At 42.8% G+C, this 69,574-nt stretch overlaps 6 protein-coding genes across 13 annotated transcripts in view; 4 read left to right on the top strand and 2 right to left on the bottom strand.

Moving 5' to 3' along the window:
• Positions 1–296, top strand: part of csad (cysteine sulfinic acid decarboxylase) — a 5,864-nt gene extending 5,568 nt beyond the window's left edge. For both annotated transcript variants that reach the window (XM_041945310.1, XM_041945309.1), the window contains exon 14: positions 1–296. This exon is cut by the window's left edge and continues 147 nt beyond it. In XM_041945310.1, the coding sequence (XP_041801244.1) occupies positions 1–27 (27 nt within the window). In that variant the 3' untranslated portion in view covers positions 28–296.
• A 560-nt stretch (positions 297–856) lies between these two features.
• Positions 857–7,888, top strand: znf740b (zinc finger protein 740b). Of its 3 annotated transcripts, XM_041945782.1 has the most exons (7): positions 862–945; positions 2,875–3,026; positions 3,188–3,421; positions 3,983–4,111; positions 4,201–4,330; positions 4,768–4,886; positions 5,054–7,888. In XM_041945782.1, the coding sequence occupies exons 2-7, from the start codon at positions 2,982–2,984 to the stop codon at positions 5,201–5,203; spliced, it is 807 nt and encodes a 268-aa protein (XP_041801716.1). In that variant the 5' UTR covers positions 862–945; positions 2,875–2,981; the 3' UTR covers positions 5,204–7,888. The 3 variants fall into 3 exon arrangements, with proteins under 3 accessions (XP_041801717.1, XP_041801716.1, XP_041801715.1); XM_041945783.1 differs by lacking the exon at positions 2,875–3,026 and having other exon boundaries at positions 857–945; positions 5,054–7,887; XM_041945781.1 differs by lacking the exon at positions 862–945 and having other exon boundaries at positions 1,723–3,026.
• Positions 7,889–17,721: 9,833 nt separating this feature from the next.
• copz1 (COPI coat complex subunit zeta 1) lies at positions 17,722–22,234 on the bottom strand. The gene is made up of 9 exons (XM_041945587.1): positions 22,150–22,234; positions 21,621–21,689; positions 20,828–20,909; positions 20,645–20,736; positions 19,538–19,593; positions 19,354–19,431; positions 19,171–19,222; positions 19,043–19,081; positions 17,722–18,374 (listed from the first exon to the last, which is right to left on the bottom strand). The coding sequence occupies exons 1-9, from the start codon at positions 22,165–22,167 to the stop codon at positions 18,327–18,329; spliced, it is 534 nt and encodes a 177-aa protein (XP_041801521.1). The 5' UTR covers positions 22,168–22,234; the 3' UTR covers positions 17,722–18,326.
• Positions 22,235–27,219: 4,985 nt separating this feature from the next.
• nfe2 (nuclear factor, erythroid 2) lies at positions 27,220–33,256 on the top strand. Of its 2 annotated transcripts, XM_041945753.1 has the most exons (4): positions 27,220–27,408; positions 29,499–29,577; positions 29,673–29,810; positions 30,553–33,256. In XM_041945753.1, the coding sequence occupies exons 2-4, from the start codon at positions 29,530–29,532 to the stop codon at positions 31,840–31,842; spliced, it is 1,476 nt and encodes a 491-aa protein (XP_041801687.1). In that variant the 5' UTR covers positions 27,220–27,408; positions 29,499–29,529; the 3' UTR covers positions 31,843–33,256. The 2 variants fall into 2 exon arrangements, with proteins under 2 accessions (XP_041801687.1, XP_041801686.1); XM_041945752.1 differs by lacking the exon at positions 27,220–27,408 and having other exon boundaries at positions 29,363–29,577.
• On the bottom strand, positions 32,071–35,810 carry LOC121612705 (heterogeneous nuclear ribonucleoprotein A1-like). 3 transcript variants are annotated; one of them, XR_006007161.1, is made up of 12 exons: positions 35,691–35,810; positions 35,048–35,164; positions 34,782–34,928; positions 34,468–34,678; positions 34,287–34,379; positions 34,140–34,190; positions 33,989–34,045; positions 33,764–33,889; positions 33,566–33,682; positions 33,401–33,467; positions 32,203–32,263; positions 32,071–32,127 (listed from the first exon to the last, which is right to left on the bottom strand). XR_006007161.1 is itself a non-coding variant. In XM_041945755.1 (11 exons), the coding sequence occupies exons 1-10, from the start codon at positions 35,700–35,702 to the stop codon at positions 33,412–33,414; spliced, it is 987 nt and encodes a 328-aa protein (XP_041801689.1). In that variant the 5' UTR covers positions 35,703–35,810; the 3' UTR covers positions 32,105–32,263; positions 33,401–33,411. The 3 variants fall into 3 exon arrangements, 2 of the variants coding, with proteins under 2 accessions (XP_041801689.1, XP_041801688.1); XM_041945755.1 differs by having other exon boundaries at positions 32,105–32,263; XM_041945754.1 differs by lacking the exons at positions 32,071–32,127; positions 32,203–32,263 and adding an exon at positions 32,930–33,235.
• A 137-nt stretch (positions 35,811–35,947) lies between these two features.
• On the top strand, positions 35,948–41,453 carry cbx5 (chromobox homolog 5 (HP1 alpha homolog, Drosophila)). 2 transcript variants are annotated; one of them, XM_041945736.1, is made up of 5 exons: positions 35,948–36,028; positions 37,059–37,221; positions 37,846–38,068; positions 38,544–38,644; positions 40,482–41,453. In XM_041945736.1, exons 2-5 carry the CDS (start codon positions 37,091–37,093, stop codon positions 40,621–40,623), a joined length of 597 nt encoding a protein of 198 aa, XP_041801670.1. In that variant the 5' UTR covers positions 35,948–36,028; positions 37,059–37,090; the 3' UTR covers positions 40,624–41,453. The 2 variants fall into 2 exon arrangements, with proteins under 2 accessions (XP_041801670.1, XP_041801669.1); XM_041945735.1 differs by lacking the exon at positions 35,948–36,028 and adding an exon at positions 36,365–36,498.
• Positions 41,454–69,574: the final 28,121 nt, after the last annotated feature.

Below are 69,574 nucleotides of genomic sequence, written 5' to 3'. Positions count from 1 at the left end.
ATTGAAAGACTGGGGAACGATTTGTGAACAAAAACGCAGTTTATAAGATGCACATCCCTCATCTGTCTGGACTTCAAGGCAGTTCACAAATCCTGCTGTTGTAATTTCACAGATTATAACAAACAATCTCACTGTACCAGCTGAGCAATGTGATTGGCTTCATATAGACGGCTGTCATAACAAGAGATACAATACTCTGAAATCTGAGGACCATGGACCAAAATATGAATGCATAAATAAACAATGGGCTTTATTTTAACAATGTTTTGACACATGTCCAATGAATAAACAATGTACTGAAATCAATTCATAAGACACTTTTTTGAAACCATTATTGCTAACCTACTCATTGTGAGGATGTATGCTTTTATATTTATTTTTTGTCCATCTTAGAGTTAATGAATGGAAGGTCTGTAACCCCTGGATTCAGAGATATCAGGGACACACATGATAGCTAATGCAACTCTCGTCTGCCATTAACTTCATTACTGTTTAGGTTTATAAAACATCAGAAAAGGACCAGTGGCCAAGGTGGTGGCTTCAAATGTCTTGTCAAACAGTCTTAAATCAAATGGTCTTTAATTGATTACAGTGTAAGACTGGGGCAGGAACAAACTCTCACACTGGAGAACCAGGAACCATCAGATATTTGGTAGTTTTGCCTTCAAAGTACGACTTAAATGTTTGTTCGGTTATCAAAATAGTTTTAAAAAATTGTTAATTTAACTATCTGTCGATCAATTAATCAAGTGATTGCTATAATCCCTCACAATTATGGCCGCAAATGTGGGTCAGTCCGCTTCAGTCACGTGTCATGGCGCCTGACCAATCACCGCTCTCCCCGGTGAGCACTTCCGGTGGCGTTTCCTGTCAGTGTTTGTAAACTGAGAAAAAATTGGAAGTGCGACAAGAAATAATAACCCTCAAAACTGTTAAAGTCGAAAGGTAAGCGTACGATTTTCCAGCGTCTTCCACTTGCGGCTCTTTAAGCGTATTATAATCTGCCCGTTGTCTCTTTCTAACGGCTGGAGCCGGTGAGGGAGCTGTTATTTTGCGGTCGGCGCTGAGCCTGCACACCCTGGCTGGCTGTTGTTGTGTTGTCTGGGGCGGGGGGTGGGGGTTCAGTCATACAGGAGTTGTCCCATAACCCAACTACTGGCTAGCTAGCAGGCTAGCATTTTCCGTTGCGTTTAGCATCTACTCTGTCCATACTTTTAATCGATACTCTAAATATCTGCACTAGAGAAATAAAACTGCCTTACCAGTGTGCTCTTGATCGCGCTGCAGCCCCGTTTGACTCATAAAGCTCACTTTTCCGTCAGGGAATCAAACGTTTTCAGGATAAGTCGCTAGCTAGCTCACTGGTGCTGATCTGAAATCATTCTGTAAACGAGTTCTGCAAGATCACAGAAACCACATGCTGACAACTGAAAGTGGCTCAGAGCATAAATGCTTTTCGGCTTAAAGATAAATGGATTTAATCAAAGCAAACATGTTCTACTAAAGTAGAGAATCACCCGATCAATATCATTGTTTGCTTACTCTCACAGGTTTTGTGTGTGGCCTGTATTTATGTGCTTTAGATTTTAATTTGCAGCCTGTTTGGGGTTAACACATAACGTTAACACTGCAGTATTTAAAACGCTCTCTATGGAATATTCTTTCGTGTCAGTTATGTTGTGGCTTTATGCTAATATGCCTTGTTGTCATGGAAATGTGTGTGTTTCTATAAAATCATCTGCCCTCCGCTGCCATGGATGCTACTGTTGAGTTCCTGCTCATTTCCTTTAAGGCCAAACTGCTGCTTGCCCTGATTAATCTTTTACATGTGGTGCATGAGAGGCTGCTGTTTTTCTGCCATAGTTCTCCACTTTGTGATAATAAGGAGCAGGAATTGTGTAGTTTGCAATATCGAGCTGCAATATCGATTACAGACATGTTTTATTGGCAGATCTACAAATGACATACTTTGGCAAGCCTTTGATGGAACGCAAAACCTGAACTCTAACTAGGAGTTGGTCCTGTTGTCCAAATTCAACACAATTTGTTGAACCAGTCACACTGAGCATGGAACTGCTGAGGAAATTATATATTTTCATCCTGAATTAAGTTTGGCCATGCAAATTTGCATCACTAGTCACTGAGTTTAAATCGTCATCTGCAGCCTCAATGCCAGACGTCATTGCCTCAAACCAGTTCACTGTATAGTGTTTGACTACTAAACTATTTGACAGCCCAGTGATTCATTCGTCGGTTTGTGCCATGAAACATTACTTGGGCAAAAATCAATACAACTGTCTTTGATGAAGACTTATTTATACCATTATCTGCATGAGTGTGCTTTAAAGAGTCAGTTTATCAGGCGTCCACAGTTATATTAGGACAAACTAGCCAGTTTAGAAAACATCACATATTGCCTGCATTCCATTTAAAGATACCTTTAACAATTGAAGATAGATTAGATTGTGTTTTACAGTTCACTTGCTGCCCTCAAACAGAAGCTTACAAAACATTGTTTGGATACTTGTATATATTTCAGTCTCACCTCACGTATGAAGCATTTGTTGGATGAACGTATCATACCTACATATATGTATTTATTCTTTTTGAAGACTGTTCCCATTTTTCCCATCGGATATCATTATTTTTCTCTAATCTTCCTGTCATGTTTTCTGTCACCCATGGAAAACGTGCCATGCACCAAACCATTGGGGCTTTCTTGCCTGATGTACACATCAATGCTGGATCTAAATTTCTGGTCATATATCCCTATTTGGTGATTTGTGAAATCTAAATGGGATCGGCCCGGTTCTCCAGCTGCTGACTCCAGCGAGTGAAAATGTTAGCCTTATGTTGTCGTGCCTCTACTTTCAGGCTTTGGCCCCTGATGATTTGTGTGGGTGTGGTCTCTTCTGTTACCCCTCATCCTGAGTGAAGCCCCCTCTGTTTCCCCCAAACACACACGCATTCATACCACGGCGATGACACACCATTCCAACAACTCTGTGCGAGACCATATGAAATGGGTCAGTGGAAGTCTCTTCACCTCCAGAATCACCGTCATGATGCCAGTGCACTTCTCTGTTACTCCCATTACTCAACTACCTCTCTTTATCCTGACTCCTTGTCTCTGTGAGGAGTCCTCTGGCCCCCTCTTTCTGCTCTGACATGCTGTTTGTGTTGCCAGGCTGGGTTGCTGGGCTGCGAGGCGGTGCTGTCCAGCATGGCCCTCATGCAAGCCAACAACATCCCAGGCCAGAAGAAGATGATGTCACCCTTGGGTCAAGGGCACAGGGCCAGTCCTGAGAGCCATCAAACCCACTCGCAACACTCTCACAACCACCATGGACACCAGGTTCACCATGGACAAGCCCACCACAGCCACATGGGCCAGCCTTCAGCCGGCAGCTGTCCACCCCTGGTAAAAGAGAGGGAACACTGGACAGGGTTACTCAGAGGGCCTGTTACAGCTGTGATCTCCATAGGTTTCCTTACATGAACAAAATTTAAGTTGTTAATAGACAGATGTTATAGCAGTGAAAGTAAAATTAATTACACTTAAAACTCAAAGGCTGAAAACAGGTACCACTCATTCTTGCATTGGAGTTGTATTATGTGATTATACATCATTACCTCAGGACACAATTGGTATCAGTTTTAAGCACTTTTATCTATTATCATTCAATTTATGTTCCTAAATAATTGCATAGACAGCGTCCGTTACACAGCAGCAGCAGCAGCTGCGTCAGTGGATAGTCAGACACTCAAGTCCAACTTACTCTCCATCGCAAGACGAGGGAAACTGTCAGCAAGTTTATTGTCAAAGATTTACAGCCCTTAAAAGCGAAGTGTTGCCCTGTATGTGTGAATATGTCTTTGCTGCTTGATTGCGATCTAGTATATTTTGGCATGTACCACAAAAAATAGCTGTTAACAGTGTGGTGCAGCACAGTTTACCTGCCACCATTCTTGTCTTCAAAAGCTCATCCGAAAGGACGGGGATTATCACTCAGCAAGAATGATGGACGGGAAGGACATGCAGGCAAACCAGAACATGCAACCCAAGAAGAAGCACAAAAAATCTGGCTCCTCCAACAAAGTAAAAGTGGAGGTGAGGACGGTTTCATAGCTGCACTTTGAAAGTGTAGGGTATGTGCATATGTTCAATTCACTTCCTTCTTATTTTGTTACTGTTGTCAGCATTTACTCTCACCGATCAATATGGATGATGACAGTTCCTTGAAAGTCCAGAAGAACTTCATCTGTGACCACTGCTATGGAGCTTTCCGGAGTAGCTACCACCTCAAGCGACACATACTTACACATACAGGTGAGAACTCGCAGCTCACACCTTCACTTCAGTGTGGTCTGTCACTCCTGTCCATGTAGTAACTAGATATGGAAACAGGGTGGTGTAATGAGCAATGGGGCAACTATTCAGACAGTGGACCTCAGGTGACCTTTTGAAGCTCCATTTGCTTGGATTAAAGTACAGAACAGACCATGGACTCACCATCTGAGTTGTTTTAAGTTAGAAAGTGGGACTTTTGTGTTTTTTGTTGAGGAATGGGATCTTTTGAATTTGTTATAAAGACTTTGTTTTTCAACCTTTTTCCTACTTTGTGAATCTATTTCTGGTGCCCTTTTGTTTGATTCTAATTCCAAATTAATTTAATAATGCATTATAAAAAGTGTATCACATCCAGTGAAATATGCTGTGAGTCTTGATAAATGTTGATAACTGGCTCCACCTGTGCTCGTTCACAGGAGAAAAGCCATTCGCTTGCGACGCGTGTGACATGCGGTTCATTCAGCGTTACCACCTGGACAGACACAAGAGGGTGCACAGTGGAGAGAAGCCGTACCAGTGTGATCGCTGCCACCAGGTTAGTTAGCCACTGTGTCAGCATAGCTTATATGCTTTACATGCACTTTTGGATTCCTGCATATCAGTCAGTATCTCACAGCATTAAACAAATCCGTCTGTCTTAGTGTAGTAGCATTGCTCCGCTAACTTTGACCGAAACACACATTTTTGTTTGCCTGGCTCCAGAACTTCTCACGGACAGACAGACTGCTGAGACACCGGCGGCTATGTACAGTCGGGATGAGCAAAGAGGAAAGCCAGTACTCACAGGACACATCTGCCCACCCAGCTTCCTGGAGCCCCCTACAGCCTTCCAACAACCGGCTGACCGTCTGACCCGCAGCCTCCCACAGAGACCCGACAGACAACAGCAGCCTGCAGCTCAGTGTCGTCGCACGTTGGAGCTCAACAGCGCTGTAACCTGGAAACAGCCTAGCTTAAACACAACCAAACTTTAGTTTGCGCTCCTTCATAGAGCTTTATAGCAGATTTTTGTACTTTTTTAAAAATCTACTGTTATGTTCACAATACTGGCAAAAGACGAAGGACTGATTCCCGATCTTGGACAGCAGGTCATGGTATTACATATTACTGTTGCCGTGTTACGACAATAACTGAATGAAATGAACGCACACATCTTCTTTTAATCCGAGATGTTACAGTTATTTCTTGGTGTTGCTGCCAAGGGATTGCAAGTATTTTTGACTACAATGAACATCAGTGTTTCGTGCAGCCCCTCTTAGGCGTCCTGATCAACCCCGGTGAGGCCCTCGACTAAATACGGACAGTTCACCAATGGACGCCGACAGAACCGTGGAGCTTTTTAGTGTTGAAGTCCTACTCATTTTGTGTTCCTCATGCTGCTGCTCATGAGCAGAGGATCACAGCAGACTTGTGGTCCGTGCTGCCTTGACGGAGTAATTAGCCACCTATCCAGAACTGTAGGTGTTGTGTGAATAACACAAGTTAAATTAAATGTAGCTTTTGATAACACTGACCTAAACTAAGGAGCTTATTACAGAGTAAAATACAAACTAGTCGTCCGTTTTTAATTCATGTACAAGCCTTTTTTTCCCTCAATACACAAGTCTTAAATGGATCTAAAATAATTTCTTTCCAGCTATTTGTTTGACTGATGGAATAACTACAGATGCAGCTCTGTTGGTGAGGATGAAAAACACTACAGGTTGTCTAGATGCTCCTGAGATGTTACATTTTCAACTAATCTTGGTATTAGTTAAGTTGTGTATCGACTGTTGGCTCACACATTCACTGGTCTACCTTGTTTTAAAGGGAATTTGTCCTGGTTGTTAATAGGCTACGCTGGTTGAAACACAGTAGAAGGCTGACAGCTTTTGTAGGAAGAGTCCAGAGTTTTTGATGCTCTTGAGTAAATTGAGCTTTTTTTATAACATTAACTGGACGTTGGAACCACCTGTTAAGGCGATGAGATGTTTTCTAAAGTGCTTCTTCTATAATAACCCCCCCAACATAAATGCATTATGTTTACTGTCTCTCAGTTCATAGAAACCACTGTCAGTCATATTTTTTTCCTGCTCTGAATTCAGATTCTTCTGACTTTAAAACTTCCGTCCTTTCAGAAGTAAGTGTGGTGAGTGAGGCTGAGTCAGCGTTTAATTCATTGTTCCTGATAACGTCCCAGAACAGGTCAAACAGTTGGAAGTATAATTTGGCTTTTTTTTTTTTTCTTTAGGGCTCACCTCCGTCTCGACCTGACTGAATGTGGTCTGAACACAGTGCCATGTCATTTCATGTGTAGTTTCACCCTGAGCATCTTCAGTGAAGGTGACTAATTGTTCGCAGTGGACGGGGAAATTTAAGGTCCACGTGGTGTTTTGTGTGATTATAGCCTACATTATGTCACGTTCAGGCCTCTGTACCATGAAATCAGACTGTAAACACTGGACTGAAGATGTTAGCGCAGTTGTAGAGGATTGTATTGTAGAGTGGTACTTCTGTTGTTAGATTATGTGAAAGGAGTTTGGGGCCCACCACTTACTTGTCTACTTTTAATGAAGTTAATATATATTTAAATTGTATTAGGGGTAGAAAATAGTATGTATGGGACCTACACTCCAACAGAAAATCAAAGTATTTACAAAGTTATAGTCCTTAGTCTGATGATTTCTTATGACAGCTGCAGCAAGTCATCCATAAGCTTGCTGTTCGGAGTAAAGTAAAAACCGCCACTCTTGCCCTTTTAGTATAGCAGCCATGATTAGTCGGCATATTTTGTATTTTTCTTTTGCATGTGTTTGTTGGAGGATCTTGTATACATTTTGTTTTGGTAAAGGTTTTTTTTTATGTGAGACCCACCTATTTTCATTTCAGGAGTGAAATCAGTTTTGACTCAATCATACTGTAGTATGGCGCTTGTAATGGAGTTTTAGGGCCCCAAGTCTCAATAAAGCTGTTCCACTTTTTAAACAAATGCATGCTGTTCACCTTTTCTGCAACACTGGTTCTGGTGAGTTTTTTAAGGATCCAGATTTCCTTTTTTCATTTGTTTTATAGAAAGTGAATTCTGGTATGTTCTGAGGGCTTGGCAGCTTGAAGTACCCATGAATTATTGTGACGCATGTCAGTAGTTTTCTACTGAGCCCAAGTCAACATAAGATGAGTTATTATTTAATAATTATTAATTATTTGGCCTCACATGGCACATTACTTTCTGAATTTTCGAGGCTAGAAAGACAGAACATTTCAGAAATATGTAATGCACCAACCATGTCAGCAGATGGCATCCATGACCATATGAGGGGCAATTTTCTCTCTAGCACAGTAATGAAGATTATAGAAAGATTTTAAAATGTTTCCAGATTGGCGATAATTCAAAATTATCACACAATGCTCTGGATGATAAAAACAACAAAGAATTAAGAAGAAATACTTAATCCGTCGAGGGGAAAATCAATTCTGCGAACAATTGTCGTGAATGAGATCAGACAATCCTTACTCTCAATGACGGTTAATAAAATGGCAGAACATCGTTCCTACTGCACACATGAGAGTTTTGGGACGCAGGTGTGCAGAAAATAGGAGCAGTGAGATCAGTGAAAAGGAGAATCAACTCCAGTCTCCACTTGCATTTGGCCTGAATACCAATTTTTGGATTAATGCATTTTTTTTTTTTTTTTCAAATGAGCTACAAATTTAAGCTGTTTTGTGATCAATCTACTCACATTTGTGATCAAAATCCTCACATTTGAGAAGCTGCGATCAGCAAACGCACGTTTTTTTTTGGTTGATAACAAAATCGTAGCAATTAATTTATAATGAAAATTGTCAGGGATTATTTTCTCTTTTAATCACCATCAATTAATCAGCTGACACAACTAAACGCTGCAAGTCAGTTGTGTCACTTCAGTGGGTGTATACAAAGCCTCGTCTGCACCACAAGAGGGAGGTGCGTCCTTAGTTTCTGTCAGTTCACAACATCGCTTCACACAGCAAGAAACAGATGGAAATGTGCAAAGACAAGTGCTCTGTAGTTTTTAGGAGCTTTTATTTAGTGATTGATTAATCCAAGGCAACAGATGAACATCACTGACATCAGAGCCTGGAGCTGGTTGGAACTATATGACCCGGGTTTGATGTTGCATTCCCTTAGTTGGAACTTGCAAAGAAAAGTAGAAATTCACGTACATGCAGTCTAGGTTTAAAAAAAAGTCACATTTTATGAGTTTGCAAATCCAATTTGTTTGCAAAACTTGCTAATAATACACAGCCGTCAGCCTTGATTCTGATTCTAAAAAATGCGTGTGTAAAAGCTGTGTGAAAAATAAAGAAAAACAGAACACAAACAATATGTTTCGCTGACAGTTTTAGGAAGTGTTGCTGATCCCATGTAGCAGCCTCGTTTATACAATCATGTGTCTCACGAAGCGGTGAAGCTCGCTCCATCCTCGCTTGTGCTCGACTGAGTCTTTCCTGCCAGCTCCTTTCAAACCCAATCATGATACTCTCACCTGTTACCTGTGGACTGATCCAAACAGGTGTTTTTAGAGGATTCCATAACTTTCCGAGTCTTTGGTTGCTCCTGTCCCAACTTGTTTGAAACGTGTTGCTTGAAACATGTATTTACAAAAATCAATGAAGCTGATGAGGTAAAGCATTAAATATATTGTCTTTGCACTGTTTTCAGTTGAGTACACGACAAAAAGGATCAGCAAATGATCACATTCTGTTTATTTGTGTTTTACAGTTTTTGTGGAATCGGGGTTGTAACTAATAAATATACATAATAAATATAATTTGTTACAAATGTTGCTGTTGAGAAGTATTGTCAAAGTGGGTAATCCAACTTTAAACAGGCGTAAAAGTGTGTGTTGATAGCTGATACACACATTCCTCAGAGAGGAGGAAAGAATTTCTTCAAGCACACTGCCCCGTCATTCTGCCTGCATAGGTATTGCCACATCAGTCGTACGTTAGGAAGTACAGATCATACCCTTTAGCACCTTCCTCTTTGCTATTGACCAGTTCCTTAATTAAAGCATTAGGATAGGCAGGATGAGATCAGCCTGAAGGCTGCTGGGAGTGTGCGCTTTCCCCCATGGGAGACATCCCCTCCCTCTGCAGCCTGATTTACAGCACCCACAGGCCCCCGGCACTTAACAATGGACCTCCTTAAGTGAGGTAGATGGGGAGGAGACCAGAGAGAGGGAGATAACACTCCATCTTCATACACAAAGTGCTGAAATCATCTTGGTTCGAAATCATCTCTGTGAGACAGACTGATCGTGGAGTCAGTCCAGAGGTAAAGAGTAGGAGTGCTGCCTCATGCTCAGTCTGGTTCGCTCCATCAGGGAGGAGAGCTCTGCTCAAGAGCGATAGCCAACTCTCTGCACGCTCACCTCTCCTGTCAGAGAGATAAAAAAAAATAGGTCCTCCAAACAGAAATTTCCCCCAACAACCAGTAAATCTAAGCTGACCGCACATACTGTGGCTCTGTAAACATATGGGTGGTTCAGAGGTTTACAAAAACAAGCACTCAGCACCAGGAACCTTCTGTCTCCTGCAAATGTTTGGATGCCCCCCGATCAAATACATCACAGACGTACAGTGAATGATTGAAACCCTCACAACAATAGATCCTGCTATCTCCCTCTCCCCGAGGTGTGGGAGAGCCTTTTCATCTCAGGCTTTGATTAATAAAGGAATCGCTGGTTGGCTGAAGGCAGCGGTCTGCCCCCACCCCGCCACCCCCACCCCAGAGCATCCATCACGCTTGTGACAGCCCACCTCTCTGTGTTAATTAGCGGTGATATTTAAGCTGTCTGAGGTGCTCCATGGCCGTCAGTGTGGTGGTGCTGCTCATCATTAAAATTTTAATTCATCTGTCCGGGTTACTCCCATTTTCCTGGACACCTCAGTGAACACGTCCTCGAACGTTCACACGGGCCGAGTGCTCATTGCGAGTGGCAATCAGGCCGTGACAAAGAATGAGAGCACAACGGCTGCTTTTCTTTAATTGAAAATCAGAAATGTAAAGACGGACGAACGAGGAAAATTAAATGCGTCGACTGTGAACGTGACCCTGTTGGTGCACTCGCTGACTTCTTACATGCATTTTAATGTTAACCCAACCGTGTCAGCGTAATTGTAAAAACATCAATTTGACTTATCACGCTGGCTCAGTAATTATTTGATATTACATGAAAGAATCTGCCATAAATCTAAAGTTCTCGTCAAACAATGAGCAGTGAAGGTGTGAGTGCATTACTTATTAATGATTACCAAATATTGTAATATTCTCTAATACTGGGGGCTATTATTCAGAAATAAATTATGTATGGTGCTGAATCCTGGTCTGCCTTATAACCAAAAGGCATCTTGCACTAATATGAGAAGTTTAGTGATATGAAATTAAAGAACATCTGGGTTAAATGAAGACACTTAGCAAACGGCAGCCATTTTACACCAATCTGAGATGGACAAAATGGCCTCCAGAGCGTACACAAAGCTGGTGAGCACAAAGTGTCCATAAGGTGCCTAAATGTTACTGTTACCAAAATCTAGTAAATGTATGGAAGTGACCTACGGGAAGTCTGCCAGCCACCCGCCTCACAGAACACCTCTGATGGGGAATGCTGTGTCGAATCATGCTTCAAACTGTCCCATATTTAGAGGTCTGCCACTACTTTTCCAATTAGTGTAACTCAAGAAGATTAATTAGCCTCTGCGCATCATTCCCAGTGGCCAAAATACAACACAGCGGAGAAGAGAAGCTAAAGCCGTCACCCATGTGACTGCTAACAAGGGAAAAGTCAAGTTCGGCCTACTTGCATATTCTGATCATGAATATTCATACAGGAAAATTAATCTCCACTCAAGTCAGAACCAGCAACCTGAATTTTCAAAATCGACTTTTTGCAATTTGTCTAAATCACAGGGGGGACGGGGAAGCAGAGGCAGTACAAGCTTGACTAAATGCTGCCCTTCAGTTCGTCTTGGTATTGTCAAATATGCTCTGTAACAAAAGATGCCACACTACAAGCTTCGCCAATGGTATGAAAAGGTGTACACTTCCTGTCTCCGAAGTGGCCACAGTGCCTCTCCCACTCATCCCTATTGGGCGTTTTTAACACTAACACTATTATTGCTCAATGTTAAAACGTTACACGTGGTTCCAATGTCAGAAATAAATCAGGTGATAATGCTCACGTCCGCTTCTCCCATTGCAGTGAACAGACTCAGGACCTGCTGCTAGCCTCCTAAAGGGGCAGGACAGTGTGTCATGACACTGATACAGGAAATGACTATGAGTCACACCTGTGCCTTTCCAACTATGTCAAGTCAAAATGTGCTATGAAAAAGCTCTATTACACAACTTGAGTCAAAACAATAAAAAAAATAAATATTAGTAATACATAGCACAAAGAGAAAGGAGAAAAAAGGAGGCCCAGACACTTTTCTATGAGGGCTCCCTGCTCGACCGTGTACACGTTTGCTGAGGCTCTGCAGTATTCAGATCTATTCACAAAGATCAAGTTCAGTTGTGCAGGACCTTGTTGCTGAGATTTATTTGACCACAGAGTCATCCACATTCCCCTTGACAGGACGGACACCCCGGCGCCCTGCCGACTGTGTAAAAATCACTTTCCAATGGAGGTGCGTTCAGCCTCGGCAGACACATTAACATGCCTTGGCCTTACGCCACCCTATTAATCCACAGCTTGTTTGGACACGTTTGGACTGAGCTGCTTCTCTAGGGAACAACCAACCAGGGACGACAAGAAGAGATTTGGCCTTCAGAGGTGCTGGATGCTCAATGCACTGTGAGAAGACTTTATCTGGAAAGCCACAACCTTCATGTTGCATAGACCAGAAACAAATTTAACAAATATAGGGAGGGTCAATTTCATCTTCAGTTCATCAGAATATTAATTTTCAAAACTGCAGATTAGGTAAAAAAAAGTCCTTATAACAATGTAATTTCCCAGGTCCAAAAAGAGGCACAATTATGTATTAGAGACATACAACAAACAGCAGATAAAAGTTCACAAATACAGCCTCATTCCACAGAAAAGACCTCATTGAAATGGTTAACTCTACTCAGGTATACTTGTCTCAACCTCTTCTAACACACCGCCAAACTATCCATCAGTCCCCTGAGTTCAGAGGGATCATGCCTCTTTAAGATGTAAAAGCTGTTTTCTTTCTCTTACATGGCACATTGTCAGGAGGTATGCTGTTTAACCCCAAGTTATCAAGTTCATGAGAAGGTCTCTTATGAAATTATGCAATCCCACATGACAAGGCAAGTCCAGGGCTTTCCTCTGTCTCTTTATTTTTCGACAATTTTCCGCTTGAGCAGACGACCTCAAGTGTGAAGTGAAAGAGTAAAGAGAGGGATTTGATATCCAAGGGATACGGTGCGTGAATCCACTCGGGGTTGATGGACGGGGCAGGGGCAGCCATGCTTTTTACCCTTAGAGCTTTCCGTGGGTCAAGGCCGTTACAGGGCCACATTCTCGCTCTTCTTGATCCTGTCAGGGTAGACTGTCAGGCTGATGAAGAGATAGGCCGCAGATAGATGATGGCGTCGCACGAACGCTGCGGTTGCACTGAACAGGTACGGTAGTCAGACGCCAAAGTGACTTTGGCACGTTGCTGCTGTTGATCAGCTATGCCGATACATGCATGATTTACTCACTCATTTAGGATTTATGACCCCCGAGTCAAACAAAAACCTGCTGATCGTAAGAGGTGTGGAACGAGAGAAGAAAGAAGACAAATGCACATTCCCACGCAGGTAGAAAAACCACAAATCAGAGGTAGAGACGTTAGTTGTGACTGGATGCATGCAGGCGTGCACGGTCACACACATTATCGTTCCTCTTTCTTTGCAGATGCTTGGATATTTTTCATATTTTGCAAACCACTCAAAGCATTTCTGGAAAGACAACTGGCATTTTCTCCTGTCACACATTTCTGTGTCTTCTCTGCGCTCACAAGAAGGTCTCTTCTCTCATGACGTCAGGACTATTATACCCCAGCGCCACCCCCCCTTCAGGGATAAGATTTTACGATTGCAACCTGACACCGTTTCTGTGTCCTATAAGCGACAGAGCTGTAACTCACTTCAAAGGCAGGAGGCATCAAATCACAGTGCACCCATAAATTACCCTGTCGAGTCTTGGCCAATGAGAAGGCAGCATTAAATCTCAGCTGTCACGCTGGCGGCCAATGGAAAGACGATGGCAGTAAATCTGTCAGGGCGCGTCTGTTAACGGTGTTGTGGTGTGGTTGGGGAATCCACGGGGAGGGAGGGGAGAAAGTGAGAAAGAGTAGATGACAGAGGGAGGAGGGAAGAAGCTGAGGGTTCTGAGCTGTGCAACAGAAAATGCTTTTCTTTACATTCTTTGGCCCTGCTACAAAAACACATTCTCAAATATTGTAGTGAAAAAGTGTCGAGCGAGTGGAGGAATTTTTTCAAGCAAAACAAGACTAAATGTGGCCGGAGAAAAACAGGAGAAACAGGCTATATGTTTCCCTGATGGATGCAGTGAGAGTTGAATAACACCAGCAGAAACACTCATAAAGCTTTACGGCCAGCATGTCTGCATCTGATGTCGACTGTCTACAGAGAAAATGACTGATGGCCCTTCTTTACTGCTCTTCTGCATCATTGCAAGACCAAAACTTAGTGTTGACTGTTTGTTAATAGCAGTAACCTCTGACTGCCATGACTCTCACACCTTCAGGAACAGAGGCGGGCGCCCCGGCTAAACGCTACCCTCTGGATTACAGGGAGGGTCCGGTTGAGCCCATACACTAACCAGATGTGCCCCTGTTGTGCAGCTTCAGAGGATGATGGAGTTGCCCCTGCGGCACAGAAGACACGTGCAGCTATGCTTGAGGACTTTGTTTTGCCATTTAAACACAAAGAAACGCAACACGGCCCTGCTGCATCTAAGCAGCCCCGGCTTTGAACAGAGTGTTCACATCCAGAGTGCTTCCACTATCACTCTTCTGAAGCGTGCTTTCAGTTAAGAGTAATGCACTGCACTGGCACAGGAGAACTGTGGGGAAAACAGCAGAGGGAAAACACATCAGGTAGAATATTTCCTCGATTAACAATGCCCTTGGTGGTGCACTTTCATTATCCTATCAAAGTTGAACATTTTCATGTAATAAATCTTACAGGTATCATAAAATAACCGGTGCTGCAAAGGCAATGCTATTCCAACCCAAAGAAAAAAGCTCCCTCTTAAGAAAGCCCACAATTTTTTCACCAACCTGTAACGACTTCCAATAAACCAGCCACATTTGTGGTGACATTTTTATCTTACGTCAACAAAAAAAAAATTAAACATTAGCATCAGAATTTACAGTCATCTTATGTCATTACTATGAATACTTTTTTTTTTTCTTCAGAAACATAAACAATGTGTTGAATTATGGCAAAGGCAGGCAAGAGTGCAATGGCGGAGGTGTTGTTTTTGGCTGGCTTTTCCTGGAGTGGCCATGATTCTCTATTCTATGGAAATCCATAAACAGACCCAGAGAGGGCAACTGGGGCCATAAACCACGTCACGCTGGCGAGATGCTGCTGAAGCAACGGGAGCAGGTCTGGGCCCGTACCTCTTCCGCCCTGCATGCACACAACTGCACACGCTGTGAGCAACCTTTCGCAAATTTTTTTCAAGATGCTATGTTTGCACTGATTGCGCAGATATGGTGGTGGTTTAGTTTATCTTTGAAACTGAGTAAACGCAGCTCAACAGTAAACAACATAAAGGCTTATATCCTCTTCTAATTACGTTGTTTTTTTTCCAAAACATTATGTTAATATCATTACATTTAGTCCATCTATTGGGTGGAAATGTGAAAGCAGTAGAAATAAAATAGCCTTGTTAATTTTAACACACTGGGTCATTAAACATCATGTGGGTCTTGGCCTTTGTCCTGCTCAGACAATATAATTGCACTTCCTTTAATATGTTTACTGTATTGGATCCAACATGCTGTCATTGTTTTCCCAAGTGTTGTGTCTCTTTAGCAGGGTAAGCTATTGGATGGGTGCTCAGACCCATTGACTATGACATAAAGACTCTGTAAGCTTACAGATGATGATAATTTACTGTCTCTAATTCACACAGTCCACTCACACACACACACAAGAAAGAGAGCGACTCTTTCACAGTACGCATCGATCAATTACAAGGCTCTAGCCCACACGTCTCTGACAATTTTACTGCATGTTATGTACAGCATGTCAAGCCATGGCGTTTCAAACTGTTATACTCATGCCTGTATAATTAATATAAATTACCTCGCTGGTTTTTTATGATGGTGCAACTGTAATTAGCGGATGAAAGCAAGTGACTGCGCCCCCAATGGTGCTGCAGGGCTATCTACATGAAAAGTGAGGGTCTGGACAGGCACCTTGGGTGGGATCCGTTTTAACCCTCTCTCTTTCCTGTGGTGCCCTTGCAGGGATCTCGTCTAATCACATTTACTGCTGTCTACTTCTGCTAACCTCGTCCTCTCTAACCTTCATGTTTCCTCCCCTCACTGAAACCACACACTGACACAGAAGCTGTCCTCATTATACCAGCAAACTGGTGTGATAACACTATACTGGTGCAATAATGGAGTCCATTTATAATAATTACCTGTTCCTTTCTTGCTGCACTTTGTGCAGTGAAACACTTAGCAAGCAGCATCAGCATAGACTCCATTCATGCGATCTCCACGGCCATAAAGAGACACAGATTCTAGAGCTGAATCAAACTGGAGTAAAGCCAAGACAATAGGTCCACAGGTCAGCGCCAATAACAGTTTCATTGACTACACTCCTCTCGGTTATGTGAAAACATCAAGCCACATGCATGGAGACACACACACACAGTTGTCTTGTTTTGTCTACCAGCAGCTATGATTGATACAACATGTAACATGCAGAGAGCTTCATTATGTTTTAGGCATTTGACCTGCAAATAAGTACTTTCTATTTTGTTTTTCAACTGAGCCAAGGGCTCTGACGCAGAATACCTCAAATTTATCTTACCTGTCAAAGAAATAATCTACAAAACATACAGTATCTGTACAAGATTGATTGAAATGCAGTATTTTTTGAGGGCCTCAAAATGCCATTACAGATTATCTTTGTGCCGTTTTCTATCCTACATGTTTGTGACTGATAGACGCAGCTCTCATCAAAGAAGAACTACAAGATTTAACTGACTGACACTGGAAGAGGTATGAAATTTCCCATCGGGCAAATAAAGCGTGACATGCTCAAATTTACCTTCTGCATTCCAACATTACCGCTTATGTGTGATCCTTTCCAGAAATTGCTCCAGGCCATTGACAGCTTCTACATCAAAAGCATTCACCTTATCTGCTTCTCACTGTGACGTCTAAGCCAAACAACTTATTTAGACATAGATAGATAGATAGATTTCAGGAACTGAAAAATGAACCGGCAACATGTCAATTTGCGAAAATGCTACAACACTGGCTTAATGACTTTTGACTCAGGCCAACAGACATGTCACAGCACGCATAGTATAGGAGGAGGGGGTGTCCAATTGTAAGGGTGAGGAGGGACGACACATGATCTGCAACAAGGCCTGCAACCTAATGTGGTTCAAATTAGGCATGGTTGGACAGACACAAATCTCTGCCAGGAAAAAATACCTTCAAGCGATCAGCGTGAGAACATATGGGGATACCTAGCTGGAAGAATGCAGATAGATAATTTCTTCTCCTGTAATATGCATCAGGTACCAACATGATGTAGTGCCTATTCTCACATGCATTTCTCCCTGGAGTGTACCCTTCATTTGCATTAAAATGAGTGTATGAGGTTAGTGTGTGAAGGTGGGGTTGCACACACACTGAGGCACACAATTCATGATGCACACAGTGGCTCTCTACAGAGCAGAAATGAATCAAGTATGACTCCATAAAACTTATCTGCATGTCACAGTAACACAGCACACTGTGAGCTCCTGATCATAGCTGCATGAGTGAGTCTCCTCCCTTCTCTACCTTCTCATCTGCAGTTCTTCTGTACCTCAGCCCTGCACTTCGCTGCACACACCAGGAGATGGAGCCCCTGCTTTAGTGTCTCGCTCTGGCTGAGGTCCTGAGGAACAAAGAGTGCACAGCGTGGCAGCTCTGAAATAAGGAAACACCAACTCTTAAAGGCCTGCGGAATTTGCAGATATAAAAACTATGATAAACCATCTGAATACTATGAAAACTAGTCTATAGTAGATAGCTATTGGCTGTGGCTGACATTCCTAAAAACAATGGTAATGAGTGTAATACTAAACGCACAACAGGTAGCGTTAGACATCTCACAGCTGTTCACATGCCAGTGTCAACAAACATTTATTAAAAGTGTATGACGATGGAAGATCCCCAGACAAAATATATTCAAAACATACCTCTGCCATCACGGGTATGACTACAGTACAAGTTGTACACTTTTTAACCACAATATTCATGTAAATGAAATGATAGAGCTAGTGCCTCAATACTTTGTACAGTTATCTGGAGGAGACAGGGTGCTGTCCAATGGGTAAAAACTCTTTTTCAAGGAGACATATGGAATGTTGCCACAGGCTACACTGAGGTTTATCACTGTTTTATAGACAGATACATTGGTGTAATAAAGACTCAGCTTCTTCAATGAAAAAACGAACAGAACAGACCAGGCCAACCCTGCTACTGGAATGTACACCATATCTTTTCACCATGTTGATTATGTAATATAATGTAAGCCTGTGCAAAAAGAATAAAGGAAACAAGATGGAGAATGAAACTTTGTCGAGCAGTAGTCCTGGGAGTGTGACTGGATCAGCCAGTGGTACTCCTCACAGCTTTGATTGAAGGAGTCGAAGGAGAGGGAGTATGTGGATCAGTGCCATGAAGACTGGGCTGAACAGCGGCTCACCGGCAGACTGGTGCAGGAGTGACTCTATCGTAGAAGAGACCACTTGATCTGTTCTTTGGCAGACTGAAGAACCTGAGGAAGGAAACTGGGTTTGACTGAGCAGATCACTCCAATACGAACAGCATACAAATGGCTACAGCCTGAGACAAACCTTAAGGAATAAAGTGTCAAATAAAACAAAATTTAAAAAATGACTGGCATCTTGTTGAGGAGGTTGAAGGGAGGAATGGAAAAAAGTTGCATATAATTATTAAAAAACAGAACAAAGAAGGGTGAACGGGTAATGTAAATGAAGAGAAATACCCAAGATCTAATTAATCATATTAATTCATTGAATGAAAGCTGAATCATAACCATAAAGTATGGGGACTGGGGACAGTCATTAATCACGGCCAGAGGAGGGATGGCGGTAGCCAGTCTCAGGCCTCTTAAATGACAACATTAATCAGAAGGAGCTCACACCCAGACAGACTCATGTAAGAACTAAAAGACAGAAACCACCTTTGGCTACCTACCACCATACCACTGAATAATTAGTAATCATGCACACGTTCATGCATATAAGACAATGCAATATATGACAACCTAGAGGCGAGTGACAAAGTAGGAGTGGAGGAGAATGATGCTGTAACAATGCCCTTGTAATCACTGGTTCTGTCGTAATGAGTTTTAACAGTCAATAAACTAATGGAGCTTTTAAACTTTATAGCAGAGAGAGGAGCAAGGAATGTTTTTCTCACCTGGGTGACTGTCTGCTCTGTCAAAGGCACATCATCCCCCTACAGGAACAATTATGTCATGTTTACAGCTGACATAACCAACGTCAAACTATGTGGAATATATCTGAGCGTAGAGGAGAAGAGCTTACTCTGAGAGCCACACGGTGCACAACTTGCTGCGGGTCACTCTCCAGGATCACCCTGCAGGAGGCAGCAAAGAGAGACACCAACAAATAGTCACCCCACAGACAAAATGCTGCACTAATACTGTCGTCATTGTAACATGAGATGACTTGGCATCAAAACTTTCAAGCCGCTCAATTCTTACTTACCCTCCATCTACAATTTCATCCACAGCCAGGAAGAGCCCCTCCATGTTCTCAAGCAAAGCCCTCCTCTCAACATTTTTTCTACAGAGAAACAACAAAGTACACATGTCAAGCTTAACTTTCTCGACATCAGAGAAAGATTTGTGGAAAAAGTTTTGTATAATGAATAACAGCTGCCAAAACGTACCTCAGCATCTGACTGAGTGAATCAAAAAGGCAATTTAGAACAGCCATGAGCATAAGCTGTTGAGAATAAAAGAATGAATTAGAATCTGTTCATGTCTAGTGAGCCCACGTTGTTTTTCAATCATCTGGAAAGAAATAATCACTCAAGAAATAATCACTTGTTATGGTGTTCATTTTCAACATCTTCTTTGGACCTTAAGGCACGTCACTTCTATTTTCTACTAACATCAAACTTAATATCCGTCTGTGCTGGCTCTAAACTATTGTTAGGTTATAAATAACAGACACATAAAGTGTACAAATAACATCCCATTCTACAACGGAAGAAGTTACTTAAATTACAAATTAAGTGTTTAATGTTTGCAAAAATAAATACCAAATACAAACAGATTAGTTTGCACTGACATTATTATTTATTTTCTATAGCAACATACCCACAGTATGCCACAATATTGACAGCCCATATAATCACAAAAAATCTGAATACTGTTGAATTGGTCAAAAGAGAAGAAATTTGTGAGTTGTCTCAGTTTAAACAAGGTCATTCTGTTGTTGAGAAATTTCTAGGAAAAAGAAAACCCATATGATTTATGACGTATTTCTGATCTGAACATATATCATAAATGTTGTGAATTGAAAAAACTAAAAAAAATGACAATTTAAAAAAAACAACCTGTATAAGCACCATGCAAAATAAATAGATTAAAATGCAAATGAAAAATCGTAAGGCACACAATCAAATCTGACATAAAATTGTACCTGGTTTAAAAAGATTCAATGACAAAATGCCAAATGCCAAAATGTGAACTACAGAGTGAGCAGTTAAAATTAAGACTCATTGTAAGTGACGGCTAAAACCTGTGAGTATTTTAGTGCTTTGGAATATCATATTGCAATATTGATAGTAGGGTGACTATCAGTTTTAAAAAAGTACTGTTTGATCTCCAATGATTAAAACCATCACCTCAGCTGTAAGAGACAGGATGGGATCACTAACAATTTTGGTAAATTTATGTTTGTGTGACTTGGCTCGCTCCTCAATTGTTGGATTATAACTCTTATTTAATAACAGTTTGTTACAAAATCCTAAAACTAATTTTAAGCTTACCTCATTTTCGTGGGAACTTCCAATCACATAAAAGAAGAGGTCTATGTTGCTCTTGTAGACAACAGTGAGGCCCTCGAGTAATGCTATCTCGCCTAAGCACAAACAAAAAGAAACCATGTATGTTATTAGACATGTACTGAGGCTGGAAAAGAGACTGTCTCTAATATGGGGAACACATCTTACTGTCCGTCCTGTGTGTTTTGTTGAATATGTTCTTCTCAAACGCCTTCTGCTCCTTCACCGTCGGGTATGTATCATCGTAATACTGTAGATGAATTGAAAGCGAAGACATTCTCACATGTTGATATGTAAATCTATAACCCACAGCTCACTGTAACTAGTTAGATTTGTTTATAAAAGGATCAGACTAGTGATATTCAATATTTTTGTTATTGTCAATAAATAAGAAAATGATGCATTAGTAAGTCTGCCAATACTATCCAACTTCCTCAGCAGGTCTCTGGTACACAGGCAAATTTATTACTTGTAACACAAATATGAAGTTTGATTTTTTTTTAAAGCTGAATAATAACTGGAAACAAATGGGCTGCTTTAGCAAACAACATTTAATCAAGAGCAAATAGTGCATTTATTGAAGGATATTTTCTACCTTGAATTTGGTTGCACTGGCACTTACAGCATTTTAAACAGTGTGTGTGGAAATGACTCTAAAGAAAACAACTGTGTCCATGTTCATCCAATTGAAGATCCTGTCACCTTGTGCAACAACGTGGCTCTTTGGTGTGTTTTAATAGTCTTTGGACAAACAGTGCACCGAGGAAGTTATATTAGGTTTTAGCTACAGAGAAAATATTCGTTAGTTGGGTCAATGCGTTTCTGGTTTTTGTCTTTGAGTGAAATTTGTTGATGAAAAATACAAAACACCACCAGGCGTATCCTTTAAGTTTAGTTTGACATGCTTCCGAAAAGCTCAACCAATGAGGACAAAAATGCTTGACAACTGTCTTTATCATACCTTGGCGTAAAGCCTGTCTCCATCGTTGTCCAGTATCAGAACTGCTTTGACAGTGTACAAGGATGGTTCCTGTTAAGGTAGATGATGGTATATGTGATTAGTTGCTGAGTTTATCAAACATATATCCAAGTTGGTAACCGAAAATGAACTAGCTAGGTGGGAACAACAAACTTTGATAAGGCGTCGGTGGAGGCGCTTACGTGAAATACATAACATAATCGCAACTCGACCAGTCACCAACGCAATAGTATTTCAAATTATTGCTTATTCACGAAGTCAGGAGGAAGACATGACACTTCCACATCACCAACGAACACATACACACGAAGCTAACTTCTCTGAGGCTAGGTGGTTAGCCAACACAGCCAACCGTTTTGACGTTACGCTAGTTAACTCGATAGCTAAAATATTATATTTCGGTACGTTTGGAGTAACACATGTCAACGTATAATTAGGTGAAATAGGGATCACTTAAGTTAAGTTAAAGGATTCGTATACTGTTCCAAATAAATATATGGGCTAACATTACCAGTATGGGAGAATCCATCTTCTTTCTTGTTAGCAAACCAGCTAGCCGGGAGCTGTAGGCAACGTAATACGTACTGCAAATGAGGCTCTTTCCCATTGGCTGAGGCAGCGCCGTGCGCTGTGTGTACAGGGTAAAGAGCAGTTCACTGCCAGGCCGCGGAGTCAGGAAACAGATACATGTCATTTATGCTGAAAGTGACCTGATACAGCTCATCATGAAGTCCATCCAGACTCACCAGCATCTGTAACACATTTCTCCCTTCAGTGAGAAAAGTTGTCTGGCAACACTACAACTATCCAAATCTTGTCGCCTGCATTTCTCAGATGTAATTCCCCAGCAATGGACAATGTAGTTAAACAAAAATGATTATTATGAATCATACATTTTGTGACTTAAGGCAGTTGCTGTTTTTTTATAGGACTGCATGGTAACAAAAAAAATCATTTACAAGCCATTTTAGCTTGCTCCTACTCATCAACATCTTTTTTCAGGATCCTCCTACATTTAACCAACTCCAATTATCTTAGTTCCCACTTCTGGGAAGCATTTGGAAACCCGGGCTGATGGGGATTTCCCTCTATCTCACTCCACACATGACATCACTGTGTGGCCTTACTGTAAGATATTTTTGGGCTTGAGTTTCAAATAATACTGGAATATGTAGGGTTTCGAAAGCAAATGGTGGACAGCTATTATTTGACTGCAAAAAGTGCCTGGTTTAAAGATACAAATTATTTTGACATGCATTCATAACAGCGCTGAAGGAAACCGTGAAATGTCGCAATACTGCACAGTGTTAACACAATTTAGCCACTAAGATTTCAAAATTAGCCATACTGGAGAGGAAACAGTACGCTGCCTTGATCTAGCTCATATATAAGGGTCAAAAAGATTCTCAGATGTCATTGTCATACCATCTCATGTCAGACACCAAACACATTCATACCTTCACATGTATATATAAACTATCACAGTGATGATAATGTTGACTGCCAGAGTTGGTGATGGTTATAAATGTAAGTATAATGATAAATCAACACATACTGTATGATGAATGAACATTTCTATTCATATACATATATATTCATACACACACACACACACACACACATACATACATACATACATACATACATACATATATAATAGTTTAAAAATGGAACAATTTATTTTTTTAATAAGTTGTATAAAAATTTCATTATATTTAATTGTGCAACCCCTTGTAAAATGACAAATAAATGACCTTGATTCCTTGATTTATAGTCGAATAAACCGTGAGCATTGACATCGTCAGAAAATCTTCAAAGCAGGATGCGAAAAAAAACTGTTCAAGATGCCTCTTTGATATCTCCTGTTCAAGTTCAGCAAATAGTTGCCGTATATTATTAGTCTATTGCCTGCAAAGTTTAAAAAGTAGAAATTAATAACATAGCAATAGATACAGAGAATGAATGTGGTCATATGGGCTGCTCCCCTCTCCTCAGCGTATGCCAGCAACCACAGCAGTTAGCAGTTCCCTTCCTAAGAACCAAGTGCCTCTTTTATCAGCATTAAGCAGAGCTTCCTCCGACCAACATCCTCCTTTCCCTAACTTCCCTCTCTGTGTGTGTATGGCCAACCAGCCCTGACATTCGTTGTTATAAACACACGGGCCTGATCACATGTATACAATTATATACGTACACACGCATGCAAACGAAGACTTACCCACCCCCCTTACATTAAATATTTTGTTTGATTTTCTTATTTGTAAATCTCTTCTCCGACATAACCAATATAATATGTGAATGCATGAAAACGAAAATTAATAAGCGAATAAAAACAAATCAGAGAATGATTAAGAAATACAATACTGCTGTTACAAAACATTATCTTAATCTAAACATCTTGAGATAAGCACAGGCCTGATTGAGACATTCAGAAGAATGATGCTGCATGTTCGGGTTCCTCATTTCCTCTACCTCAGGTGGTGATAATGTGTGAGAATCATCAACATTTTAACGAACAACACCGAAGAGGTTAACTCTGAATCACACTTCTCTCCACATCTACAGTTGCTCTAAGGAGAACTGCGTGCAATAATGATCATTTTGCATCCTGCTCATTTGAAAACGATGATAAATGTACAAATCTGAATGCGCATATTCAGTATTGTTCACAATAGGGTTAGGTCATTATGTGAAATTAAATATCAGCTAAACAATGCACCAATACGCTGTAGGTGGATCAAATTCACAAACCCTTTCCAGATAAGTACCAGTCTGTCCATCAATACAATAAATGATTGTACATATCGCCTTTGTTATGCCCCCTTTATTTGCAGTGTTGCTTTTATTCAAATTAAATATTAATAATGGAAAAAATAAGTAACATTTCCTTATTTTTACAGTTCAGATCAAGATTCCAACTAGTTGATCAATATAAGAAAAATAAAAAGTAATACTCCATCTGCCCTCTCTATTTTTCTCCTTTCCCAGAAGCTGACTCCAAAAATATTCCCTTTTTGATACCACAACCCAAGACACACATTCATTTTGTTTAGAAGTTAGGTGGTTTTTCCACTCATGTCTGATACAGCTTTCTGGATGTTAAAACAAAACCCAAGATGCCACATTCCCCCATCTTTAATGAACAAGTGAAATGCCATGGAAACACCGGGACAACTAGAGGAGGTGGGGAACAACAACAGGACAAACATGTTTAACCATTAATTCCACATTAGATTTAACACGCCCTAGTATGAAATCCAGTGGTCATTAAGAGAATTTAAGCCTAAGTGAGTCAACTGTGGGCAGTTCCCAGCCAGCATGTCCGGTCTATTTTTTGCAGTAGAGTTCTTAGCACTGAGGTGCACAATGAGAAAAGGCTGACAGCCCCTGAGAGGTTTGGGCAAGCTGGAAAGCAGAGATGTCAAAGACTAATTGAAGCAAACAAACACAAACAGGGAACGTGGGCGTTGACCTGGGAACTGTGTCCAGATCCAAAACCACTGTGGTCACAGTAATAACAGGGTGCTCTTTGGCATGCTGTGGCAGTGGTTGAGTCAGGGGCTGGGTGCTAGGAACTTGGGCTGGGAAGTCCCTTCTTTGATTCCTGGTAGACATTCACCTTTCTTGACTCTGTCAGCCACCTACTTTTTCCATCTTAGAACAATGACAGAGAAAACATTGAGATTTATGTCTCAGCGGGATGAGATATTGTAATGGGCCAGACAAAACCTTCCATGTTCTCATGCTTTTTGAATACACAGTGCCTTACTGAAACTCTTAACTGCAGTTTTGTTTGTTACTAGCCATAAAATGTGTATTCATTTCACATTAAACAGTGTTTAAGATTAGATATCATCACACTCTTTGTGTTCTTGGATAATTAAAAATCCAAAATGCTTGTTTGAGTTGCTACTGTAAGTCCATAGGTTAAGTGTTAGCTTTTTAATGTGAAGAGTCATTCTGTTTTACACACTATAAAAAATATTCAACCACGCCTTTACATTTTGTTTCTGTACATTGTTTTACAGAGTTCCTCACTAGAGAGGCCAGTTTCTGTTCAAAGATCAACTTATAGGTGATTATTATCACATGTTCTCACTAAAGACAGTGAACACTTTCAGTCAATTATTTTGTGTACTACATGAAATGTATATGTATTTTTGGTATATCTGCACCATAAAGTATATTTGAATATACTTGTGTGCAGTTTCCCAGAGGTCTGATCTGACTTAACAGTGTCAAAGAAGCAATTCAAGGTGGAGATTGATGGTGAAATCTGCTTTCGGCTCTGCATTTCTGAGAAAAAGAAATTCTTTGTAATACCGCGTTAACTTTCGGATAGGCTACGATGCTTGCATTGGTTGAACACTGCAGCTGTTTTATTTGCAAATGATTACAGACTTTTTTTTTCATGAAATGGACCAGGGATCCCTTATATGAAGGTAGTTCTTCATCTGCTTATTTATTTTTAATGTCTTCAGAGGGCTCATTGTAAATATATACAAGGCCGTAGCATATGCTATGGCCACAGAAGCCAGATTAACAGAAGCATATTTCCATATGTCCATTAAGTAATTTCTGCTATCATGAAGAAATGCTTTTAAAAATGAGATCTATCCATTATATTGTACATACTGTACACAGTAGGGGGTCTTTGACAGAGCATGAAGAGCATTGAATGTTTCATGTGACGCAGAACAGTTCCAAAATCATCACTGACACAGTGACAGACTGCTTTCTGACTGTTCAGACTTTTCAGACTGTGCGTGAAGACTAACAGGCATCGCTCTGTGGAACAATAAATATGCAACATCTCTCCTGTCAGTAATTGTGTGGAAGCTGTTGCACAGTGGGGCAGTTCCACATAACACATAGCCATTGTGAATTCACTGCTCACGGGCCTTCAGATCGGGGCAATGAGGGGATTTTTTTGTGAGGGATTTTAATGGTCACTTGCTATGTAAGACACGCTCCCCTCCATTCTCCCCCTGCTCCTCTCTCTCCCTTGTCGGCTGCTCTGCCAGATAGAGGAACAATGTGGTCTTTCTTACCTGTCGGAGGGTGTACATTCCATCTCTACTAAACTAAGTCTCAATCCTGCCTCCAACCCACCCTTGCCTGAACAGGGCCCTCACTGCAATGCCGGTTCTGTCTCCAGGTGCTCCACATCACACTCCTCATACCTTTCGTTCGGGAGGATTTGAAAGGACACAGTTCTTGTACGGTTTGGCCAGGACCGAGACAACCATCCGGCTAATTACACAGCTAGGATCAAAATTGCTTATAGGATTTTTTGTTTGTTTGTGTTTAATTTGTAAACATCTACCTACTTCAGCGTGGACTGACAGAATGAATGTTGTGGTGCATGCCAGACTGTTGGTTTGTGGTTTGTTGTGTGGGCAAAAGGGAAATTTGGAGGTTGGGGTGCAAGTGTGCTATTAAGGATACAAGAGTGCAAAAAAATGTGGTGTGGGTGCTTTACAGGAAGATTGCGTTTGTCTGCACAGAGCCATCCCATTTATGCCGGTGGCTGTATGTGTAGCTGAACAGAGAGAGACAGACAGTTGAGTAAGCGATAGGGCAAGAGGCCTCATGTGTTTTTCTTCTTGTAATCTGTTAAAAGTAGGCAGGCAGCGCAACATTAGTGTAAAAGAACCTCCTGTAACTCATTTTTTCCTCTTCTTACCACCAGGATTGTGCTTAACATCTAAAGGTTGTTGCTTTTTTTTTTTTTCTCACACCGGTTGAAGAAGCTGAGAATGTTGCTCAGGTATGTTCATTCACATCTTCCTTCTACTGATTTGTCAGATCTGTGTGGAGAGGTTACAGTGTTCCCTGATGATGTGTTTACTGCAGAATATTTAAGCAGATCTAACACTTCAGACAGTATGACATTATTGATCATCATATAACAAAGTGAAACCACTGAACAATGTTATTATATTGTTGCGGAAATTTCCTTTTAAGATAAGTTAAAGTAATGACAGAGTTCCATTATATCCTGACAAATAGATTTCCACAAATTACATTTTATCAGAAGTTTTATCTTGTTAACTTAATTTGAAGCACTGATTTGTCAGATTCTTTATTTTACTGCCTGAACCAGTGAAAAGATTTTCGAGTGTTGACAGTGAATTATGATTTCTTACAGTAAAGGAAACAGCCTTAAGAAACTTACCATGACACAACACCGGTTATAGCAGGATTATAGTTGTAACCGCATGTTTCAGAACCTTTAAACATTACAAAATAATACACACGGCAGATTATATAATAATATATTGTATATTGCCATATACAGGTAGAGGGACAGACAGGTCCCACTGAAACAATAATCAATATTATAAAGAAATTGTTTAGAAAGATTGAAAAGAGGACTTTGGTTAAAGGTGATCCTGTTCATGGATTACACCATTACCAAGTACAAGGAATTACTTGAATAAATGTCTTACACTAACAATGTACCTTTTTTGCATATATATATATTTACATAAACTGAGACAGTTTAATTGGTGCAAACCATCTCTTAAATCTCTTCAGAGGCTAACCTCATTGAACCGTATGTAATCTGTGACACCTCAGTCTGACACAGCCTCCAATCCGGTCAGCCTGACTTTGATAACTTTTTCATTTAAATGATTCTAATTGAACGGTATCATCAGCCGCTCCCTGTCACTGACTGTAGGCCGTTGTCATAACCACAAATTGCTTTCTGTATTACTATCAATGGAGTAGTGTCAGGTTGCTGCTTCATCGCATCACTTTTTGTGTTTATTGATGGGAAGACTGCTTTTTCAAAAATGTTTCTGAATCAACGCAGCATTAGGAATAACACATTATTATCGAATTATCAAAGTGACCTTTCTACTGTAAAGGTAAAGAATAAAATCAGACATCAAGTCCACACAAAAGATGGGTTTTCAGTGAGCCACGGCAAGCTGAACAAGGAAGACTCTTACCATTAATTCATTTATTTATCATCTTATTTAACACCGACAAATATTCTTACATAAGGGCAAGCAATGCAACAGCTGTGCTGGGTGTGGGGCGTATAAAGCTGAAGCTGATTTGCAGCCCCAGCCCTCGTTTGGCTTTAAATTCAGGTTAAAACAACTAAACAAGCAGCTTCATGGTAAAAACAGCAGGACAGATAATACAGATTTTGCTGATGTGTATATGCATGCGTCTATGTGTGTATGTACAGAATGTACAGGACTGTGTATGCACTGACATACGGGGGTGAGTGTGTGCACGAGTATAAATATAAATGTACAGTATGTAGGCGTACACGCATGTGACAAGACGGTCAGTTCAGAACTTATTCAGTATCTTTGCTGCTGTTTAAGCCACATTTTATTTGTGTTTTTTTTATTCTAATTGTGCTCTTGACTCAGGTAGTAGGCCTCTCCATAGCTGCAAGCCTTTTGAAAAACTCTGAAATACAAATTGGAGATGTTAAAGCTTTGTTCCTATATTTCAGAACTTAGCCAAAATAGTTTAAAGATTGCTGCCATCATGTTAGCCATACACCAAATTTTCCAAAGCAGCCATCAGGCCTCCGTCTGTCTTGCAGAGCCGCTGTTTTCCCGCAGATTGTCTTATCAGGGGTTGGCATAGCTGCACCCTGGGACAGCTGATGGGAGGAGTCAACTCAACTGAACTGAACTCTTCATGTGTTTCAAAAGAACCTACACAACACCCAGACAGTCATTTATGTAGCACGGACAGGTCACAGATATGTAATGCACCGTATGTGTTAGAAATGTGTGTTTAATGATGTGACGTCGCAGATCTGAGTGAGGGTGTTTTTTATTTTATGGAGGCAGATGATAATAACCTGCTGCTCTGCGTCCCCACCAGGTTGACTTTTTGCAGCAAGAGCCAGTCCTGAATGTGTTCAACGGCCAACTATGTTCTCCCACCGAGGAGAACCTGTGAGGTAGGTCAATCACACAAACCACAGCACGTAATCAAGCCTAAAATACACTCATGAATTGTGTTTTTAGAAGCAATCATTTTCTTTTCTGCTACAAGGTATTAGCCACTCCAGGCAAGCTGTGTGGGGGAGTGTCCATGTCAGCTAATTTCCCTGGAACCAGGCCTCATGGAGCCCCTCAGGACACAGAGATGGATGTGGCATGGCAGGAGCTGATGGCCATCACAGAGCTCCAGGTAACTCTTTAGCACTGACACACAGAGCTCTAATTTATTTTAGTTTTTTTACTGCAAAATGTTGCTGTACATCATGTGTCTCATCCCAGATATGCCAATCACCTTAGGTTATCACAGCATGCTGTATCATAAGGGAGCGCTGGGTTGCATTGTATTCAGGCCTATTGGCACATCAGCAGATATGAACGTATCTGAACAATTGATCTTAATCAGTGACAAATGTGTGTTATTCTCAGTGTCATGTTAAAAGTATGAAACACAACATTTAAATTGTGTTTTTTTTTTTCTATAATTACTGAACAGATTTGTTTCATTCCAGCTGAATAGATACATTATTTTACATATTTTCCTGTGGTGCTATTTGTTGAAACGCTGATACACGCTCAGCTGAGGGAGGCAACAATGGCCCGTTTGAGTGATGGCAGGATGAAGAGATTGTGAGAGGGGGCAAGTGCTGTATGTTGCTAGCGGCCCCCTGCACCTCATAATAGCCATCTGTTTCCAGGTGAAACTTGATCACATCTATGAGAGCCCTTCAGGCTATGGGTGGCATGCTGAAGTGGGGGCAAACTGTGCTCTATAGTGAACCAGATGAATTGTGAAAAAGACACTTTTTCCACTAATTAACAACGAGGTCTTGTAAATTTAGTAATTGCCTTCAATCATTTTATTGTTATCAAGGTGACATGTATACCAATGTGCCTGTCAGTCATAACTGCCCCTTTTGTTTTTGCCACCACAGTTTGAAGTCCCTGCTGAAGGCTCCTATGAAACAACACAGTACCAAAACATGGATCCCATGGGGCCTATGGGAGGATACGGGATGAGTCACTCCCATTCTGAGCCTCCTCCTGCATCTGCTTGTCAGCTAAGCACTGCTGAGACCTACAATGGATGTTACTCTAAAGGGGTGCCTGCCTGTCATCGACTAGGCAGCAACGCAGAGGCCATGTATGCACACTCTGATTCGCAGCTCAGCCAAAGAATGCTCCCGGTCTCTTTTCACACGCAGCCCTCACTCATGGCTCCAAGGGAACAGATGAACATGTCAGGCACCAGCCAAGGGCACAGGAGGGCCAATGTTTGTCTCTCTCAGGGTCTAAGTCGTCACATGCCGTGGACTACGCATGGTCAAAATTTGCATGCTCGCTCAGCTGATGATCTGGAGTCGGACTCTGGTCTCTCTCTGGGTTCTAGCCCACCTTTGGCCTCCCCAGACAATCCTGTTGGTGGTGCACCAGGTTATCAGAGTGTAGACATGGGTATGACATACAGCGATGGGGAACCAGACAGCATGACTGAGCACACCAGAGGAGCCCACATCCATTACTCAATGGACTACCAGAGTCAGTCGCAATCATATTTACACTCAGGTGCACATCAGTCTTATTTTTCACCCCAACCCACTTTATCTCATACATCATCTGATGCCCAGACTCCTTGGTCAGTCAAACAGCAGTGTCACACCACTGCTCTGAACAACCTCTACATGGACTCTGGAGTGTCCAGCAGAGGGAGCTCACAGCAAAACATGCATACAAAACCACAAGGAAGCATTTCCTCCCCTGCACCACTCAGCAGAGATGAGCGGCGGGCCATGGCTTTGAAAATCCCCTTCCCCATGGACAAGATTATCAATCTACCCGTAGATGACTTCAATGAGCTCCTGACACAGTACACTCTTACAGATACTCAACTAGCACTGGTCAGAGACATCAGGCGGAGAGGGAAGAACAAGGTGGCAGCACAAAACTGCAGGAAAAGGAAGCTTGAGAGCATCATTCATCTCGAAAGAGAACTGAACCAGCTGCAGGCCCAGAGAGAGCACCTGGCAAAGGAGAGGCTTGAGTTCAAACGCAGCTTGGCTTTTGTTAAATGTCGCCTCACAGACCTCTATTCAGAAGTATTTTCTCACTTAAGAGATGAAGACGGACAACCATATTCCATAGACGACTACTCTCTCCAACAGACACCAGATGGTAAAATTTATTTGGTACCTCACACAGAGCTGCAAAAGAGAGACCAGTGCTGAGGACTTGGGGGTCGGGAGACAGTGTCATTATTTAATACCCTTACAGAAGGTATACTGCCTGATTGTGCCAACTGAAGTACATGAACTGGCTGGAAGCTACACACTCCTTGTGGTTATGACTTAATCCTCACATTAAATCAATGGACACTTTTCATGCTCCTCCAATTGACTGAAACCACACCAAAGTGCTTTATAAAAAAATACTTTATTAAAAAAAGAGTTAAAAAAATACAAGTTAAAAAGGTTTTTAAAAGTCTTCAGCAGCAGCATGTTAAGTCAGCAAACCTGTGAAAACAAAATCAACTTAAATTAAAAAAAACAAACAAAAAGAACTTGTGAAATGTGATTTGATAATTGTACCTGATTGAGCCATTGTCACTGTCATTGAAATGAAGTCAGGTTCTGCGGACCATGTGGTTTCCTAGAAAGCAGAAAATCCACATAAGTAAAAAAAATGTCGACTTGAAAAGAATAAAAAGTGTCTTCATTTCTGTTCAGCGCATGCAATTTTATGTTGTAGGGCCTCTATGCACAATTAGGAGGCCAATTTTACCAGTCAACATTGGTCATAATAAAGCTTGTTTGCAAATGTTACATCATTATTGGGCTACATAACTCACTACCAGCTACATGACAAAAGCAAGACATACTATCAGTAGTTGAGAAGTCTGGTCTTACCTACAAACAGCATTTAAGCCTTTGGTAGCTGCTGCCTGCTAGCCTCAGGCTTCTGTTCTCACTCTCACCTGCTTCAATGATCCTGGCGATGGTTTTGCTACTTCTCTCCCTCAGCTGGCTTCCATGGCTAGCCTCAAAGACTTTGCATGTAAGCTAGCATCCTCCAGATGATCTTTGCAGAACTCAGGGTAGAGTCTGTACCAAGTGATGACTGATGAATTTGTACACCACTCCTCATCCCTCAGTGTTGTAAATGTATTGACCTATGGAGTGTGTGGTGACTAGTGCAGTGCTTCGCATACATCTCAGGAAAAATCAGCTTTTCCACACTCACACCCCCACTTTGTGCAGCAGCTAACAGTGAACCCTCCCTTTCCCAAACCACTAAAGAGGCTAACGAGACTTGCATTTTTTTTAAAAAACTGAAAGATGGTTTATTTCAGTTTGATTTTATGCAGTTACAAATAAAAATCAGACTTAGAAGAAAAATCTACATAAAACCTCATTGGAATGCTTGTTTCCAGAAACACATGATGAAAAAACACAAAATGTTTAAATGAAGACCCTCCATGATTTATCTACTGTTCATCTCTTCTTGCAGCAGCTGTAACCTGCCACAACTGTTTGGCTGAGCAGATTTAGGAGGTAAACCTGCAGCTGCCCTGTCATTTCGCTTGCTCTCCTCTCCTTGCTCTCCTCTGCTAAGTACTCAGTCCTGTTGAACAATACGGAACAACATTGTTAACTGTGCACTGACTTTGTATGACCTGAGATCCAGAGTTAATTTTTTCTTAATCGTTAGCTACACTTAACGAGTCCCTGCAACTACAAACTCTGGTTTTGATACAAAAATAGTTCAGGCATGCCTTCAAGTACTTACCAGTTCACATTTCAGAATCGTCCTGCACGACCATATCCACCATTGTTAGAGTTATTTCCATAGCCACCTAGGAGGAAGAAAAAATAAAAATACTCAGCTTACAGAAACAATGGACGACGGGAACAAGGACAGAGCACATCCTTGCATTTTCTATCTCCATCTTACCGAAGTTCCTGCCACCGCCGCCACCAAAGTTGTTCTTCATTGGGCCAAAATTGGATGCCTGGGGGTCGTAGTGGCCCATGTTGTAGCTATTTCCGCTGCCGCCGCCACCACCGCCACCTATGATAAGGACATTTGCATAACTCAGTCAACCACATATCGGACACAATGGTTTTAGTGAAGGGGAGCCAAAATACTCACCATAGCCATTACTGTCATAACCGTTTCCTCCATAGCCCCCGCCTCCACCCTGGTTGTAACCTTGGTTATATCCCCGGTTGCCACCATTATTATATCCACCAGGACCGCCTGGACCACCTCCATAACCTTAAAAAAAAAAAAAAAAAAAAAAAAAAAACATTCTTTGAATACACTGCCAAACTTCAATAGTGAAAAAGATTAAACGTGACAACACTGCCTACTTACCGCCATCACCTCCATTGCAATTGTATGGACCATCTCCATACCTGCCGCCCCTGCCGCCTGAAAAAAAAAAAAAAAGCAAACAGCACTTAGGTGTCTGGCATTACATTAACATAATTTAAGCATCATGTGAATGCTATTATCAAAGTCTGACCCTGATTGAAGCCTCTGTCGTAGTCATAGGGCCTTCCACCGTTGCTGCGCCCTAAACAAAAACACAACCATTAGCACTGAAAGACATGAAGATGGTATGGACTGTGTTCATTGCATAATATAGGTTTATTCAATGAATGGCCCCTACCTCTCATTCCCATTCCTGCTGTCTGCATCTCCTGCCTTGTGAGGGCCTTCCTCACTTCACAGTTGTGAGAGTTGATTGTGTGGTATTTCTGGACTGTGAGGTAGACAAGAGTATTAAGCAGCCATTCAAGACCATTAGTTAAAATCTGGCAAAATCTACAACAGAGAACATTTGCACTTACTGACAATCCTGTCGACTGAATCGTGGTCATCAAAGGTCACAAAAGCAAAGCCCCTCTTCTTTCCAGTATTGCGATCTGTCATGATGTCAATGACCTCGATTTTGCCAAACTGCTGAAAGTAATCTCGCAGGTGCAGCTCTTCCGAATCTTCCTTGATGCCTCCGACAAAGATTTTTTTCACGGTTACGTGGGCACCTGGCCTGTTCGAGTCCTGTGATCAAAGAAATCTGCTGTAGTAATGACACCTACCCTTCCTTTGAGTGCAAGCCATTTACTCAAGGCAGAGTTTATCAAATACAGTAAATTCAACATACCTCCCTGGAAACAGCTCGTTTAGGTTCAACAACTCTTCCATCAACCTTGTGGGGGCGCGCAGACATGGCAGCATCAACCTCCTGTACTGATGAATATGTAACAAAACCAAAGCCCCTGGATCTCTTGCTGTTGGGATCCCTCATGACCTGAAGGAAGTTTGTCCTGATTGTTACCAACGAATCGCACATTCATGCTTTAAATTCATACATAATCATGTGCTGCAGGGTCATGACATTTGTTCATGTTCACGATGCATCCAACTTACTACGCAGTCTGTAAGGCTCCCCCATTGCTCAAAATGAGCCCGCAGGCTTTCGTCTGTGGTCTCGAAGCTCAAACCCCCAATGAACAGCTTACGGAGCTGCTCAGGCTCACGTGGGACCTGGACAATGGACAAAACAAGACATAACTATATGAAGGATACAATTTACGGAACAACTGTGTACACAATAAACCGCGACTGCGACAACAATGAGCTATTCGTGTATTTTCGCAACCCTGCGTCACATATCAGAACTCAGGACATGGCGGAGGAACAAGATATCGCCGCCATTAACGCCAACTGAACGCCCGAATAATGTTGAAGACTTTAAGCAGCACTTGCACGTTAACACTACAGGCATGCGTCTGTTGATGTAGCATTTTTTGCCCCATCCAATACAATTTCCGACAGCGAGATGGGTGAAACTCCTGTATTTCATATATAACGGACGGCATGAACAAAAGGCCACGAGGCCCAGCTGCTATAAAATGGCGGCGTTACAGCGCTTGATAGCTGCAGCAGTTGTGATGAAAATGCTGTCTACAATGACCATGGAGTTATCGAAGCGGTTTGAAATAACTGAAGCATTCAGACACCGATTTTGCAGGAAAAAATATGTAAAAGATGTTCCCATTGCGATACTCACATCTTTCGACATATTGTATCTTTAATCCGTGATCACTCCTTATAACCCAGCCGTACGGAGTTGAACTGCGTCAGACCTTTGCGCGATATGCAACTAAAGCACAATAAATAGCAAAGGATACACCTCTCTCACACAGCGATTGGCCAATAGTTCCCGCTGCAGTCTGTCGTCACCATTAAGCGAATCTAGATTGGGCTAAATTCAATCAATCATGGCCACGACCAATAACCTGACGGTAGGCGTAAATTTCATGGTAACGGCGACAAAGAAAGAATAGGCTATGGATGGTATATGTGAAGGGATCTTTCTAAGATATAGCTGATGCGTCGTACTGTCAGGTCAGTAAACATGTAATGGAGACAAGAGGCAACAAATGCCATATTAAGACGATAGCTCACCAATCCTACATTCTGATTTCTGATGTGTGGATGGAGCTGTGCCTTCCTCAGTTCAGCGACAACATTAACAGTTATACCTTATACTGACATACACACGTTTATTTGTAATATGTATTTTTTTATTGAGACACATTGAAAATCTTTCAAAATACATGCCCGAACTCTCAAATAATTAAGTTATTATCAGTCGGAGCATATTCGCTAGCCACATATGTAGGCCATCAGCTGACCGAGGGGCGGATACATTCATTGTGCGCATTTAACGCGCGCTTTTTACGCACAGCACCTTTATGTGCTCCAGGCTAGATGCTAAAGTAGCTTCAGCGTTGGCCTCACAGACGGGGTCCACAAAAGACACGCGTTATCGCTGTGGTTTACGGGTCAAAACCGGCGGTCTATACATCGAAAGGGTAAGGATTAGCTAACACACCAAAGTCCTCCATGACGCTGTAGGTAGCGTTCAATATTTGCGTTTTGGTGTCAAATATAGCTAGTGTTAGCTTGTTGAAGCGTTAGCTGGCAGGCTAATTGCTTTAGCAAGTTTGGCTTTTATGCCCATTGGTTAGCTAACCTAGCTTGTAGCTTAGGAAACACAACATCATATTTTCACTGCTATGTGCACGCAATACGTTTTCTGAAAACGTTATCCAAACTTAAAGTATTTAACGAGTGGGCAGTTAACATTTCTGAGAGATCGCTTGCCAGGCCAGGTGTTTTGATTTTTCAGTTCGTTGTGCCTGTTGCAGATTGGAGTAACTAACGACAATGAAATGAATGATGCCTTTCGTTAATACCAGATAGTGCCTAGATAGCGTTGGCTGACGTTAAAGTATTCCGAACAGAAACTAGAAGCCCCTGCGTCGTTCTTAACAACATATAGCTGAATATATCAACTAGCTTGCAGCTTTGACAAGCATCATCCATATATATTTAACGTTGACGTTAGCTTCTTTATCGTTCTCCTATACAGGGAAGTGCCATTGGCCTGCGACAAACTTTGCTATGGGCAAAAAGTCTCGCGACGAGGAGTCTTCATCCTCTGATGAGGAAGAATATGTTGTGGAGAAGGTGCTGGACAGGAGGGTGGTGAAAGGCAGGGTTGAGTTCTTCCTGAAGTGGAAAGGATATTCAGAGTAAGTTGTGCTCCAGCCGTTGTGCTAACCGTGCTTGCACTCACCCCGTTACAGATTTAAGATGCATCATCAACACCGCGCTGGGCTGTAGTTTAAATTCAACATCACACGTATTAAATTATATTTGGTAGTGTATTGTTGGATGTCTCCACGTAGAAACAATATAGGAAGAGGGCCATTAACAGCTAGTAATGTGAATATCTCTACCCAAGCAGGTAGGGTATTCTCTGCCTTTTTTTTTTTTTTTACACACCATTCACCTGCACTCAGAAAATTCCATGTTTACTGTAATATTGCTTTCAAGACAAAGAAATTATGAAGAAGATTCAAGGATATTACAGTGTTATGAACCTCTTCAATGATATCAAGCTTAGGTACCATAATTTTAATATTGATTTCTGTAGATCACCCATCTCTGGTCAGTGCTGTTGAAAGAGTTATGGCTATGCCGGTACTGCCCTTGGTGGGAAATTGACTTTATAACGTGAACACCGTTCACCAGCCGCTCAATACTATCATTATTTTTTGTATGAAATTTATCAGCCACATTCATATTTTACCAGAATCTGGCTGGTGCTAATTTCCCATTGTGGTACTGACGTGTTGCCCTATGATCTTCCTCAGAAAGCACAACACGTGGGAGCCAGAGAAGAATCTGGACTGCCCTGAGCTTATTTCAGAATTCATGAAGACCTACAAGAAAAGCAGTGGGAGCTCGACACCTAGCAGCGGGGGCAGCAAATCAAGTACAGGCTCCTTGGGACGCTCCAAAGACTCCAGTACCTCAAAGAAAAGAAGTTCGGACGATGATGAGGAGGGTGGCAGTAAGCCAAAAAAGAAAAAGGAGGTCTGTAACATATGGGTGCATTAGTTTTGTTAAGTTTCAATTTTGAAATATGTTTCGATGTAGTCTGTTGTCAAGTTTAAGTTTATCAACATAACCTGATGTATATGACGCTGTGCATTGAAAGTCTGTATTGTATGGGGGTATAATTCAGTTAATGCATATAATTTGCATGTGTGAGGTTAACCCTGTTTTCAAGCATTGTGTGTTACAGTGGGGACCCAAAAGTAGCTTTCCAGTCTAGGAAGAAACAATGACATTACCCCTGATTAAAAGCTTTTATGATTTGTATGATAATTAACAATTTTTTTCAAATGTGTTTTTATGCTAAATAGAATTGTGTGAGAACAGCAGACTCATTCTCTAAATCACGCTTTTAGTTATCAGTATATCTAAACACACTTGCTCTACAGTCATTTGTGGACATTACCATTTTTGTGCATTACCAAAATGTGATTTCCTGTCTGTTTTCTTTCAGGATGACATTCTTGTTGCGCGTGGCTTTGAGAGAGGACTTGAGCCAGAAAAGATAATAGGAGCAACCGACTCATGTGGAGACCTAATGTTTCTTATGAAGTGGTAGGTTTTGTTGATATGTCGTCCCAAAATGTGCAAGTGGCCAATGTGGCTAGATAAAATGTAATCACCATTTAAACAAACAATATTGTTATTAGAAATTGTTGTCTTTCATGTAGAGGTCTTAAGATGAGTGAGCACCAGTGTATTGACTCAGACACATGAATTTGTCATGTGCTTATAGTTCATTGGTTCATCCTTTTTATTTTATAAACATTCAAAATTAATGCTGATGTCCTTTACGTCAACACACCTTAACTTTTATTATGAGTAATATATTATTCACTCCATTGCTCAGTTAACATCAGTTCAGTGCACCTACAGAGCTTCAGCCAGCCACACTTCTATATCAGCCTACACGAGTCTCCTGTTTTACCTGTAAAGCCATTTTAATGCCTTTGTTCATCTGTGGTATTAAAATACCCGATTTACTCACAGAGAGTAAAGATGTGCTCTCTGGACATGGTTTAGTTAAAAAAAATCTGAGCTTGATGGAACTTAAAAAAAAAAGTGCAGTGATTGAACCAACAAAACTCCGCAGATGTATGATCGACTTCTGGGGGGCTACCCTAATTATGTCAGAATATACAAAGCTTCTATTCCCGTGGGTGAATAGAAGTGGTAGTCTTAATAGAAACAACAATAATAGCATTTATTATGGAGCACAAGATTTTACTTCTGATCAGGTTGGGGGTTATGAATGTCTTCCACCAGTTACGATTGCAAGAATGTTATTTGGTAAGGATAGTCTACTGTATGTGCAAGTGAAATTGAGAAATGCCATCATGTCCCACTCCAGTTTCATCCAGCCACTGATAACCTTATGAATGAAGTTGTCTGCACTGATCTTTCTGTTTGATCAGGTACTTCAGTATTTGTATCTCTTCTGGAGAAAACCGGTATCAGTGCTCTTCTTGGTTTTTAGGTGTCAACCCTTTGGTACTGTGGGTGTTGCTTACAATGGTTGCCATCTGTACTACTACTAGTGCTTGCAACTTGTAATGGCGAGATTCTCTAAATGGCAGCTCTCAATCTGCCAGATTGCTACTGACAAATTACCCATTAGCAGCACTAATAGCTGGCTGTCCATTCATATACAAACAGTAAGCCACACCATAAAATTTTATGTCATTACACATTAGCTAGATGGATATACGTGTAGTACCTCGTCACTCATGCCTGGTCAAGTTACATTCCAGGGTGTTTGCTGGCTCAAAATGGGGCAACAGTGGAACCATAGCTGTGATTTGTTCATTTATGGAATTTTTTTTTTTAAGCGAGGGAGAAAAAAATTATAGCAATACAAAGAGGAAAATTAACATAAAAATGGTGAAATTCTAAGCAGGTTCACAAACTCCATCGGCCTAGAAAAGACCAAAGACTTGGTATTAAAACATTATCTTACTAATAATAAAGCATACCACCCAAAGCAGATATTTATTTTTTACACTATAGTGATTCAAATGTGCACTAAAATGCCAGAAATAATAAAAAATAAATAAATCCTACACACAAACCGAATCCTGGATTGAGTATAAATAAAAGACAGTTTCACTTCAGTCTTTCTTGAATTGGCTGTATGTGCTGTGAGGTTCATATAAAGGCATTCACAAAGTCTGCTAAATTGTTTACCCCCCCCTTTTTTGTATTAAGTAAATTGGCACATAATTTGACATCAGACAATATAAATTCATTCTACATGTTTACTTATGTATGCCATCTTGAAAATCTCACAAGACAAAGATAACATATGTATGCATGAGTGTAACATCAAACCTGTGCAGACACCCACAATCCTGAACCGATTTGAAAGACAAATTTTGGTCTTTTTCTCTTGCAGGAAAGACTCTGAGGAGGCTGATCTCGTGCTTGCCAAGGAGGCCAATCATAAGTGCCCACAGATAGTCATAGCCTTCTATGAGGAACGTCTCACCTGGCATGAAGACAGTGACAAGAAGGAGAAGGATGCTGTCAGTGCGTGAGCGCACCACCTCAGGAGGAAACAGGACCTCCTCCACTGCAGGGACTATCTTGAGTCAGATATTTTTCACACCCAAACCTCCCATCCTCCCTCTTTACCATGTCCAACAATGACGTATAGACAGTGGACACAGTCGTTATCTCATCCATGCCCCATTGGAGCACAAGGGCCCAGCGTGCTGAGAAGGATCATTAGATAGGAGGAGAAGCTGTAGCGGACATGGGTGGTATGCTACTGGGGTTAGGGTTTCTGTTGTCTTTGTATTCTTAACTTCTTTTTCATGTCTTAACACATAATGTTTTAGTGCTTACAGGATGCGATCGTGTCAGTCATGTGTTTTGCATCCATGGCCATCTGTTAAAAATTGGAGCATAATCTTGAGAGCCAGAGGTGGTACAAGCTGCGATTAACCAAGAGCTTGTCTCACGCAGGTGCACAGCCTCCATCCTAAACTCTTCAAGCTGTGCACCTTTTTGCTTTAAGAACCCGCTAACATCACTGAAGATAAAACTAGTGTTGATATTCAGGAAGCAACCACAGCAGCACTTTCCTGACTACATAATCACATCATTTTTAAAAAACTTTTTATCTCTTTTAGATTCTTCAGTTTGTCCTGTCTCCTGGGATATAACTACTCAATTTGCAAACTTGCAAATGACACTGGCCAATTATGTCTTTATAATGGAAGTGATGAGCCTTGTTCGTTTTTTTTTAAATGTCATTTTTGTCTCATTTCCAAGTTTTAACGTGAACTTCGTGTGGTGTTTAATTTCTTTACGCTATTACCCGTTCAAGAAATTGACAATAAAACACATTTTGCTCTGTTTTGTACCTTTGGTTGTTTTGTTTTTTTTTTGTTTTGTTTTTAACTGCAGTGTTATCTTTGGACCAGTCAGCAATTAACAGGTTAGACAATCTTCTCTGTATGAAACCAGCATCCATAACCAGTCATTGGGGTCTGCCACCTTGTGGCTAAAAGATGAAAGTCTTTTGGATTATGTGACCAATCTCTGATGATGACCCTGCGGTTTAAATGGTATTAATGATCTCGTTAGTGATACTTTGAATTTTATTTTATTTTTTTTTTTTTTTGAAACGGTGTAAAGTGGTGTAATCCACTGAACAATTAGTGTTTGTTGTTAATATTGTTCTGTTAATTTGAAACATTAAAATCGGTTTCTGTTTGGATTATGCATAGCCTGGGTTTTCTTGAGGAGTTATTGGATTGTTCTTGGATATAAATATTAAAATTTTCCAGGGATGATGTTGCTACCTGACAAGCAGCAGTCAAATCTTATACACAAAATGGATGCCGGTCTTGTAGTTTGATCTGCTGTGCTCCAACATGGACTCTTAGGACCAAATAATGTTCAGTATGTACAGACTGAGATCTGCTGTGTGTTTTTTTTTTTTTCTTTTTTTTTCTTGGCTTCAATTGGCAATGTGAATAAAGGCTCTGACCTCTTTCATACGTACAGTATATTAGTCACGCCCCTTGATATCACTTAGATTGCGGTTTTGGTGTCATTTCATTGAAAATACTTTGTCCTGTCAGACCCATGAGTTTTGGCCTTAGATTTTGTCGGTGCAGAATTTTTAAAAAGTAGAATATTTCTTGTGTCAAATAAATGTTACACATATGTGTACAGTAGCACCCTTTAATAAACATTTTCAATGTTTAAGCTGCTGTCAGATGGCTTTTGTTTGAGAATGTGAATTAATTTTCTGCAGAGAGAAGTTACTACAGCTCAGGATTAAATTACTATGAGCCAGGAATTTGTCATAATGACTTATTAAATGGGAATAGTTTTGGATGAAATGAGTGATAAATATACTACACTAAACCTTGGCTAAACATCAGAACATTTCCTAATATTATGGGGGAAAATAACTGCCTGTCCTAGGGGGATAATGAAAACCTGTAAGTCACAAGTCTCAAGAGACCAAAGCTGTTTAATGTGGCCTCTGTCGAAATGAGACCTATTTTTATCCCTTTTCTTTGTTGGAGAAAATGTCTCAAGAGCAACAGCTGCTTTCACCCAGCAGATGGCGCCATTGCACAACACCGATGGAAAAGTCATAACTCCATTTTTATGCAAGTCATTCACAGTTCAAAGTCTTTAAGTTGCTTTCTACAACAACTCATAAATTAGCATTTTCTGAACAGCCTCTATGGATTATTCTGCCTCCTTGAACAGCTCATAGATTCATGTCGTGTTTATTAACTAGCGTCACATCTTTCTCCTGGACGTCAGTTGGCTTCTGCATCACTTTGACTGTTCTTATTATCTGCAGAACCCACCTGTAGGTCCACCAACTCAAGCTGTGCAGTGAAGCCTGCAGTGTTCAAACTCAAACTGGTTAATTTGATTTTCTAATGAAGTGAATGACACCACAGTATGTTAGGCTGAAATGTGTCCAAAATAAAACACAACACATACAGGAATATTTCAAATTACTTCCAATTTTTAATACATTAATTCAAAGAAATGAGAGAAGAGAAAGAGACAGGGAATAATGCAGCAAAGGTCCCCGGCCGGATGCAAACCGAGGACATTGTGTTCATGCACGATTGGTCCCTCAAAACCCTTAAGGCCACCCCAGTTCCATTCGATGTAATGATGCGGCCATAAAAAAATCAGCCAGTGTAAGGACCACATAGCTTGAATGACAAACCTGATACACAGAATATATAATGCTGTAACATGTGAGGAAAAGATTTTTTTTTCCTAATTTGAAAGTGACTCAAGGAATATAACAAGGAGGGAGCAAGCACACAGCCATGTTTCCACTAAAGCTGGTCTCAATCCGCCCACCATGACAAAAACAGGAAATTACTTGTTTATTATAATGAATAGATGTCAGTTAAGATTAGTGCAATATCAATAATAAATTGCAGTCAAGGTTGAGTCTAATCCTTGCTCTTCTCTCACCACCCTCTTTTTCTTTCTTGCTGCCTTTTATAGTGACTCTCTCTCTGGCATACACACACACACACACACACACACACACAAAGTGCTGCTCAGCTACGTCTAAAGTGATGGAATTTTCCTAGCAAAAAGGCTTTTACACTCCAAATGGAATGCAAAGGTCACTAGTAAATTTCCAGCCCCTGGGACCATTAAGCTGGGCAAAGGGAGCGAGCAGCAGGCTGTTTTATGGAGCCTGGAGCTGTCTGCTGACAAACCCAGGCCAGTAGGTTTCGTTGGGAAAGCCACAGTGGCACTCATGGGAGCTCTGCCTGTGCTGTGTGTGGCAAATACAGATGTAGAGGCGGTTCTGGTATGTGGTCAACGCAGGCTTGCAGAGTGGAGCTTCACTGAAGCTAAAAATCTAAATGAGGAAAATCAGATTTGGGCCTTTGTGCTAGAAATGAGTATATGCTGCAAGCATGTGCAGAGTCAGGGAGGAGCTGTGTGTGCCTCGTTTAGCTAAGGGCTGTTAGCTTTTCAGGATGGACTCAGATTTTTGACATTACACTGAAGGATTATTTGATTTTTATGTAGCCTAACTAGCAGTATTTTTTAATTGGAAACAATAATGCTTTTTTTAGTGTATCTTGCACAGTATGTTTTTTGTCTCAGCGGGGATCATGTAACTATAGTTACAGTTTTGGTGCAAATTTATTTACTTATTTATTTGCAGCAACCTCCCTGCACTTCAATTCCCTCCTGTACCACTAACTTGTAGTGCAAATGAGATCCACAGGGTACTGCCCGTGGCAGAGGTGGGTCGTCTTGCAGCACATTACACAAAATGAGTGTCGGGGGAGCTGTGGCAAGGGTAGGGACTGCTGCAGTGGGCCTCATCAGCGTTACACAGCGTGTTCAAGGATACCACTAGAACAGCAAACAAATAAATGTGCGCTCATACAGATAACACAAGCACACAGCACAATGCACTGTTACCTTGTTTATGAAAGAGGAAAAAAAAACATTCACAGTGTTCAGTTAGTGTCTCAGAGGAACTGTGAAAAACATCTTGTGTTGTAAGTCAAGAGTATCAAAGGCAGATGCAATTTGATGTGGCCTCTCTCGTGCTGTGGTCATGTGCACAGCTGCTCAACAGCTGTGTTTCCGTTTCCTTGTTGCGACCAGATGAAAAGGTCTGCAGTGATGACGGCACACCGTCCCTCCGCACAGCGCACTGATCTGTGTGAAGGTGATTGCGATGTGATGCTCTAATTTGGGTGGCTATCACACTTAATGTGCAGTAAAGCGCCACAGACAAAGCTTCTTCGTTCTAAATGCCCCCTCTACTGCGCCACGCTCACCGCCAACCCTCTGCTGGCTGTGTTTCCCCTTCACTCCCCCCCACACACTCCTCCCTTCATCTCCTCTCCCCACCAGGGGAAAGAGTTATAGCTGCCATAAAAGGCAGGTAATGCATTGTTAACTAATTCTGTCTGCTCAGAGCTGATATATCCTCTGCTCTAAATCTCTGTACTTCCAATAAAATGCAAATGCTAATGCTTGCCCTCCATGAGCTGATATCATTTTTAACAGGCCAGAAGTAAATGCTAGAGAAGGGTGGGGTGGGCCAGAGGTAGTCTGTGGGGCTCTGAGCCTTCATGGTATATTCTGCCGGAAAGGAGACCTCCAGACCTGATCCACACACCACTGGCCAATAGTTTGCATGCGTGCATGTGTGCATATATGGCTGTGGGCTTACACATGAGACTGCAACAGTACATTTTTGATAAGGGTGTATGAGAGTAGTTAATCCTTGAAAAGTATAATGCTAGTATGGTATCTTTTTTATTGAGAAGCCAGCACTTGATGCATTTCAGCCAGCACTCACTCACCATCAAATAACAGAAGCCAATTTGCCTGTGGATGTAATGCATCATATTTCCATGTTAATAGTATTGTCATACTTCGTGTAACCTTGGGCTTCTAAATATTGATCCACTTCTAGATTTTCAATTATCCCGTGCCGTTTTTCTGCCATCTGGTAAGGACCAGTGATTTGTGTTCCTTCATATCTGGAGGCTTGTCCTGTAATTAGACCATAAATTAATTTGCAGAGAGCAGAGAGAGCACAAAAGATTGAAGGCATTAAGTAAGTCCTCTGTGATTGGAGACAGAAAATCATAGGAGACCACAGCACAGTGTTTTATTTACTAGAAAAAGATAACTGAATTACAATTTCCAACACCATAACTTTTCTGCTCTTGCATGTGTCACTTGTTTTTCTTTCAAGTATTTAAAACCATGCTAATGATTGCTTGTAAGTCAGTTCTTCAATAAATGGCTAGAAATCATCATCCACTGACATAATTATACCTAATTACTTGCAGTGCAGCAGCAAAATGATTAGGAAAAATGGGGTATATTAGTGTCAAAATGTGTGTGAAACTTTGCAGTGAAATGTGCTGTGAATCCATCAATGGATTTCAAATCACCCCCCACGCAGGCAGACAACAACTGTGTGCTTTGAACCTGGGTCTTATTTACAGCACGGCTCAAGTGGAGGTCCTTAAAACCAAATGCATCTTGATTGATTTTAAATTGGGAGTATATGCTCTCCTGAAAGATTAGCTCATTGTCCCCCTGCTGCTAAATTACACACAGTGATTGGAGCTGTCGCTGCACAGTGTCTGAGCACTACAACTGCAGCTCCCGTTGCCATGTGGAAATTCACATTAGACAAGCCTAAGTTACTCGCTTAAAGCAATTAAGAGAAAAAAACTGTGCAACAGAATGGCCTTCTCTTGCTGTGGAAAATGCAAAATCAGCAGGGTCTGAGTGTAAAACACTGCATACAGACTGTGAGGTGACAGTAAGTCTATCACAGTACCTGTAGGTGGAAAACCGCATTGGTGTACCTGCTCTACATGATACCTTGGGTGTTATTTAGGCAAGGCCACAGCTGCCAGCATGCTCTGATCATATCTTGTGGGGCTTGAGAGGCAAGGTCAGCCAACGCAGAGCCCACCTGCTCCCCCATTCTCCATCACACAGTCCCTCAGCCATGGCCTCCCTGAGGAAACACGCCTGACTGCTGCTACAGACAGCATGTGTCCCTGAATTTATGATGGCGACTTATTGGCGGCCTTTCACGTTAAAAGTCATCTTGAGTTTCCCAGTCTGGCTGTATGTGTGGCGAGCGTTAATCCATTAACATTCAGAGCAGACACGTACGGAGGCTGGCACTGTGCCAGCCCTGATCCCTGACAGTCTTTGACCCGCCGCTGACCACAACATTCTCCCGCCTCTGCTCCCAGCCACAGCCAGCCTCGACATAATACAGCACCATAAACTATCTAATGTTACACTGTATATGAATGTGAAGTATTATACGCTTGAGGTCCAATACGCAAGGCTTATAAGTGAGTGAGAAGAGTCCAGCTGCGACAGCCTCATTTTGGCAGAATGAGGGGTTGGGGGGGGGTATCACATCTGTCTGCAGAAGTGTACACATCTTACATTTTAATCGTAGGATGTCAAATGAACATTAAGTTTCAGTTCTTTCTATTTCCATCCAGGCTTAGAGTTCAGAGAGGCCATGAAATCCCTAGGATTTTCTGGGGTGGGATTTATTTCAACAGGAGATGTTGAAGCTCATATTAACTGATCCACGAGGAATAATTCTGGCAGAACTTAAAATGCTGCAAGGCTTGCCCAGGCCTCAGAATAGGGAGCTTTCAACAACATGGGCTGGCCTGCTGCTGGAGGTGGCTCCTGGACTGATTAGAATTTTAGTGGCTTATAAAGCCTTGATAAATACTTTATAAAGCCTAGTTGCATAACAAATCTAACACATAAAAGAAGGCCTAGATGTTACTCTACACAGGATAAAGGGGCTCTTGACAGGTTCTTGAACAGGTTTTATAATTCAATATTACAACCACCATCCTTGTAAGGGCCCTGTCATCTCCTGGGGCCCACAGGATATATATATACGTTAAACACACATTCAAGTGCTCACAGTCTAGTCCATTACACTGATTAGCAGTAAACACATTTGTAATAAAACTTAGTGAAATAGAGGAGGATGGTCTGTGTGCTGATTCATGGCAGAATCGCGGTGAAACATAACGTGTCTTAGATGTCATACTTCTGAGGGCGCGGGAGTGATGCAGGGCTTTACTTACAGGATCTGTAACACATACGAGCCAATTTATCCAAACAGCTCGTGTCCAAACATTGAGTCCTTCATCTCAACTGCTGGCCAGAAATAAACCCCGGCAAAGCAGCGTGGCAGAGGTCCAGTAAACGTGAGAGAATCTGGGAAGCAGAGCAGACCAAACAGATGTCTTTCCACAACATAGACACCTCCTACTTCTATCCCCCTGCTCTCTGGTGTCTGTCCCCCACTTTACCTGACTGCCCATTTGTCTAATCCCCTCCTTCTAATTTAACTGCTCTTGTGTTGCCTGGTTTGAAATCTGTTCGCCATGAACAAAATACGCATTACATAAGCATAGTTGGAACGTTTAATGGTCCATTTTAGCACAGAGTGTTTTTTAAACCAGGCAGCCGTTACTGGAGGAAGAAGAGCAAGAAGAAGAAAGGGTGCATCATGTGTTTCCACTTTTGACCTCTCCACTGTGGCATGTACACACCTGGTTCAGTTTAGAATGCTGTTTCTGTGGAATAGCTGACGGCAAACCGGCTGGTGGTTTCATCTGGGGAGAGGAGGTCTAAATGTTTACGCCGCAGACTCTCTCTACAAGGTTATCCTGTGTGTGTGTTCTGAAAATAGTTGTCAAGGCAGCAGTGAGATGCAGACGCAAAATCAAAGACTAATTGCCAGCGGTAAGCCAGGCAGCCAGTGCTTGAGTATCCAAGTTGAAACCTGAAGAGAATGATTTCACCTTGAGGCAACGTCAACAATCTTGTTAAAAACGGAAAGTTTCATGTAGCCGTTTGCAGGCCAAGAAAAATGACCTTTGATAATTTTTTTGTTAGCAAAGCTGCATTGCTTCAAAATGACATCTTTAAAAGGCACATTTTAGCCCCAAGTATGTGAAAATGTATGTCAGATGTGTTGCCTTGATGATGGGAAGGGCAAAGCAGGGCCACCTCAGACTCAGAGCTACTCATCTGTTTCCTATTGGAGGAAGTGATTCTGGCAGGAAGGCAGGGGCAGTAGATGAAGGCAGACTGCGATAGAAAGACGGTAAAAAGAGAGTAAAAGGGTAGAGAAACAGGAAATGACAGTGTGACCCACTGGGTCCACTTACTACCTTGCCAGAGCCCCCTGGCCACAGGCAACCTACTGGGCCAGCAGTTTCCATCACCTGCTGCTTCTGGTTCCCCCACATAAATCCAGGTGCTCCTGAATAAAGCTCTCTTTCTCCAGGAGCCACGGGGAGCCGGAGGGGAGGCTCGCAGGCTGGAGGGGCTGTACCGCTGCAACACTGAAGCTCTGCCTCCTTGTGAGAGCATGTCATGGAAAATACTGCTCCAAATAAGGCTCAGCTAAAAGAGGCAAAGAGCTGGGGATTTCCATCAACCCCCTGCTCGTTCAAGGCTCCATTCCTTCATTTTATTAATTCTGTCTTCTAATTAAAAGAAGCCGGACCATTCAATATAAAGTTGCTGCATCTTTTTATTACTGTTTCCAAGGTGCCTGATATTAATATGAGCCAGTCCACCGGGAGGGACAATCTTAGCCCTCCCCAGCTCCTCACCGCCCCCTGGCATGCTGAATGGGCGCTGCAGCCGTTGAGCTGATAAACCCTAGAAATCATTCCCGACTCCAGCCAGAGCTCTTTACAGTACCTTCAGCGCTCCCTGGTGAAGGATTAATGCACTGTTGTTGTCATTTTATTGCCATTTTATTGCCCTGGTGCAATTTACCAGGCTTTATGTGCCTCCGCTGTCCGGCGGAGCAACGCGCAAGCGCATGAGTCCGGCATTCCCAGACAAAGGCCACCGCTCATCTGGTCAGTGCGCATGCGCGCAGCGCATGCTACCACTCCACGTAGGACACACGCACAATCTAAATCAAAAACGCGATTCATTCAAACACGAATGGGGCACTATAGAAGCGAGCAGATGAAAGCATCAGTAGTGAATCTTTCAGCCTGCTGATGGACTTCACACTCACTGCTGCTGTTCTCCACTCTCACCACCTGAGGGCAACATCACTCAGACAGCCCGCAGCTGCAGCCTGCAGAGGCGACTCTGAACACTCAGATCACACAGGGTTTTTTATATGCTTCTGTTGTTAAAATCTGGTCCGTGCTCGAGCATTAAAACATCTAAACTGAGTTTACTCTCTTTGCATTTGTATGCAGACATAAAGGTTTGCCACGAATCCCACTTTAGGCATTTTGCACAAGCCTCATTCCTGGGCGAGGTCTGCCTCACTTCGATGACAGAAAAGGCCAATTCATACGAGGAATTTTGACACTTTAAACATCCCGCAATGATAATAAGGCTATTAATCTTTTCAACAACTCACATTTTAACAGTTACAAACATATCAAAACACATTTCACGTGTTATGGCCACACAGTTTTGACGCACACACACACACACACACACACACACACACACACACACCGCACAGCTGCTGAGGTCGTTGTTGTGACATGTGGAGAAGTTTTGTAACATCTTCTGCCAAACTATTATCTCTCTTATGCCGTGGGAAAAACAGCGTTGTACCTACAGCCAAGTCATTTGATTGAAAAAAAAAAACACCTCTTGGTTTATGCTCTGTTTTCCTGTCTTTATGGCGCTATAATGCATGCTATTTTATCAGTACTCTATAATTTGAAATCTATGTTAATTGCAGTAAACACAGATTATTGCCATCTTTGGTTATTTTAATCTTTATTGTGATATCACACGTATGATTGAAATGAAATTATTGTTCTTTAAGACCAAATGAACATGGTTATAGTAGGCCTAACATTTAGTGATCATGGCAGGGTGCAGCCACCAGAGGGAGCACAGATGCCGTTAAATCCAAGGGAGGTACCTGACAATTAAAAACCATTAGTCTGCAACTAACAACATTAAAAAGATACATCATTGTTCTTATCCCTTCTAGAAAGAATTGCCATTGCAGATACATATCAGCCGCCATGAAATTGTTGCAACATCAAACACGCTCCGTTTTTTTCCCTTCTTTGTCCCTCCCTGCCTTGAAATTTATTTCATGTCTCACATCGCCTGTTTTGTGTGTGTGCTTGTATGCCTGTGTATATATTTCTTTCACATTTGCACTGTAAAGTACAATCTTTGCAAGGACCTGTAACCTCAGAGTCTCTTATGCCCTGAGAGGTGCTGATCCATCACTCTTAATGGAAGAGGATAAGTTTCAGCCAGTGAAAGAGAGAACAGACAAAGGCAGGACGATTTATGGCGGACGTAGAAGTGGAACTCCTGGCTGTGGGCCTTGATCTGAGCTGGGCTGTGGCTAGGCTAGGCTAGGCTACGCCCTGGGCCAGGGTCATTCACATGCACGTTCCCACACACACACACGCACACATCACTCTCCACACTGCACCACCAAATCCAGACCTTTCTCCTAAGCTTTTGAAGTTCCCCTACCCCCTTCTCCTGGCCTAACTTTTGCACTTCTATCTTTTCCAGTGAGTGGTGAGCTCTGGGTGGTGAAATATGGAGTGGAGACCTGTTACATGTTAGCTTAGGAGATAGCCAAGGTGTAAATTATGTGGGAGTCGCTGGCCAGCCTTATTTATGAGAGGCCTGTCAGGTGTTTAGGTGTTGGAGTGAGATGTGCGGCTTAAAGCGTTTACTTCGCTGTAAATCAGGTCATGCAGGCCACGTCTGTTTGGACAGTGTGTGTTTACGTGTGTGTGCCTGTGTTTTAGGCCTTGTTTTTGCAGGGAGACCATGCGAAGCCAGGTTGTGATAATGTCAAGGCGTAGGTGTTAAGGCCTTGTTGTGAATGTGAGGCTGTGTGCATGGGGTTGTCTAGGTCTGTTTTGCCTGGAGGTCATTACGGCCAATACAGATGGGCTGAAACATTAGCTTTAGTTATAGCTATCACGCTGTCAACTGACAAAGCTGCTTTTTATAGATCCCCTCAATGCCTACATCTGCCGTCACCATTTTACACTATGAGACAATATGACACCTACTCAAACCTTTTCCTGTTTCTTTTGTGATGTCCCTGTCTATCTTTATCCCAGACATATCATGTAGAGGTGAATAGCTGTGAATGTAGCCCACCTGAAGACATCAGGTATCACTCAGCAAGTAGTTAGACCTGTCACTGGATGATGGATACTGGCTCTCAGACAGAGAAACCACAGCAAACAGGTTGCATAGACCCTGTATTTGTTACCATTATCCCCCCACAAGGTGCCGCCTATAGTGTGAGCCGTATCTCCCCTTCTGTCTGCCCTATTGTCCGTCCTCTGGCTCGGCCTTGTCCTGGCACAACAATGTCATGGGACTCGGCTGGAGCATTTGCTCCCCCCAAGTGGGAGACCGTCGGTCCTTAAAGTGAGACCAAAGGGAAAAGGGAGTGGAGACTGGAGGAGAGATGAGCCGAGTTAAGGTTGAAAGGGGTTAAGAACATGAGACAGAAAGCTCGGGAGGGAGATCGAGAGGATAAAATGAAGGGGCGGAGAGGAGCAGAGCGAGGGAGAGGAAGAGGGGCAGAGGATGATGTGCTGGAGGCAGGTACATCTGCATTCTCTCCAAACACAGCATAGGCCTGTCTTAGGTGTCTCTATCCCAGCAGCGCTCACTGGCAGATTTATGGCCTCTCTTCGTATATGTGTGCCTATGCGTGTGTGTGTCTGTGTGTGTGTGTAGGAGCAGTAGGGATAAACTGAGGGTGAGAGACACAACGTACAAGAGAAGGAGTGCATGTGAGCAGAGGCGAAGGGCAGCAAGCAAATAGCAGCCATGTTGCATTCCATCGATATCACAGCCCCCAGCCCTCCCAATCTCTGCCATATTTCATCCGTCCTCTCACCCTTTATCCTTCCCTTCTTTCCTCTCCTCTCCCTCACTGTCTCATCGCCCTGCTCTTCACTTGGCGCTCTTGGCCCTTCCATTGCTCTGCTGGGTCCCAGGCTGTAAAGCCCTCTCAGGGGGAAGGGTGTAAATCTGTCTCCCCGTCTCAGGAGATTTCCTGGAGCTCAGCAGACTCAACAAAGCCAAGCCGGCGTAGAGGACCAAATGTTTCACACACACACACTCACGCACACACGCACACACACACACACAGAAATATAGACCTAAAAACACTTGTACACATTATACATACATATAGAAAATGTATATACATACAGACATATAGAAAAAGCAAGCATGTGTGGATGATTCACACACACAAAGTTAGTCTTGTTTGGAAGCTCATGTGAAAACAAACAGGTATGCAACTTCTGAGTCTAGCCGAGTGCCTGGGAAACCAGTGTGTGTGTGTGTGTGTGTGTGTCCACAGGAGACCCTACCCCCAAGCCTTTTGTCCAGAGGGGCTGTCCAGACGAGCTTGTTGTCTCTCTTTATTTTCTCTCTTCCCCCCTTCTTTTCTCTCTACTTCCCTCTCTGCTTTATTGCACTTGATTCTAAGCGCGTCCATTCCTGAGATGGCTCAGATAGCAGCTGAAGCTAAATTGCCCGTCATAAAGCATCTGCAATAGCAATGGAGCTCTCAGGGTGGGACTGCTGCAAGGGGGTACAAGGCGGTTAGGGCTCACTATGAAAATACAAGGTCCTCTTTTTAATCTTTAAATGTGGAATATGAACTCTGTTTCAACATCTACAAATCATAAGGCCCTTCCTTAAACATTAAACGATTCTGTTGCATGATCGATTTCCTGAGTGCCTCCTAAATCAGTTTTATGCATACAATTTTCAGGAACATTTGGCTATTTGAGTGTGTGGGTTTTGGAGAAAAGTGACTGAAAATCAAAAGTAAAATGATCTAATGGTATTTCGGGATGCCGAAATGCTTCTACATGATGCTACTAATTACTCACACAAGACAGGCTAGTTAGAGTGAGATGCTGTGATTTATGGGGGAGTCATATATTTGGCTGTGCTATGTTCCTGTCAAATGGTTGACAGATAGATGACTGCTGGGCTGTAATTGGCCTTCCTGTTTGTATCTTTTCTCATGTAACAACAAAGGCACTTCCCAGCCTTGACTGCAGAGGGTGCACATGTGACAGTGCAGCCCTGTGCCACTATGACAACAAGATTCTATACAGGAAGAAGAAACAAAGGCGAAAGGAAGGACGAGGAAGTGGTGGGTTAGGTGTGGAAGACACAAGAAAGGTTATTGCGGTGCAAGACGGGTGAGGCAAACTTGCAGGGAGAGAGCGTGAAAGCAGGTCAGATCAGTTATGTTCCTGCAGGGCTTTGTATTGACTCATCTCTGAAATGGAGCATCTGCGTGTGTGGCATTTGTAACGAGAAATGTCTCATCATCCAGCCAAAATAATCCCCCGAGCTGCCAAATTAATCTCAACAAAGATTCGGTGCAGTCAACACAGCACCATAGCCAAAAGATAAAGCGATAAATATACAGAGCTGTAGTGTATTCAAGTGGGAAAATCCCTCTGCTTCATACTGCTGTACACAGCAGTATCAAAGCTGTAATATTATTGCCCTGAAACTAACTGTGAAGGAGAAGAATTCCAAAGGACCACAGGAGCAAGACAGGGCCAGCAGCCTGGTTGGCAGGAGCCCCAGTGTGATCATCATCTATGGGAGGAGTGACGCCCCTCACTCCTGCCTCCTCCTGCCTCCCAGCTAGCCTTGCCCTGTGACAGATGAGCCCAATGACAGCAGGACGCAACAACCTGCAATTGAACATTCCCCTGCGATCTGTCAATGTCCATGGTGGCGTTTCACTGTCAGGAAAACACACAGGGACACACACGCCTTCGCACACACCCTCACATTAAGTCATTCCACAAGTATTGGAAGAATCATGGCTTGAACATCTTCTCATACTTGCAAAATGCCTCAGATACCTGTTGCAGGTGTCCTTTGAGGTTTACGGGGCGGTGTGCGTGCTTAGCTCTTGTTCTGCATGGGCCTCATTCTCTCTGTTCATGCTGGCTGATAATTGCAGGCTACATCTCTGGTGGGAACAAGTTGTATTGTGCAGAATGTCAGCTGGTCCTCCTTTTGTGCTTGCTGGATTTCCGCTAGAGCTGCAGTTCTCCGATTCGACCACAAGGTGTCACCTTGCTCACAAAGAGGACATGGCTTCATGCCTGATGGGGGACTTTATTTTCCGCTTTGGTGGCAGTGCTGTGGCGTATCACGGCAAAATGAAATAGGAAAAATCAAAATAGGACATAAATGTGTTTGCCGCATACAGGGTTTAATGAAGTCCGTCTTGCCAGTACATTAGGAACAAAGGCAGCAGATAGAAAGGCACTGAAGGACAACTCACAAACAGTTCCAAAATAAAAAGGGAGATAAAGTATGAATGGTGAGTCTCCTCAATGAAAAGCAGTTCACCGGTTGTCAGAGTGGAGATTTATTTTCCAAGCAACTGGCTTTTTATGGTCAAGCTCACTCCACACTGGCTAACAGCAGTGCGTTGTAATATGGCATGTAAAGAATGGGATTCAATAGAAGCCGTCCTCCATTTGTCATATTTAAGGGGATAGAATAATGACCATTGGCTGCCTCGTGCTTGAATCGCTCAAGCTGGCTTATTTTTGTGTGCAAAATGGAGGATGAAGACAAATGGACTTCATACATGACTTTGCACAGTCCAAGCTATCATATCATGTCATATAACTTAAACCAATAGCTGGTAGCTTATCATTATCCTAAGCCTGGAGCAGCAGCAAGTCCTTTGCTATGTTTCAGTGGAAATTATAAAACAATCCAGCTGTCTTCACTTGGTTGTTGCAAACTGATGATCGCTTGGCTTCTCAGCCATAAAAGCATGGCGCAAAATTAATTGTTCCAATCAATCAATTGGTCACTTTCATAGCCATCAAGCTTTGCCCAAGATCATGTGCATTCTCTGTGCTTCTCCTTCAGGATGGGCCTGGAGAATGCCACATGATTTATGGCCTCTGTGTGCGCTGCATACATATACAAATACTATACACACATGCTGACAAGCGTGCGCACTCGAGAGGCAAACACACATACGCACGCAGACATACACGTTAGCGCACATATGCACGCATTCCGAGCGGATGACACACAGCAGGGGGGGGGCGGATCACGTGAGGAAGCAGGAAGAGCACAAGGGGGGGGACTCTTCGGTGTATGCTAAGCATCCCAGCGACACACGCACCTAAACACAGCGCGTGAAACACACGCAGCAGGGATACACTCAGCGCGCAGCTAATGTGTGTGAATGGACACACCGACAAACATACCACCTCTCGTATTGCGTGTCATCTGCATACATTAAGTGCGCAAATGTACGTTCACGGACAAACGCGTGCTCGTGCACACACGCGCACGCGCTCGTGCACACGTGCGCATATATGCATACATACATTGGGAGCCAAGTGCAGAGGCTTGTTGTTAGCGTGTTGTTCCTGTGCTGCGGCTTGTGGGCCTGTCTGCAGGGCTGATCGATGATCTTTTACTGCTTCCCCAGGATTATCGGTCGAGTTCACCGGGAGGGGAAGGCAATTCATCAGAGCACAGCGGAGAGAGAGAGAGAGAAGAAGGGACAGAGAGAAACGGAGAGAGAGATGGAAGGAGAGAGAGGCGTGGGGGTAGGGGGTTAGTATGAAAATGGAAGGAAAGATAGGAGAGGGCAGGTGGGAGGAAAAACAGGGGGAGAGAAGAGGGGGAAGGAGATTGAGGGAATAAGGAGAGCAAGATGGAGACGGGGTGAGGAGGAGGTGTACAGATGTGCTCCTGATACCGCATCACCTGGAAATGTATGGAAAAGATAGAGGAGCAGACACAGATGAATATCACAAGATAAAATCAAGGACTGTTAGGGCAACCTCCGATTGAACCCTCCTCACACTGTATATTCAACATCAAACAAATATATGACAGCACACTGTCTGTAGCAATAAGAAGGAATGCCACAAGTAGAAATAGTTGGAGCAGCGCTGTTCTTTTATTGCAGTCCGATCTTGTGTTTTGCATGTAGATTTATTTGACAGTTGAATAAAACACTGGCTGCCATTTGAAACCAAACTCTCACTGATGACATGGTAGCAGCTCCAGAATTATTGTTCTCATGATTGTTGCCCATTGTATTAACTGTGGAAGCCCTTAATAGTCTATAATCACACATAATAGCACATTTTGAATTAAATGACCAACATGTAGTATGTCAAACATGATTACATGAGACAAACGTCACACATTTCTGCATGGAATCTGACCTTGCTTGATTAACATGGTCTGCAGCGGGGAATAATCGTGCCAGAATGGAGCACCTGCAGATAAAAATGCCTATAGAGCCACGTACCAGCGCAGCTCTCAGAGGTTTCGACAGTGTGTGCCCACGTTGTAACGCATTTTACAGGGCCCATAACGCACGTGTTCCAGCTCATTCAGTCCACAGAATGGAAAGGGGGAAATGGAGGGGGAGATTCGGCATCACCAGCTAAACCTCCGGCGCGAGACAGATGTGGAGGGACACGCACATGAAGTCTGAAACTGTCTTTCCACTTTTGCCAAGGAGGAGTGTGCGTGACAACACACACCCTTCTACCAGCCAGTCCACTTGCCCATAGAAGTCCCGCATCACATTATTGACGGATAAGAGTGATGAGAAACATGAATCCAACGATCACTGCATAGAAAGCGCTATTTATTCCTATATAAAGCTCATAATAAGCATATGGAGCGTGCATGCCTCTCTGCATGTATTCCTGAACAGGCCTGCCTTTGAATATATTCTTCCCTGTGTGTTGTTTATGCTTGCAAATGACTTCCCACCCTATTTTTTCTCCTCGTGTCTCTATCTCACTCTTCACACATAGGCAACCATTTCTTTCTCTCTCCGTGTGTCTCTCTCGCCCTCTCTCTCCATTGATGGATGGACAGATCATGTATATCCAATCTAGCAGTGCTCCTGATGCGGTTAGGGCCTGTGACAAGTCTCCGGGCGGGGGAACCGAGCGGAGCGCAGCGAAGGAACGGGGTGACGAAGAGGACACGACATCTGGAGAACACGCAGAAAAAAAAGAAGAGGAAGAAAAAAAAAAGATTGCAGCAGAGAGAGGGACTGCGTGGAGTGTCTGCATAGCGCCCTGAGCGTGAGTGTGTGAATCTGTGTGTGTTTGTGTGAATAAAGCAAACATACACCCTCTGCCCTGCCCTCTCGGCTACTGTGAGGATGTCTGGATGACAGTCCTAACTGACTGGCCCCTGCACTCCACACCAACCACTGATAATGACAAAGATGGCCGGAAATTGTATAGTTACGTCTGATAGCACTGACATATTGCGTGTATCAGATGGAGAAGGCAGAGTGTTCGAGGCTCTCTTCCGTAGCTACTGTATGGACCACAGAGTGTTACGGATGGAGATTGATTGTATGGTTGGCTGTTGACATTCACTCATACCCATGAGTTTCAGGGTGCAGCTGCAAACATTTGCCACTAGGGGGTAATGTTATCCTCACAGTATTCACAGGAGCCACTGTGCTCTCCAGTGAAGCTGTGGAGTACTGGGTGATTTCCTGGTTCATATTGGCATCAGGGTTGATGATAATGTATTATCACAGGTTGTAACACGGCGGTGTGTGTCTCTGTGTCTCTGCACCTCCTTCCTGGCTCCACACTCCCCATGGATCCTTCTTCCCTTCTTGATCACCCCGTTAAAGACTTTACCAAACCGACTGTGTAAGTCTATCCACGCTGGAAATGGAATAATGTTTGAAAATCGTTCTACCACATGCACTTCCAGGTAAAGTCGACTAACTTAAAGCCACGTTTAGTTGTTGAGTGGAAGAATGTAAACGGATGTCAAGTCTTTGCTTTGGGAAATTGAGACTGACAAATGCTGATGAACAACTGCATACTTGTACAGGCCCTTAGGTATGAAAGCACACAAGTCTCAAAGGTGAGGAAGTTGTGTTCTGAGCTAACCTAAGACTGTCTGACCTCTCAGAGGCAGAGAGGTCAGGGGTCAACTCACTTGACCCACCCCCCCCAACCAGGTCCATATCAACCCCTTTCACTACATACTGAACACACAGATATCTCCCCTCACACATACCTTTACTCTCTACTCTCTGCAGACAATCTTTACACAGTCAAGGAGAAAACACTTTCTCTTGTGGCCCCAACACACACGCACAGAATCAATAAACCAAAAAGTGGAAGTGATCGAGAATGTACCATCCCATATTCTCCCTGTCTCCTTCCTCTGTTCTCTGCCCCATAGACTATCACAGCTCAGCATGCAACCATACACACAAATAAGACAACACACAATAAGCAAATAACAAAATTAAGTGGGGAAAAAAATCAACACAATCTGCATTCCACCTCCATTTTAAAGACACCGGGCAAAACAGCAGCCATTTTCTAAAATGCGGAACGGCCACCCACACCCCCACCTCTTGATAGTAATCAAATTTGGTCTCATCTTTTCATTTTCTCATCTCTCCTCCCCATCTGTGTGGTGTAACTCCTCTCTTTCTCATTCTCTCCCTCACCATCCCTCACTGTCACTCGGCAGCTCTGAGCCATTGACCTCCGACCCCCAGGCAGGTTCACCAGCGGGTCAGGAGCCTGGCGGGGGGAGACGGGGAGAGAGGAGGGGTGGAAGGTCTGTTATTGGGGGATGCCAGCTTCCTCCTTTGGCCATGGATACAGCCTTCACTGCTGCTGCCATAGCAACTGGACGAGACGGCAGAGAGCAGACTGCGGAGAGCTGCTGGGATGGAGCTCTCTCTTCTGTGATCTGGCTGTAACCTCCACGGGCACTCGCACATGTTCACGCATGCACACACACTCACACTCACATGCACACATAATGACAAACTGGCACACACACACACACACACACAATCCCATACGTGCTCGCAAAATCTAATCAAATTTCTTATTTGGACTGCCAGGCTGTGCTGGAAAAGACTTTTTCAAGTTACAAGATTGATGGGCATTCCATGTTGGCTGCAATTAATTGCTGCATAATTAGACTTACAAGTTATTTATTGAAGCAATTTGGAGAATACAAGAGCCTGGGGATATATAAAAACCATTTGATCACGAGCCACATAAACTTTAAAGATGTCCTCTTACAAGCATTATTTGGACAGAAATTAGCAATACAATTTCCCCCCCAAAATGTTTCCCATGTTAATAAAATGATAAATGATAATAAATCTGGACTAAAGTGAGTGATGTGCTGCAAGTCTCACGAGGTCAAATCAAGGTGAGAGTGAGCGATGCAGATAATAAAAATAATACGATGGAGGGAGAGATAGTGTTTTGTGCACATTTTTGGTGCATGCAGGTGTGTGAAGCCCTGAACCAGCATGCATAGCTTGGAGAGCCTCAGGGGTTAGGGCTCAGTCCAGGTGGCGTCCCACTACAAACAGAGGCGTTAGGGAACTCTGTTGCTGCTTGCTATTAATTATCTCTCATATGACACAACTAGCCTTTTTTTGATCACACCCTTTTAATGTCTCTCTTTTCTACTTTTGTTTCTCGGTTGCTGTTTTCTGTCTTTGACGTTAATCTCTCTGTTAATCCATTTTCTTCAACTTCATTTAATTTCTCTGTTTTCATTCCATCTCCTCTCAGTTTCTTGACTTTAGCTCTCAGGGCTCTCTTGGGTCTCTTCCTCTCTTTTTCTCGTCTTGCCTCACTCTGTCTCTCGTTGCTCAAACAAATATGATAAATGAGGCTATTGGTGTCTCAAGAATGAGCTGTGATCAGAGAGCCTTTGATGTTTGACAGCTTTAATGATGTATCTTGATGAATCGATGTACAGTAATTTTCACTTCATGTGACACACTGTTTTGCTATTGAGCACACATTCTTTTTTGTGCTGTGAATGGTACTGCCATTGTGAAGTGTGTGTGTGTGTGTGTTTTCCCCATTTTTCTTGACTTTCATTCCTGTGCCTTGCATGTTTGGTGACAATGTCAGTGCACTTAAGCCAGCGTGCTTATCTCAAGTGTTTCAAGAGGCTCTTATCAGTTCCCTTTGTAATAACGGGAATAACTCCTTTTAGTGGCACATACACACTGGCTGAACACAGACGCTGGCTGTGCATGCACACATTTGCTCACCCACATGCCCAAATCTGCATGCAAATAATTATATGTGCATGTATGCTATTTCTCTCTGTCACACACACAAACATGCACACAAATCTACATGCATCTGGAGAAGCATGAGAACAAATTAATCTTCCTAAAATATATACAAAAATGAATGTTTGTTGTTTGATAATGCACCACATTGCAAAAATGAAAAACATTTAAATGCTTTCCAACTGTATTATACAGCCGTGCTCCTGCAGAGATGATCTTGTATCATTAATTGGTTTAGGTGTGTGGTTCAGCCGTGGTCTGGCTTGTTAAATATTCTTGGATTTGGCCCAGTGGCTTAATTCCAAACACAATGTGAGTCAGGCAACTCAGGCTCTCTCTGCTCTGTGTGCTGGTCCCCGACTTCACCAAGAGGTGGAGCTATGTACATGAAACAGACAACGAGGTTGCTATGGTCAAATGCCCTGGAGCAGCAGGAAGAGCTAATCAAATTGCCAGTGTGTCTGTGTCAATTACAGGGGGTCAACTTCATAAGAGGAATAGGCCCAAATCATATTTGCACCTGTATTCTGCCAGCAGTTCCTGAACCAGAAGCAGAATAGATACAGTGAGGCTAGAGAAGGCTCTTATATGGCAGTCAGATATTCAGACTGATAATGATATGAAAATGATGGTTTTCATAAGCACACATTCTTATGAGATATTAGCCCTTCTTTAAATTCCATAGATAAAGGCTCAGTGCGGCCGCCTTGAGGGATGAGCTTTGCTATTTGTAGATCTTGGTGAGATGAATAGCGGCGCGAGGCTGATACTCTTACAGTGCCGAGCCACCATCTTATCACTTCCTTTTATCGGACTGATAAAGTAAATGACTTTGCTATAGGTGTGCAACTCTTCAAATTCATTATGAGCCTGCTCAGCCTGGTGACTATCGACATGGCGGGGAGTGCGTGATGAATGCAGCGCTGTCTGCTGTAATGTGTGTGTAGTCCATGATCGTGACACACTCCAATGGGAGACTGATAGGAGATGAAGATGTTTTTGGAGGTGTGGAAAAGAGTTCATTGGCTGGAGGGTCCCTGAGCCTCCTCGAATCGAATGAAAATGCACATCTTAAAGGCTTGTTTAGGTTAATATAATACTAGGGGAAGCTGGGACGTTAGACCAGTCATTTACATGTTTTTAATCAAGGAACTTGGAGGGAAATGTGCATAAATGAGCAACAGGACTTATTTGCTCAGCATCTCATGAGGGAGAGCATCACTTGTAGTTTAAAGTTAGAGGAAGAAAAGATTGGTTGCAGCCCTTCTTATTCTGCACCAACTGCTATCAGTCCCCACGAGGGTGTTTTACCAATGGCAAGAGAGTGGGAGTGGTGGTCACTGTTTGGCACAAAAACACACTCATAACACACTGATGCACCCCCTTCTTCAAGAGCACACACACTCACCTCAGTGTTGTGTTCAAAGGTAGTTAGATCAGCAAAACAAATGAGTCAATGAAGGAGGTTTAGAATTGTCCCAGGAGGAGCATCCATCTTTGTGGTGAGTGGCAGCTCTGTCAATGAGCGCCAGGGCAGTAATGCACTGGTATTTGGAGGGCAAGCTGTTTGTGTGTGTGTGTGTGTGTGTGTGTGTGTGTGTGTGTGTGTCTGTGTCTGTGTGTCTGTGTGTGTTTGTGTATGTATGTGTGTGCGCGTGCATCATCCAGCATCCAGACATTGAGCTCTCCGTACACAGGGATGCTGTTATCGAGGATGTTGTTAAGTGTAGCTGAATGGGAATGTGTTGCGCCCTAATCAGAGCTCTGTCTCCTGTATTAACATTATATGGAGCCTGGTCGCATTCCTCTTTCCTGCCCCTCCACTTTGCCTGCTCTGCATCTGCTGGAGAAGGTATCTCTGTCTCTGTCTCCACTCTGCTCATAATGGTCCATAATCCCTACCGAGCCGACCTGGCGGTATTGCAGAATTTACAGTAATAATGAGGACTAATAGAGGCAATATCCATCCATTTGACCACTAAATCAGAAATGTTGCTGAAGCAGGTGATGAATGTAGTGTTCCCCTCCAATTTTCTGAATCAAAAAATGATGGAATAAGTCTCTTAGATCCAGATTAAGCTCCACTGTGAGCTCAAAATTCATGTCCATGTGGAATCCCTTTTGAAATACAGTCTTGAGTCGTTCAGTTTGCCTCACAGTTTTGGCATTCTGCTGACGCTGTTAAGTAGTGCAACTTGTAAGTGCTAAGAGCAGAATAAGCCAATATCCTGAATCCTACCATCCTACCACAGTCAAGCAGGAATAATGAGAATAAAAATGTGATACTTTTAAAGTCATTTCAGAAATTTCTCTTGTCACTGACAGGGAAGGGCACACAGTCACACTGTGGCATCCCTGGAGATGGTAGGGATTCACTCTCCCGCTCAAGGCCGATGACACAAAGCTTGAATCCACGCATTCTGCTGCGTGCTCCAGGGGTGGAAAATACTTCAAATACTGACCTCAAGGGCTGCAACGAATGGTCATTTTAATTGTTGATGAATTTGCTGAATATTTTCTCCAATTATCAGCCAAACCTTCGGCCTATAAAATGTCATAAAATAGTGAAAAATCACCATCACAGTTTCTTAAAACCCAAGGTCACGTCTTTGGTTGTGACATCACAACAGTCCAACACCCAAAGACAATAAATTAACAATGACTTTAAACAACCTACCAGGTGGAACTCGGAAATGCTTGAAAAAGAAACAATTAGTTGATTAGCAAATTTGACAATTGTTGTTGATCAACTCATTCATCATTTCCGCTCCACTGTTCTTGTGTAAGAACAAGTGTGAGTGAGATCTTGCTAACCATTTCATGCCACTTCATATTTTTACCACACTTATTTGACTGCTACTTTGCAGATTCAGACTTAATATAAAAACATACAATCTTATTATGAAATACTGTATGTTACCACGTTATCACATAAACCACCAGACATCATACAAATAATAATCAGAAAACTAATGAAAATATCATTCTACTTACATATTGATGTGTCCTGAATAATAATCCGATAATAACATATATACACACATAAAACTGTGAAAGGGGCCATTCCACATGATGGGTAGTGCATTTTACATAATACTTATGTACCTCCTTGTGTAGAATTTTGAATACAGGACATTTACTTTTAATAGACTTTATGTTGACTTGTTTGTGCTTCTACTTACGTTAAGGATCTGAATACTTCCCCCACTAGTGTGCTCTTGCCATTACGTCATCATGCTGCCCAAGACAAGCGCCAACAAGTCCTGATTCAGATGAAACCTGCACTTGGAAAAACATCCCATAATGGATGTATAGGAGACTTTTGTAAAACTCTGCAGGAAAGTCTCCCTTGCTGATTACTGTCTTGGCCAGCACTCAGACAGCAGAAGCCCCACGCCTGCAGCAGAATGTGCCCTGCAGAGTCGAAGTCCCGGCCAGCCTCCTGCATTAGTGATGCCCCTCAGCCCTGCAGCTCCACTCAGGGAGAGGGAGGAGACATACATGGCCGTGGCTTCAGCACGGCTGTCTGCAGGCCGCAGCCACACGGTCGCAGTGTCGACGCTGATGCTTCCCAATGAGTGAGCAGGAGACATTAGTGTACAGGCAGACACATAAATGGCACCAAGATGAGATCAATTAGACTGAGAGGAAGGTCGTTAGGCCCCTGTATGGCCAGTGGTCAAAGTGCGATGCTTGTAAGCTGTGTTGTGTCAGCTGTCAGTGTGAGTGCCTGTCTGACTGGGTGTCTGTCTCTGAGTCTTTTTGTCCATGCGCTGAAATGAATGTTTCTGTGGCTGCATGTGCACATTTTGAAGTGAGGTGCAGTAAAAGCAGCAGTTCGTGAGATGAGTGTAAGCTCCATAGGGTCAGACCCGCTACAATACCTTGTCGTGTTTGAGTCCCCGGGGCTGCGACGCAGGGTGGTGAGTAATCGTGCTGTGTCTGTGCATGCGTTGCCATTGATTTTGTCTCGGCTCCTAGCTCCCCCAATTACCTCCTACTCCAGGCTGCCAGTCCCTTTGCTGTCAGGGGGGAGGCTGGAGACTGGGGCCTCAGCGAGCTGTTTGTTTACACTGCTAATTGCTCCTGTTGTTTCCTTTCATTAGCCCAGGCTGAGCTATTGGGCTGCCTCACACAACTAAGTGCTCTTAGCCTTCTGGTCCCCTAGCCTATAGTAAATATTGGCGATGTATACAGCGCCTCCTAACATATGGCTGCAGACTGGAAATGATAGGCTCTGCTGGTGCAGTAGAGTGTTTTATACAGAGCCCCATGGAGAACTGTACTGCAGCGGTTGTGTCTGAGTTACAGTGTGGTCGAACTGGAGTAACACACAGAGTTGTCATCATTGATAACAAAGAGAAAGGGAAATCCTGCTCAACTGCACTCTGGCTGACCCTCACACAAATTCAACTGAGTCTATTTGAAGTTTCATAACAGTAAATTATGTTAAGTCTGCATGTGTGTGTTGTGTGCATGCATTTAATAATCTGTGCCGTATGTGTGTTTGGATATGTGCATGTGTGTTTGGCTGTATAATGGTGTGCTTTCATGTTTGCTTGGCCTCTGTGAATTATGAATCAAAGGGTTGCATGCCGGAGTGAGTCCCTGTGTCTGCAGTGCCCCCTCCCTGCACCCACCCGCCCTTCCATACACCCTCACACACACACGCACACACACACACACGCAAACTCCCATGCAGAAGCCCACAGCATCTCAACACACACAGCCGTGGCTCCTTAATGACTGCCATCCCTCTCTGTGCCACGTTATTAATTAGCTCAATGATCCTTGCCGATGGGACCTGCACCGCGGATTAGAGCCCTCAGCACCCGCACCCCTGGCTGCTGCTGCTGCCTGGCCAGGGAAGGTGAAGCAGGGCTGGGGTGGGGGTTGGGAGGTGTGTGCGCATATGTGTATGTGTTTGAAGGTACAGTATGTACTTTACAGTGAATTATAAATGCCATTGTTTGCTTGTTTTTTATCTGCATGCCTGTGCCCCACGGGGCCTCTTGTTTGTCCCTCTGCAGTGTTTGCGTGTCTGTATGTGTGAGCAGAAGGGGTCAGGAAAGGGACTGTGGGTTATATGAGAGCCTGCGCATAAATCATGTGACCATGGAGGAGGAAGAAGGGTGGGTGCCACCTGGCCCAGCGCAGTGTGCAGCATGTTCAGCTCCCCAGTGAACCACAACTCCCAGCACCACCACACTCAGCAGCATCATAAGATTCATGGACTGATGCAGGTTCCCAGTGCCACTGATCCTGGCTATGTTCTGAGTTACCAGGCACAGTGTAATCTATCTGAAAACAGTAGACTCCATCAAACTCCTCAGTTGTCTTGCCATGTATAATTGCAGAGGTGTTTTTCCTCTGTGTGTTCCCAAAAATCCAACTGTTCATCAAGGGCTTAGTCACTGTGGCATGCAAATCTGCATTAATATTTTTGTCAGGAGAGAAAAAAGGAAAGAGGTGAGGGAGGAGGGGAAAAAAGGGAAACAGCCTCTCCAGATGCCTCACAATTGCACAGAGCAAATGAACATAAATGTCACTGTCAAGCTGAAATGAAGAAAAAATGTGTCACGGCAGCAAACTGTGCTGGAGTTTGAGGACAGCAGGACATGTTTTGCATATGAAGAGGTGAATGCCCAAGGAGAGAGAGGCTGCACCTGTAACAAATGACTATAGCCCCCCCTCCAGAACATTCCCCTTCAAAAAACAAGTGTGAGAGCAAAGTGTAAATATGATGTTGTGTCTTACTCTCAAATTGTTGAAAGAACACACAGTTTGTTACAGTCAGTTGTTTTGACATTGCAGGACTTTAATAATCCGACTCAGTTTAATGGACCAGAGTCAATGTTCACATATTTGGATCACCAGTGGAGCAACATCAACACTACCTCTGCTCTGCATGTCTCCTGTGGCGCTGCTCTAACTCTGCCCATAGCTTTTAACAAATGTGCACGGTGCTGGGTACTAAGCAGTAAAGTCAATGAGGAGCTCGGGCATCCGTGAGGATAGATATGCAGGGCATGCAGTCTCTCCAAGGTGACAGTGAGGTGTGTTGTGATTATTGACTGTGTGACCTCGCGCTGACCCCGGCTGTGAGCGAGTAAAGGGCAGGGAGTTAGTGTGTGCCGCACCGCCTGTCATGCCCGTCAATACACTGATGAATGGAGCTGGCGGTTATTAAAGCAGAATTAGAGCGGGGAGGGGGGGAGCGGGATAAATGATGGCGCAAATGGTTGTGCAGTGGAGACTGTGGAGCCGGATGGCACAGCATCACTGTCATCAGTCTTTATTACCCTCCAGGGAACAGAGGGGGAGAGACAGAGAGCGGTCAGCGCCACGCACCCCTCCACCCTGAGCCTCCACCAATACCTAGGTTGTACCTCCACATCCCTCTGCTGGCCAGACATCCAACTAATCCTGACACATTATAACAGGATACGTACCTGCATATTGACTCGTGGCAGGCGCAGACTGTAGTTTATCTTCATTCCTACCAACATAAACACATTTTACATAAGCATACTCCATACCAATAGATGGAGACACATACATGTGTGCAGACACGGACATTTCATTTTACCCATCACAGGCTCTCTCCCTCTCCAGGCTTCTCTGCTTTGCCCATTCCCCTCTCTCCTGTTTTCCCTCCTCCATTTTCTCTCTCACCGAGGGAGTGGAGGACCCCCACCACAATCAATCATGGTGAAGTCACAGAGCACAGCAGCACACTCAGGGCACTGTGCAGATAAGCTGGTTAGAGAGGAGAAGAAAAGACAAGAGGAGAAAAGAGGAGAGAAGGAGAGGAGGAGAAACTGGGGGCTGCACTTGGAGGGAGGCTTAGAGGGAGGGGGAGGGTGCGCTGGGTTCATTGCACAGTCAAAGAGTGGGCACGCTCTCCGCCAGGGAGGGTCGGGAATGGATGGGTGAGCCAATACCATTGGTGAAGCCCCCGTGAGGCCCAGCCCCTCACCAGAGAGCTGTGCCTGCATACAGATGTGAGCGTGGCATTGATATTCTCCCCCTGTGCTGCTGCTCCTGCTCCGCTCCGCTTCTTTTTTCCTAATTAGAGGTTTATTTATTGATACCCCAGTTAATGTCTCTCCTAATTTTGCAATAGTTCTGTCTCCATTACTCTGGAGATTCATTTGCCGCAGTATTCGAAGCAGTGCCTCCAGTTTGTGGGCACCTCCAAGCTCACCTCCCTCCTAAATTTGGCCCCTGCCCCACCTCATGCTTGGGTACCCCTCTTACGTTAGTGCAGCACCTGCAGGGGGTAAAATCAGTGGCCTGAGGTTGTGAGGAGATCTTAACTACAACAAGCTCAAGTCACTAGATTGCTGCTTAAGTGGCTATGCTTTTTAAATCCAAATTTGCCAACTTGAGGTAAAATAGGAGTGTAGATGTTTGTGTGTGTAGTTTGAAGTCTGCTTTGCCTTCTAGCACCTGAAATGTTTTGATGGCTTTATCAGAGTTTGCTTGTCCAAACATGTCCTTGGAGTGCTCAAAATCCATCACCACAATTATTAATCAAGCAATACGCCGTCTGAATTGTTACAGAATCCACAAACAGCAAGAAATGTAAGCAATGTCGTCTTGAAATGTTGCACAAACACAGCGTTTTCAAAAAGTCCTCTTTTCAGAATCTTCCAGTGCTATTCACTGAGACAAATATTGATAAATGAGGTCCAGAATGAGCGGTAGATGACAGTGATGCTTTTGTAGACACACTGGGTGTAATGCATTTAAGTGTACCCAACATTTTATCAAATAAGGTTATTGTATTACTTACCAGAGTCAGACAAACTCATCTGTAATAATCACATCTCTTTGTGTTTTGTTGAGAAATAGCTGTTGCACTGCTGCTAACTCTCTAGCATATTAAGGGGAGAGCGACGCTGAGAGCAACTAGCATCTCTGCCCTGAGGAAATAGCCCTTCCAGCAACTTCAAGGTTGGGTGGTCAATCATTAATTTCTATTACATTGCCTTACATGTTATGCATTAATTAGACTTAATTATTTTTTCCTAGAAAGTGATCCCTACAGCACACCATGGTCTTTCGTTTCGTTATGTTTCAATTGTTTCAATAATATATGCAATGTGATATCTTTTCATCTTAAGAAACTCCTGTAATTTCATGCAAACCAGTTCTTCGGGGTTCACATGTTTACTGATGTGGATTTAGTGAATGACTACATGTTTTTACGTAAAAACTCTCTCAGCTCTCGGCAACAGATACAAATAAAAGTTGAAAGCATATATTGACCTGCATCATCTGCCAGATTCTGCTACAAAATGAGCACTATCCGACTATCTGACTGGTCTTTGTTGTGCTTTGGATTTGGTCCCAGAAGCATTTATGCCCGCCCAACATGCCTTGTTTTGAGCTAAACTTTCTCACCCATGCTGGAGCACAACTTCAATATGACAACGGATTACCAGTGTCATGTTTTGGTGAATACAGCTGTGTTTCCGTTTTCTTCAAGGCGTTTTGATCATTGTCAGAACAATGTTAAAGCACAATAATAAGAGTGAAAATGAATCGGCACAGGAAAGTCCCCTTCAGTTTACTCAGTTTATTTTTAGTCCAGACATCTTTGTAGCTGACACATGCCTTGCATGACATCTTGAAGTTTAGCGCCTCAAAGTCACTGTGGAGCTGAGAGTGATCACCAGCCAATGTGGTTTTGGCAAGCTGAGGCGTCGTGAAGTGATATAAAGGTCTCTTTCAATAGCTCCATTATGTTTATCTGGTGATAATGAAAGTTCGAGTCAAAAAGAAAA

This window comes from Chelmon rostratus, chromosome 10 (genome assembly GCF_017976325.1).
Source record: "Chelmon rostratus isolate fCheRos1 chromosome 10, fCheRos1.pri, whole genome shotgun sequence".
In the NCBI taxonomy this organism is placed as follows: Eukaryota; Metazoa; Chordata; class Actinopteri; order Chaetodontiformes; family Chaetodontidae; genus Chelmon; species Chelmon rostratus.
The sequence above is the reverse complement of the archived record's forward strand: the minus strand, read 5'-3'. Positions and strand labels throughout refer to the sequence as shown.

Excerpts from the sequence above, each read along its gene's own strand:
- znf740b (XM_041945782.1), top strand. The coding sequence starts at position 2,982 with ATGACACACCATTCCAACAACTCTGTGCGAGACCATATGAAATGG. Across the intron at positions 3,422-3,982 it reads CCGGCAGCTGTCCACCCCTG|CTCATCCGAAAGGACGGGGA; the intron begins GTAAAAGAGAGG and ends TGTCTTCAAAAG. Across the intron at positions 4,331-4,767 it reads ACACATACTTACACATACAG|GAGAAAAGCCATTCGCTTGC; the intron begins GTGAGAACTCGC and ends GCTCGTTCACAG.
- copz1 (XM_041945587.1), bottom strand. Across the intron at positions 20,737-20,827 it reads CAAAACACACAGGACGGACA|GCGAGATAGCATTACTCGAG; the intron begins GTAAGATGTGTT and ends GTTTGTGCTTAG. Across the intron at positions 19,432-19,537 it reads TCACTCAGTCAGATGCTGAG|AAAAAATGTTGAGAGGAGGG; the intron begins GTACGTTTTGGC and ends GTTTCTCTGTAG.
- nfe2 (XM_041945753.1), top strand. The coding sequence starts at position 29,530 with ATGTGTTCAACGGCCAACTATGTTCTCCCACCGAGGAGAACCTGTGAG. Across the intron at positions 29,578-29,672 it reads CACCGAGGAGAACCTGTGAG|GTATTAGCCACTCCAGGCAA; the intron begins GTAGGTCAATCA and ends TTCTGCTACAAG. Across the intron at positions 29,811-30,552 it reads TGGCCATCACAGAGCTCCAG|TTTGAAGTCCCTGCTGAAGG; the intron begins GTAACTCTTTAG and ends TTGCCACCACAG.
- LOC121612705 (XM_041945755.1), bottom strand. Across the intron at positions 34,046-34,139 it reads CGACAGAGGCTTCAATCAGG|GCGGCAGGGGCGGCAGGTAT; the intron begins GTCAGACTTTGA and ends TTTTTTTTTCAG. Across the intron at positions 33,468-33,565 it reads CGGCGGTGGCAGGAACTTCG|GTGGCTATGGAAATAACTCT; the intron begins GTAAGATGGAGA and ends TCTTCCTCCTAG.
- cbx5 (XM_041945736.1), top strand. The coding sequence starts at position 37,091 with ATGGGCAAAAAGTCTCGCGACGAGGAGTCTTCATCCTCTGATGAGGAA. Across the intron at positions 37,222-37,845 it reads AAGTGGAAAGGATATTCAGA|AAAGCACAACACGTGGGAGC; the intron begins GTAAGTTGTGCT and ends GATCTTCCTCAG. Across the intron at positions 38,069-38,543 it reads AGCCAAAAAAGAAAAAGGAG|GATGACATTCTTGTTGCGCG; the intron begins GTCTGTAACATA and ends GTTTTCTTTCAG.